The sequence below is a fragment of the Leiobunum rupestre genome, chromosome 10, assembly GCF_980474605.1.
Source record: "Leiobunum rupestre chromosome 10, qqLeiRupe1.1.hap1, whole genome shotgun sequence".
Taxonomy (NCBI): Eukaryota; Metazoa; Arthropoda; class Arachnida; order Opiliones; family Sclerosomatidae; genus Leiobunum; species Leiobunum rupestre.
In genome coordinates this window covers 21,304,321-21,376,409 of record NC_143393.1, presented here as the reverse complement: position 1 = coordinate 21,376,409, position 72,089 = coordinate 21,304,321, and the positions used below count along the sequence as shown (strand labels likewise).

Below are 72,089 nucleotides of genomic sequence, written 5' to 3'. Positions count from 1 at the left end.
ATATTCAATTTCGGTTTTTAAATATTCTGCCTGTTTACTTTGGTCTCGTTTAAGTAATAGTTGCGATTCTTTACGGCTAGTTTTAAATTTATCCAGGTCTTCGGTACAGTGATTCTTCTTATATTTTCTATGATAGTAGTTTTTGCGATTTAGGGCCTTTCGGAGTTCGGGTGAAAACCAGTCGGAAAATTTAGTCTGTTTGAAGTTATTACTTTTGGATCAGAATTTGGGAATATAGTTGTTAATTGCGCTGGATGTTGCCTCTTCAAAACATTTTACTGCTTCGTTGACGTCCGTGAGGTATCGCAAAGGTGTCCAATTGTAGTGTTTAAGATAGTCGCCCTTTTTAAAGTTAAAATCGGTTATCGTAGTGTCGGGTTTATAGTTAATTGATATTGTTTTAGTGTTCGAAGCAGGTATAAAATTTCCAGAGGAGGGTGCGGTTTATTAAAAATTTTGATTATGTAAATAAGTCAACAGGACATAAGTCTTATTTAAAATTTTACGTAAAAAGAAGTTTAACTACTTTGAAAAATAACTATTTTAAAATTTCAACGGGTGTCATATCATTGAAGCGATAAATTTAAAATGGATGAAGGCTCTACAAGGTTTCAAGGATGCTGTGTTATCGTGCTAACGATGCTTTGTGGGGGCCAAAGGTTTTCAAATTTTAGTTGTAACGATCGGAAATCAATTTCTAGTTGAACCTAGTTTCAATTTTAATTTATGAATTTGTTTTAATCAATATCCATCAAATCTTATCAATTTAAAAAATAATTGGGTATATTAGCGTTATAAGGTTTTTCAAAACTACAGTTTAGCCTAATTATTGAGCGCAATAAATGGATATTTGTTTAAAGAAATTTGTACGTTAAAATAAAAAATAATATATCACATCTTTATAAACTAAAGCAATAAAAATAAAATTGAGGAACGCTTAAAACTTGGATTTTTTGATAGTGTTATAAAGGTCTTGAAACGACATTGTGAGAACCTAACATGTTTGTTTAACGAAACTATACATATGAGGCTTTCAAATTTGATTTTCTAATTTTGTGTGATAAAAAAATTTGAAAAGACGTTGTGTGTTTTGAAACAATTTATACAATTGAGTATTATTAGTTTTTATTACTGTCTACTTCTCTAGTGCTAAAAATATTTTAACAGCATTTATGGGCAATATAATATATATTGATAAAAATAAAAAACTGTGAGGTTTTTATTTTTAAAAGTGCTTTTTGTCATAATTTGTGTTAAAAGGTCCCGGTTTGGAAGGTTAAGGTCCCCACAACAGTGGGTACGTAGGTTTACCTTAAGGGGCCCCATTTATAGTGTGTCTTTTACCGAATGTGAGGTTTGATTGTTTAATTTGTGATTAAAATAGTAAAATAATGATAAAATCGTGATAAAAAGCATTGAATCATGATGAAGATGATTAAACCGTGAATAAGTGATTAAATCATGATTAAAATGTTTCAATCAGGATAACTTTGTCAATAAAATGATTTAATCATGAAAACGTGTTCATTAAAATGATTTATCATTATTAAATCGTCAATAAAATTATTTAAACGTGATTAAAATGATTATATCGTAATAAAAATAATAAAAATCTCAAAAAAAGGATTTTAAACGTGAATATAATGTTTAAATATGGATTTAAATAATTTAACTACGATTAAAATAATCTAAATTTTAAACGATTAAAATGATTCAAGAAAATATTTTTAAAAACCAAAATGTATCATATATATATATATATATATTATTTTTTAAATGTCCCTGGATGTTCGATGAAAAAATCATGGAGATCCCACATACAAAAATTAAAATCGTGTTGAAAAATAATTTTACACAAAAATCAATTAAACAAAGCCAAAATAAAACAACAAATTTGAAAACAATACCATTTTAAATTTTAACTATACCCGTAAAGATGTGTGAAAATGTCCCCTTCTTCTATTTTGAAGATTGTGTAAGTCCCCACTTTAAAACCAAATTTTGAATTTTCTAAGAATATCCCAATATTGTCCTTTTCGTATTTCAGCCGTTATTATTTGGCACGCCGCCTATTTCAGTTATGATTTTAGTGTACCGAAAATAACTTCAAACTTTGAAATTATACAAACGACAAAACACTGTCTAAGAAAACACTTTAAACAAAGGCCAGTTGTAACGGGAATTATTCTTATCCCATTAACACTTTATTGTTACTCCGGGTACTCGCATAACTGACACTATTGGGGTTAGCGAGATAATAACTTTTACTTGGCTCAAAAATCATAGGGACGTGTTTCGGCTTAACTACGAAGGTAATAAAACTATTCATTGAGAATTGCCATAGGTAAAATTTAATAGTGACTTCAGAAATTAATTTCATTCAACAACAAAACAAGAAATGGCGCAAAGGCCGTGAAAAGATTATACACTGAGATACATAACAAATTAACCCGTAGGGTTAATGTCAGAGGCATATAAAAAATGGTAACTTGACCAATATACTAAAATGGCATAAAATAGCATAATTGCTACAACTACACTAACAATGTTCTACGCCCGAAGGCCATTGAAAGTTTTTGGGAGCCGTATTATCGGCTTATACCCCGATTACACATCGCTCACCATAGTTTGTGGTTAACGCGGAAGTAGCGACGAATCGCCATTATGAGTTAAAATTATACTCAAGTGAAATTAAAGGCAGAGTCCAACGAGGTAGTCCGTCGAGATGGAGGATCGCTGCCTCCGGCTATCGCGGACCGCACATAGTCAAAGTTGGCGTCGAGGAACCGCTACCGAGAAGCACCGGTGAACACTTCGATGTCTTTATTTTAACTCTATTTTGAAGCGGTTGGTCAGTCTCTCTTGGAGAGAGAGAGACAGAGAAACTCCAACTTCAGTTCTCAATCTCGTTCTGCTTCTGTAAATCACTGTTTTCTGGTTTTAATCAAAAGGGGGCCGTGACCTATTTCATCCGGGTCGGATATAGTGTCACTTGGACCCAATAACCTCTTGGCATCCATATTTGAATTGCCCAATAGGCCGAGGTGGGATGTACCAAGTCTAATGACCAAGGGGGCTCTTAGTCTTGATTACCCCCAGGGTCAGAGGTCGGGACACTTTCGCTGGAAGTCGGTAAGGCCCGCACACCTCGCGCAAGATCCAAGGTCAGAGACCATAAATAAAAATAAATAAGCACTTTAATTTTGACACATTCATTTTTAAAAGCAATATAACCAAAAAATACTTTAACATGAAAGCATCGATACCGATGCACACATTACTGGTTTTATGGCAATTCTCAATTCCTGGAATAAGAGTTCGAAATGAATTATGAAACTAAGGAACTTAATGGGACTAACATTTGGGATCGGGCGGCTTATGACAATGCCTCAAAAGAAAAACAGGGGAAGAAATATCGGACCAAGGACAAAAAAAGGGTCGGGAAATAGAGACTATGCGCACTAGTCTTCTAAACCAATTTAGGGATGACTCTGCATGCCTGGGGGCACCTTCGCGGAGGCCAATTGAGAATATAACAATCGTCAGAAAGAACGGCCAGCATTCAAACTCAGGAAAGATATTTTAAACGAAACTTAAGGGGGGAGAAGCGTGAGAGGGATAATTGTTACTAAGAAAACTTAACGAAAGAGCAATATATTCAAAAACTTAATATTTGGGCATTACACAGTATATGTATGCAAGAAAAACAATCCTAATATGAAATAAACACTGAAAAATAAAAATACAGAGGATAAAAGATCAAAATTGGGCAGGACATCTAACTGTCCAGAAGAGGCAAACGTATTCTCGAAATAGGCGTATCGAAAAGCAAACCAAAACAAAAATTTCCGTCTGAAAATACTGCTCATCAAATGCGAAAGGAGGGAGACCAGCTTGCTTAGGTGGGGGGCCTCGCCGTGGAACATTCTTTAACCGAACTGTAACAACTGTTTATTTAAACTCTTTTAAATTGAAGTTATTAAATTAGTTTGAAGTGGACCTAAAATTTTACATTTGTCACAAAAGAGATAATTGGCGCAAATACATAAGACATAGTACTTGACTAATAAATTAGGTTTATTAGAGTTATTAATAAAAAATTAGAGGTATTCTAATAATTTCTAATAAATAAGGTTCGTTCTAGTAAATTACTTTCGTTCTAGTAATTTATAATAAATGAAGTTTGTTCTTGTTATTTCTGATAAATGAGGGAGTTCTATTTATTTCTAATAAATGAGGTTCCTTCTAGTTATGTCTAATAATTGATGTTCATTCGGGTTATTAGTAATAAATGAGGTTTATTAGAGTAATTAGTAATAAATGAGGTTCGTTCGAGTAATTAATAAGAAGAAATTAATAATCAAAGTAATAATCAATATCATATTATAAAAATTAAAACGTTCCTTTATAGACGGCTCCACATGTTCACTGTTAATACTTCTGATAGCTTCCAGATCAGGTTTTATTTTGGTTTATTTGTTAATCTAAATATGGCCGAGTTTTTTATAAATATCAACAGCCATGCATTACAGTACCGCCTAGAACAAAGTTCACTCGCTTAAAGCGAAGAGGGGGTCTGGCAGCCGCCCTAGCTCATGTTTCCTTCCCATAAGCGCCGCTTTAAGCGAACGCTCGCTTAGTGAACGTGTTCTATGCGGTACTGTAATTATGAATAGTTTTCACTTTCATTTACAGTGGACAGCTCACAAATATATAACCAAGTTGTTTGCCTATATGTTTAGTTGACTTCATTTATGATATAAATTAAAGGAACAATGATTAAGCAATTGAAATTTAGCTTTTTATTGCTTTGGTTAATATTTCACATTTACAATCGTAAAATTTGTGGCAAAATGGCAAACGTAGTTTCGTTTTTCACATTTTGGGGCTGCGTTCACAGAGACTGCCCTAAAACACTTGATATTTCGAAATACAATTGGACGAGCAACGCAATAATGCAAGAATATATAGTTTTATTGAATGAGATTATCTAAAAAATTTAGGTGATTTTTATTACATAAAATTACTATTGACTATATTTATTTATTTTAATTAGAATTCGAAAATTTGTATTTGATTTTGGATATACTTTTTTGAACAGCTAACTAAGTCTGCTCATATTTAAAGGTTATTGATAATTACGTAGAAAGAATTGCTCTGGTACTGTTGAAACTGTTTAAGTACATAAAACATTGTATGTAGAAAGTACATGTTGTTGCTCTAGAAACAGAGTTATTATAGACACAAAATTGAAATTAAACGTTTAAAAAATTTTACTTCGAACAAAAATAGCTTCTACGTACGAAAGATTTTTGTGCTGAAACATTTTTCGTCGAGTATGTTAAAACAAGTGTCGGCTTGACGTTTAGAAATTCTATTAACAATAAATGTTGCTAGCGTCGAAATAAAAAAAAAGCTGTACTGATAGGTACCCCTCGCGTTGATTGGATCGTTTGTAAATTAAACAATAACGTAAATTACAGCAATTATAAATAATATTTTTACATGGGATAAATAATTTACGTTTAGGTTCACTAAATAGAGTATAAGTTGTCTAACTATAATACTGAACAATGGCTCTCTGACGACGTTATCATTGGCAATTATAATTTTAGCACCTTTGCATATATTGCACCACGCTATCCAGTAAAGTCGCGCTTTTCGAAGAATCGAATAGATATGGCCACCTCTAATAAAAAGAGCCTTTTCAGAATGCTGGTGGCAATGTGAGAGACGCCACTTGCTTCAAGAAAAATTATAAATAAGATAAAACCTAGTAAAACCAGCGTATTGTAATTATCTGCCTACGGTAAAAAGCATTTGACTTAATAAACTTATGCTAAAAACGTGTATCGTAATTTTTAAGGCAATGACTAACGAAGAAAGCAAAATACAGAAGCAAAGTGTTAAGCGGTCGGACTTTCGTACATTTAAAAAATCATGAAATTTCTTTGAAATCACAAAATCTGTGCAAAAGTCAGGTCAGAAATCAAAAATAGCACGAAAACCAGAATTTATCATCTCAAAAGCACTTTAGAATTTAAGTAATAACCTTCAGAGTCAAGATCTCGACCACTCGATTCAGGCCCAATATAGACTTTGCGGACTTTAAAAATGTGGATCCTTCCGTCGTTTGCTTATCTGTAGTATTTCTAATTCGGACTTTCATGGTCACTTCCTCCTTGAAGGGAGTATGAACTTCAATTTTTATGGAGGATTAACTAATTTCATATTGGTGCCACCAGGTTAAACAGAAGCTACGGATGATTGGCTCTAGTAACGTTAGGAACAAGTCATATTATGTGATAGCAGATAACTTTGTATCTAGTTCATACTCCCTTTAAGCTTAGTTTCCGCTAGCACACGTCATAATGTTAATTTCAATACGCGCATAAAACCTGAAAACTTTCTTTAGCTGGATGAGTGTACAATTTCCGTGTCGATCTCTCTCAAACAAATATTTTCCGCATAACTCATTTATATCGTCTCGTTTTAAGTGAGTATATTTTTCTTTTCGGTATTCCCATGTTAACGTCTATTTGATTTTTATTCCATTTTGTTCTATTGTTTCATTTTTGAGCAAACAAATATTTATTGTTTCGTTACACCTACTATTGCCTAAAACTCAATGTCGTTGTAATTTGAATTACTATTAATCTTGCGGAAAGATGATATTTTAAAAAGTGGTCAAATGTAGAATTAAATATATATGTTCGTCGGATCAAAATCATTCGGCGACCCTGATAAATGTCATAGTTTTAAATGTTGGAAATTGTCAATTTATTTTTAAGCAATATTTAGACGAGACGCTTGAAATGTGGTATTAAGCGGAGAATTTCTGTAGTACTATAGTAGCATATTTAACTACATCCTTAGTTAGCTTAAAAGAATTTTTTTGGTTATTTTTCCATACTTTTCATGTTGTCAAATTTATCAACAGAGAAGTCTCCAACACGGACATCTAATAGCAATCAAATTTAAAAATACGTTTCACAAAAGAACATGATAAAAGAAGCCAAAGATGACAGAACAATTCCAATAATGAAAACCATGAAAGGAAATCTGAAACTGCTCATTTTCAAAGCGTCGACGCTGTTTACAACCTTAGGAACAATGTAATTCCTTCGTCCCTTCCACATTGTCCAGTAAAATTTACTCGTCGAAAACCAGTTTGCTTCGTAAAAATGGTGAATTCTAAGATAGAGTGAACAAAAAGTTTGTTTTCAAAATACATTATCAACATTTATAACAAGGAATATTAAAAAAATATTTTGCATAACCAAACAATAAATAGGCTTAATTATTTATAAAATAAATTTGATAATTTTAAGATTATGGATGCTTTTAAAATGTGTTCAATATACATGTATAGCTAAAGACTACGCACTCAAAGCGTACGTTGTTGTTCAATGCCATTGAAGTGCGGTTTAAGTGGTTTAATAGCAATGAATTGTGTAAAATTCAGCTCTCTGCCGTTTGTTAAGAAAACAAGTATTTGCTGTCAAATAAAATGTTTATAATTTTTAAAATGATGGCTTTTGTAAAACAACAATGAGCCTAGCTGATTATTTATTTCTTATTAAAAATGATTGGTCTTTCACCGCATGGGCATTTAACATTTTCCACTCTTTGCGGATTTTCTTGGGTCATGAACAGTTAAGCGCTAGTAAATATAACAACAGTGTAAAAATAGATATTCGTGCAGTTTTTAAAACTTTGATTACTGTTAACTAAAATCAAGTAATTGTATTTTATAGATTGACTTTTAAAGGCCAATCAAATTATTTAATCATTACTGGTTTTGCCAGAAATAAATTATTTTAACGAAGCATGAAATTAAAATTAGGAAATTCAAATCGGGATTTTAAAATTGTTAAATTAAAATTAGTACTCGAAATTTACAAGAAGTTTTGAAAGTATTTTGAATTAATTTCCAAAACCTGAAACCAATTATATATTTATTTATTTATTTTTACTTTGGGAAAGATTGCATTATTTTAAAATATTAAGATAAAATTTTTGATTACTGGCAAAAACGTCCAATTAAATAATTTATATTTCATAAGGGTGTCTTTGGTAAACATCAATGCTTTGTTTTACTGCCCAACACCCAATGCTAGCGTAACCCAAGAGCTCAACCTTTCGCAGGATACCTTCTTACCTAAATTTATCTTACTCCGTAAAATCAGTTGAGCTTACCTACCTGAAAAACCACAGCTTACATGTAGTACTTCTGTTTCTAACGAGAGCTTCCATTCTGTGTTCTATACAATATTCACCACGACATTTTTAAGGACTATGTAGATAACATCGTAAATTAGATTGAGGATATCTCATTCGGTAATTACAATCACAATTTTATAAGAGGTCCATTGAACATATTATCATAGTCAAAGACTTGATTTTAGTTTAAAAAACACAATATTACTTTATTTTAAATAGCGGATACTGATGGTTATTTAACATAAGCCCTAACAGTTTAAAAATAACGGTTATTACTTTCAAGCAACTGGTGGCTCTATCAGTGCCTTCTGTAATATGATAAGGCCCTTTTTGATTAGAGAGGAAAATAAAGAATCTATTCGATTCTTCTAATAAACGACTTTACTGGAGAGCGTGGTGCTATCCATTATGTGCAAAGGAAAACAGCGAAATGATAACATCGTCCGTGTTAAAAATTACTAAAATATAAGTTATTGACAATTATACAAAGGAACAAATCAACGCTATATATACTTTTATTCAAAATACAGCGATTTCGATGCTAGTGACATCTCTTGAAGAAAGAGCCAACACTTGCTTTAAGAAACTGGTATCGATGCTGACTGCATTTTTGTTAGTTTATCGGATAGGAAAGGTACCGTATCCATTGTCTGGTCTCAGTGTCGTAGCAAGAAGGGAGGAGGGGGCTGGAGGGGACAGCGTCGAAAAGGTCTAACTACGCCAATGTCTTCGATAAACGTTATTTTGGGGAAAATTATGATTGCACGGATTCTTTTTGAAATTTTTTAAAACGACCACCACATTTTTGTAACATAAATACCAGGAAATCTAGGTATGCGAGCCTTTACAAAAAGTTACAGTAACTAGGTCAAACTTAGAACGACTACAACACAAACTTTCATTACATGCTGTTATGATGAAGATTTGTTTTTACTGACGATGCTGAAGATGGCGCTACACAACAATAAGGGCTTTTAATAACGGCCCGCTACGCACGCTTATTGGCACTTTCCGAGGTTTTTGAAAATATTTTAATAAAGGGGGGCGCGGCACAACATTAGAGGAGCGAATCTGCCTTTGGGTTTGTATAAGCCGCACGAGACATCACGTGCTGATTTTTGTTATTTTTTGCATATGCTCTCTCGTGGCTGCGACTGACATATAAAAGCAAGCACCTGATTAACACGAACCGTTACTAAATGGAAGAGGGTAAGTTTCCTAGTGCATTAGGAAAAAAATCTGATAAAATATGCGAGGGATATTAATTATTTGAACGAATAAATGATGTGTTTTATGTAATTGTTATTTTTTTTCTAAACCATTTTGGCTATTTGAAAGACCTTTTAAGGGTTTAAAAATTCCTTAAGGGTTTAAGTAAGCTCTTTAAGGGTTCAAATAGAATCCGTTTCGTTTTTCAAATGGAGGGTAAGGGTTTGGTTTTCGGAAATAATTCCTTTAAGGGTGTTAATTAAGCTCCTTGGGAGTTCTTTTTAAAACCGTTTTGGGGTATTTTTTAGGATGTTAATGGTTGTTTTGTGCTAAAAAATCGCGTTGTGGTGTTTAATTTTAAGCCATCTACGGTGTTTATAAAGAGCATTAAGGGTAAATTTTATAAAGTAATTATGGTTGTGGGGGTTAAATAAGCTCTTTTAGGGTTGTATTTTAAACCAGTTAGGGTATTTTGAAATAACGTTAAGGTTTTTTTTAAATAATTCCCTTATGGGTGTTGAAAAAGCTTGTTTAGGGTTTGAATTCAGAACCATTTTAAACCCTTTTGGGGCATTTGAATAGACCATTTGACGTGAAATAAAATAAAACATGATACCCTTAATGGTTTATTTCACAACCGTTAACGGACTGGTTTTTTTGACAAAAATTAATTTACCATTAAGGATTTAGGGGAAGTCCCTTCATTTTTACAGTGTGTTGTTTAGCGCCATCTTCAGGATTGCCAGAGTAGATGTTTCCCCTAATTGAATAAATTGTGCGGATTTACTTTGAACGTTTTTCAAATAACAGTGTACTTATTTTTGTGAACATTTTCGATAATTTTACTCATAGGGCCAAGTTATGCAAATAAATCCATCGAAAATATATTCCCTAAAATATGTCCCTGGTATTCATTTGGTCAGTTCGCTTCTAGCCCAAGGTCCAATGATTTAAATCATTGAACCTTTACAATAATGGATTTTGCATCTTTTGGGTTGCCATTCCATTGGATTACCTGGGCTTTAGACATCTTTAATTCTAAATGTTGCGATCGGTTTTTGGTTTGCTAATTTTTTCAGACGGGTTAAATTTCAAAGTCAATTTTATTTGATAACAGTTCCTTGATAGCTTGTAGTGTTGACATAGTTGTTATATATTTCTACTGTAAGATTCGGTGTCAGTATTTTATTGTAACCGGTGCAACCGCGATTTTAGATGGTCCTACATCCCCGGTATATCATCATATTGTCCTGAGCAAGCGTCCATAGCCCGGACGGGTGACAAACAACAAGGGTAGCGATAGATCCCTACTGCCGAAAGCCACACATTTGACGCAATCCAACCAATCCGCCGAAAAGCCCCGAAATGGGACGACCATACCTCACTTCCCGCACAGCCGCAGAAAAATGAATAGATGGCAATGCACCAGCAGACACCCAACTTACATTGAAAGGGAGCCAACGCCCGAAAGTGAAGGTTCTAAAAGGCAGGAAGGATAACGTGCTCACTGGAAGGCGGAATAGTAAGTACCAAGGTGGCTCATATAGAGACCGACCGTCACACAGCTAGAAACAAACGCCGCCAAAGCAAAACAGATGCTGGGACACTCTCTGTTAGCCCGAAGCCGGAGGTGGAGAACCACTTGACCCACGCTTACGTCTCCCAGTGCGCCAACGCCCTTATGTTTCACAAGTAACGGACCCCAAATCTCCGGTAAAGCCACCAGTTATTACACATCATGGCCCGTTCAGGGTCATTTCATTCCGGCAAAAAGAACCTGAGAGAGAGTGCATCTTAAAAAGAAACACCATCTTGATTAGCTCCGAATGAATTCCGAAATTTTGTGCCTGAATCATGGACTACACATTGTAAACTTCAGATCTATGATTAAATTGGTTTACCCCAAAAAATTATTTATGATTATTAACGATTATTATTCCAAAAAAATATTTTGTCCTCAAATTTCAAAAAAAGAATAATTTTTTCTGATGATTGCAATTTATAAGAAAAATTATTTACTTTTTCATTATTTTTCGCTTCTGTTCATCGTTAAATCCTTTCCTTACAGCAATGGCCAACCGATCTTCAAGCATGTTACTTTTCGATAAATGAAGTGGTTTCTCGTGAGTGTGCCAATTCCCTTCAAAGTCGATGTGAATTATAAGATCTTCTTTCGCTACGAGTGCTTCCATTTGGTCAAATTCAATCTCTTCGTTCACTGATAATTCACCTATGCTATATTTTTTTTCAACTTTGGTCCAAATTGATTTTGTATTTTCATTATTCTGAAAAGAAATCTAAATTGATTGAAATTTATCGAATCACTTTGATTTAGTTTTGGCAAGACAGTTGTTCACAAATAACTTAAAGCTCTATCATTTCCACCTCTATTAGGATAAGGCCCTTGTTATTAGAGATGGCAATGAATCGAGGAGCTAACCATTTAAATTAATGTGCACCGATTACAGCCTTTGATAATGCAAAATTTATAATTGATAACGTAACCACTTTAGTACAGTCAAAGCTAGAGGCTCGTACAGCGATTACGAATAGTAATTATTGCCTCGGTTTCGATGAATATCGATAATAGCATTTAACAAAGAAAATTGACCTTAAATCTACGCAATTAATGTTTAGCTTAGTCTTCCTCTCCTATTAAACTTAGATAATTCAATCAGAATCTGATTTTATCACTTTGGATTTTCTCTAATAAAAATCAAATTAAGCGTGGTTTAATGAAATCGAGATAATATAATATTTTGTCTAATTAATGGATTTTTCCCCATAAACTGGTTGTAGGCTTACTTATATAGGTAATATTGTTTAAAATTAAACAAAATCTTAGATAAAAACATTACTTTACTCACTTTCAAATGATCCCAAGCTCCTGAATCTCTAAAGAAATTAAGCTTTCCTCCACTCTTACCGATTTCTAATAAATCCTGAATGGAATCGACGAATTTGGTATTAGTCGGTATTGCAATTGTGGAGAAGAAAATGCTCGCAAATGCCGATGTGAGAACCGCAAAACAGAAATCCCAAAATAATATCAAACAATTTTCCTCTCTTACTGCCATTTCTTTGTGATATCCTATTAACAATCTTAATTTCAATATTTTAATTATTAAATATGCGTAATAAATTGCTTGGTTTAGGTTCTTTATGTATGAATACGGTGTTTAATGAATGTAACTTAAGAATTTTATTAATGATATGTATATTTTAGGAACGTTAAGCAATGTGAATTTGTAAATTTAAACATTTAGAAGTAATTGAACAGTCCGGACTAGACAACAGGTTACTGTGACCAACTCAAATACATGTAGTTTACTTCAGACCCTATTGGCCTTCTTAACCCTACAATATAAGAAGAAATTCTGTAGCATATCATGTTATCACAAAGGAATCATTAGGAATGAAAAATGTATTTTAATTATGAAAGGTTATGTTCGCAATAATCTTACTTCAAACCACCAGCTTCAGAGTACCTTTTAGTGTTTAGTTCTTTAAATTTGTGAAGTACCTACCATGTTTAAAAATAACTGAATAGCAATGAAATATGTTTTCAGAATACTGATGTAAATTGTTTCTCCAGCTAGTATTTGATTTTACACAAGTTAAAATTCCAGGAAAAATGAAAAGAGAAGCGAATATAGCCAACCAAATCTAAAAAAAGTTGAACTGAATCAATACCCGCTTCGCAAATATTGTGAATTTTGTTTGAAGCCTCCTTGAGGTTTATTCGAAATAGTTATAGCTATTTAATTTTGATTTTATTTTAAAGAAATTCTTACCTTAAAATCAAAGATGTGGATAAATGTAAACGAATCAATTTCGAAAGTGACGGAGCAATGGCTGATTATTTTGGATCTTAGTTCGTAAACGTACGTCGAATAATCCACTGACTCAAGGAACCGCCTATCCGGTGAAATGGGAACTATACTAATATCGGATAACTACGAAATAATTAAGAGAATGTCTTGAAATTTTGCTATCAATTAACAGAGCGTAACGACGAACAAGTTTATGAGTACAATTATCAAATAGTAATACATAATTAGAAAATAAAAACATAAGTAATGGGAAAGTGAATTAGGCTTGGAAAGGAAAAAAATTATCACTCGGCTCTTCCTAAAAATTAAATATTGGTTCACACATTCAAAAAGCTAATACTACTAAATTAATAAATATTAAACTATGTCGTCGATTCTATCTTAAGAATATTTAATATTACTCTTATTTATTATTCATTATCTGTGTATGTGTTTCATATTCAATAATAAAACATTCGCTAACAAGCTTTCCGCAATTTACACTTTACCATTTGAATTCAGTTGCTTTTAAAATTTCTTAAGAAACCCGTTTAATCTTACAATTAAAGTTATTATTATCAATTTATTCATGTTAGATTTGGTTATAGATGACATATTGAAACGAGCCAACGGTAGTATATGTCGGACCTACCAATATTACGCTTGTTAATGAAACATTTGTCAAACGTAAAAACAGTCGGCCCAACATTATCTACATATAGGATAACAGATGCATATGTTAGACCTATCATTATAGATCAAAGGTAAGTGCAACGTCGGCCATCGTCTTAGCCAGCAGTCGGCAAAAGATTGGACGTAACAATTAAGGTGCAGTTGGGCCGACTTATGTTGCTGAACATTGGCCGCTGTGATATTCAACTCTATCCACCAGACAGTACGCCGACCTTTGGCCCAACCTTTTTTAAAGGTCCTTGGCCCGACGATTTCGTACTGTCGGGCGTTTAGCACTTCCCTCTCTTGATCTCTTTCAGTGGGGTGTTTGAATCAAATCTAATAATCAATAATCAGCAAGGCTAATGCAAGGCGCCAACTAATTTCCGAGTCAGCTAGTGACTCTTAATGCTTAAAAAATTAGGTTGCAACCAACCCCACTCTTAAATACGCCCATGGTGCGAGGGGCCAAAAATTCAAACTTACATTCATTTGAAGCTTTGAATGCAATTGATCATTCATTGGGGAACCTTTATCCAGCGAGTCATCTAAAAATCTTAATGAGTAGCTAAAAGATATAGTTTGAAAAAATTTAATGCCCATTAATTATATAAAAATATATCGTGATAATTTTTCGTAAGAGCTTTAAGCTATTTATTTATCTAAGTTAGCGATTGAAACTTTCCAAAAACGTCTGGCGTACTCCTGTAATCCCAAGTTTGTGTGAGGACGACCACCAATCCCCCAACAGGTGGGCGGAATACTTCCGCCTTGGGTGTCCCCACCCCTCCCAACGATGGCGTAGCCGTTACACATATCTCGCGATTGTTTAGTCCCACACGTTACAGTCACATAAAAAAACAGTATTGCTTTGAAGTAATTTAAGAATCTTGGTTATCGATAAATCAGAAAAAACAAGATAATTAAAAATATAATCTTACTTATAACTATAATGCTGAGTTAATTTATAAAAAAAATCCAGAAATACGCCAGGTCCACACTCACAAACTTCATACGGGTGACTGTTTTGCCAATCATCGAAGTCGATACTCTCCCAAGCATCAAATAATATTCCCATCTTCATAAAGCAAATAACAAGAATTGAACTAAGAAATAATGTGGTTTTCATATTTCGAAAGAGACTCGGAATCTGGTAGAACGCCATCTCCCGTTCTTTTAAAGCAAATTGAGTATCTCACTAGAGTTAGCCAATTTTTATCTCTTTCGATAACTTTCAAGTAAATGTTAAGTACTCACATATCTAGCAAGCACTCTCATAGATGAATCGGACAAATCATAACCATACTTGGGCTTCCCCATTTTGAATCAAAGTAGCACAACAGACAAAGGTGGTTTTTTCATAGTACAATGGCACACTGTTGCTCACAACTAGGTTGCACAACCAGTATCTCTAGATTTCCTGGTTTAATTCTGAAATTCAGCCCGTGTGCCTTTAGTTATGTAAGTAAGTTGTTATAAACGGGCAGAATAAATAATCTTTTTAATCAACATTATTGATCCCTTAGATAACTATTGTTTACAGTGCGGTTCCCACACAATCGTTCGCTTAAGCCTAGGTTATATTGTCCATATTTATTCCAACAATTTTATCTCTAATGAGAAAGTGCCTGGTATAAAGACATACAAATACACACACACGGACACTTTTAATTATGTCAGAAGCTTTTAATTGTCCTGGAACAATAGATATCGAGCGTTGGGACAGTAATTTAATATTCAAATGTGTAACTTATCTTATGAAATTGGATTTAACCTTACCCGCTACTACTAGCAAAGTTTAATGTAGAACTGTCTCTATGGTAACGAGTTAATTGTACTGTATTGGAATGATAAACCAATAGCAAAAGCCCTACGAGGAAGTAACAATTTCATACTAAGCTACACTGCAAATTTCCTAGGTCACGATTGTTAACGTAATATTTAAATTATCAGTGAACTTTATGTGGCTAGAACGCAATCTCAATGCATACACCATTATACGTTGAATCAATAGCGCCGCACGCAATTTCGCCGAAATTGTTGTAATAGCTTCCACAAGAAAATGGAAATAGGAGAAACTTCACTGAAATTTTAGATCTACTAAAAAGGAAAGGTCCTGATTTGAAAGCCAAGTGCGATGGCCTGTCTAACAATTCCAAATATACTGATCAATGAAAGTGGAAAATTTGTGAGGAGGATGATTGTTTAAAGAATCTGGTAGGTTTTATTCAGTAATTGCAGATGAAACTAGAGACAATTCAGGGGTGGAACAATTAATTGTTTATATAAGTTATACTATTTTAAAATAAATAAAACTGAACCATTATTGCACAGTAAAAACATATTTATTGCTATAATAAACGAAGCTAAATTAATTACCAACGAAAACCACCCAATTAAGCTAAACATTAGAGAGTCAATCGAAATAATAAAACTAAAAAATTCCAACCTCCTTATCAATGACATTGACGGCCCCGCGCATGAAAACGTCGCTCCCTATGTTAAATTGCTCATTTAACTTAAAATACTATGGACCTAAAAACATTGTTTCTCGTCTCCTACGTCACATCTTTCTCTTTTTGTTCATTTTGTATCTACCTGACGACGGCTCCGGTAAGGGAGCCGAAACAGCTGTAAAAAAAAGTAGCAATAAATATGTTTTTACTGTGCAATAGTAGTTAAATTTTATTTATTTTTAATTAGTACATGTACAGGAAGTCCGTCCACAAATAATTAAGTGAAATCCGCGTCGTAGCAAAATGTTTAGGGTTTAAGGATTTGCAAAAGTTTGATTTATAAACCATTAGTTTGGCCATAATTAGTCTTCTAAGGGAGAGCGGTTTGAAAATTAAAAAATAGTGTTGCGCAGACGTATGGTGGGGCTAGCGAAATGAGTGGACATATAAATGGGGTCAGGGTGAAAATAGAAGCGACGGTGGGCAGCGATTGCACATACGTCCACTGCTACGCTCACCGTTAAAATGTAGTTTGGGTTGACTGTTGCTCCAACATATTGCCAGTTCGGGAATTGCTAGGTTTAGTTCAAGCCATCTACAACTTTCTAAGCAATTCAGTTATTAGATGTGAATGTTTTGAGAACTCCTAGAAAGATTTAAATTATGACGTCGTTCTTAAAATGCCACCAAGCTGAAACACAAGGTGGTGGAGCAAAAAAAGGGCCTCCATTATTAGAGAAATAGTTTGAATTCGGTAGTTTTGGCATTAGAGAATTTGGTTGAAAACGGGAAATCTGAGAAGGCAGCTGAAAGTCGTGGGTATATTTTTCAATTACAAAATTTTAGAAACTTGATTTTGATTGTGGCTCTAAATGAAGTATTAGGTGCTACAATTATCTCTCAGAATATTTGCAAAGTCCAAAAGTCATTTTCACGGAAGCGGTTGCTATTTGTGAAGCTACATTAGCTAGGTTAGAAAATGTAAGAAACTCTGAACGATTTGAAAACAGTTGGGAAGAAGCTTCAAAGATGGCCTTGCCTGATCGTAACAGCGAACCTTTAAGTTAACTAAAGCGAAAGATAATTCCCAACGAGAGGCAAACTCGTAGTGTCATTACGTGCCCGACAGGGAGTCGAGAAATGGAAGCAAAACCCTGTTTTGTATGAATGATACAAAGTAGATTACAATAAAACGAGATTTATTTACAAAAGTTTACACACGGATATATATGATAAGACTAATTCTAATTCTATACAAAGAATGTGACGTCATTAAGCTTAAAATCATCACAGTAAAAAATATACATTTATTTACTGATAACATATTAGCCTATAATATATAATTATGGCATTAATATAACATCCCCTTTTTAAGTTTTCTATGTCCCTCGATTCACAAATTTAGGTTCACCATCGGTTTCGAGATTCTACCCGATCTGGTTACCGTCTCAGATTTGTCTGTCCTGGACTACTCCTGGTTGACTCCAAACTCTGTTGTCGATTTGGTCCAGACCCAGTTGGTCGCGAGGCTGTGGATTTGTTTACATCGCTTTGGACATGTTTTGGATCTTCTCTATGGTGACAAGGTATAGTTGGCCAAATCGGTGGTTGAACTACTGGGACTGCGTTGGTGGCCAGACGATAGGTAGCAGTTCAATGATGTCCTCCGGTCCAATGTTAGATTGATTAGCCGGTATCGTCCACTCAGGCAAGGGAATAAGATGTTTTCGATTTCTACGGAGGGTTTGTGTACTCGACCCGACTAGGTATGAACGGGGCTCAGTGGCTTTTTTCACAACTACTCCTCTGCGTAGATCCGTTTTCCCCTTCTCGTAATTCCGTTAGTTCCCTGACACCATGATGGTGGTCGAACAGGCGCTTCTGATCTTGCTTCTGCGAGTACTCTCTTTGACGGACGACGTCTGGTGGTGGAGTAAATGGCATTAAAAAATTTGTGCTTATTGGTAGCATCGCTCTTAAACTTCGATTCATCAAAAGTTGCGACGGACTGTAACCATTCTTCAACGGCGTTGATTGCTAAGCCAACAGTCCAGAAAGCAAGTCGTCCGACTTCTTTAAAAGGGCTTTTATTATCTTAACCGCTGCTTCAGGTAATCCATTGCTCCGAGGATACCTTGGGCTACTCGTGATGGATTGAAGCCCTTGTTTCTTAGTGTTCGTGGCAAATTCGGTCGTCTTCCTCGCTGACAGATTTCTTTAATTGTCACTGCGAACCACTTCGGGGATGTCGTTTCGCCAGAAAACCTCATTAATTATTCCCATGACCGTCATTGTCGTCTGGTTCTTCATTTAAGCGACCTCTATATATCTTGAGTCAAAGTCAATTATTACCAAATACCTTTTGCTTCGTGATACAGCATATCCACTGCGACAATTTCCCATGGTCTTCCCAGAAGTTCAGATGGTAGCAACGGCTCTCGACGATTAAGTGCTCTCTCAGGCATTTCTCACACCGTTTGATCTTTTCTTTGATCTCTTTCGACAGTTTCGGCATTTAACGATTCCTACGTGACTATCATGGATTTTATCCAAGACTTCACTTCGCATGGTTAAGTTAGAAGAAACCACCTATGGACTGTGCGAAGGATGATAAAATACGTGAAAAAGTATCGAAAAAACAAATTTGAAAAAATTAAAAAAACTTCCTAATAACTCGTACCAATAGGTCTCCGAGCAAACAAAAAACGCAAATCTCGGATCAAATAGATCGTCGAGTAATAAACTACATAAAAAGTAAATAAAATAGCTAGAAATTCCAATTGAAGACGTTTTTCTTTCTATTTGGAACTCATCAGTTCTTCTGCTGACGACGGATTTCTTCAGATTGCCGGGTCGTAGAAATTGCTTTCTCCAGCGTGAGCGTGCCGTCAAGCTGCATCTTTTCGGATAATGCCTCATCTTGCAGTGGGCCGTAGCTACATTTTTCAATCTGCTCCCTGCATGCCGTGATAAATTCTTCAACTAGTTCCCCTCAAAGATTACATTCTTTCGGACGACGAAATGACCTTCGAATTTTGCAAAGACTGCATCGTAGTCTTTTTGAGCAGCCACAGGGGCGAACCTGAATGATGCGAAAATATTGTCAGCCTGGTCCCGCATCAAGTAGATAAGGCGTTTACCTGCTCGTCAGGTGGCTTGGAACTCAACTCAGAGGCAAAAGGGAACCGCTTGAATCGACGCTTCCAGCGCGGCTGTCGTTCGGGCTAGAGAAACTGAAAGGTTCTGGCGGTGATACTTGAAAAGAGGCGAACGTCTGCACTGCATCGGCCATCGTGACGGGATCCCTACTGCTATGACGAAAACAGGAGCACGTAATGAGCACGGACGCAAGATCAGTTCGTGTGGTCGGAAAGCAGGATTCATACCCTTCTGACACCATGTTTTGTATGAATTATACAATTACCAATCTACAAACAACTTTATTCAAAAATAGTTCTCGAAGAGAGAAAGAGAGAGTGCGGTGGACCAACAGTGCCACCATATTTTCTGTTAACTCTCATTATTTAGCTTAAAAAACTAACATTTTTGTTAATATTTTTGTATTAAATTACGTTTTATTTTGAATTCCCCCTCTTTTCCCCCCAATTCCCAACCCTGCTTGTCTACAATTTTACCATGGTTAATTACCTATAAAAAAGGGGATTTTTAAAATTATTCTACGATAATCCATTCCAGAGATATATGGATAATTATGTATGAAGGGGTGAAAAATTATATTTCTATCCCGATAAAAACACCACTGGCTTAAGAAAATGCAAACCTCTGAAAAATATAATAGCAACACGTATAGAGTAAACTCCCAATGATCTTTCGCTTTTTACATGAAACCAATTTTTTGCATTCCAGACCGGACTATTTGGTCAATTTAAGAATTAATGTCGACTAGCTCTACAAGTTCGTCGATAATGTCACTCTCGTTTTCATCTTCGGCTTGAATTGCTAGATTGATTAAATGTTTTTGGCATATCTTTTGATGGTTTGAAAGTTGCACAAATTTATCCCCTTAATTTTAATCCATATCTCAACATCAAAATGGCACCAACAGTCTGTACGGAAATTCTGTTTCTTAGTTTGCTTTTGATGGTATTGGTAATAGAAAATGCTCTTTCTACTACGGCATTGTAAAATGGCAAACTTAACAAAGCAATACCCAGCTCAGCGATATTTTTTAATCTTTTTTGACCCCCGGCATCAATATAACTGTATACTTCGGCCCTAAAAGATATCGTCAGTGGTTTTATTCCAAGAAATTCATGGTAACGAATTCCACTGAAGCTCAGTTTCCGTTATTTCACAGCATACTTCTTTAAATTTTATAGCAAGGTCAGTAATCTTGGGTTTTACTTGTGAAGTTGCTGTCGTAGGATTTAAAATGGTCAGCGATTCCATTAATGTTAGATTTTCTGGTAGCCGATCCCTTAGCTGTTGAGATAAGTTCACAAGGAACATTTGACAACGAATTTTTATATCGTTAACTATAGAATTGCTAATAGTGCTTGCTATGTTATTGAACTCGTATCCATCGTCCATTGCTGAAGGAGGTAGAACGTGTGGCAAAAAATCAAATTCAATGTGTCACCGAATCTAACATTAATCGATAAAGATTTGATAAATCCTCGAGCAATATTAAGGGTCGCTTTGGAGTAGAATATCTTTAACAAAACATTTTTAAAAGGTTTAAATAAAGCAAGTTGCATTTGTAGTTCATTTAATTATAAATTTACTGAGATGTATAGCAACGTTCTTTGGTTTGAGCTAATTGGAAGTGCAATTTCAAGGCATCTCATTGGTTAAATAACCCGCACATTGCGTTATATCGCGACCACCAACGAGTTGACGCTAGCTTGATCAACTGTTTAGGGATTTCTTTCTCTGGAGTCTTTTAGAGATCGCGATACTCGATTTGTCTTTTAATGCTGTGACTAAACCAATAGGCGTTTAAATAAACCCTTTTCTGACTGACTTGCCCCCTGTTGAAAAATTCTGCCAGATCCATGCATAGAAAATTCTCAGCTTTGGCAGTATAAAGAGAAACCATAGACAAACCGGTTATATGTCCAGTCGCAGCAGCACAAACTCTATAATCGGTTATGGATGATCTTTTATTTAAACGCCTAATAAAAAACTGTCGAACAATAAATTCAAGGTGTCTAGGTAAAGTAGGGCAAGCTGTTTCGGCTGCTATAGGTGTAGGGAACGGCAAATACAGCGTACCGTAATTAAATAAGGTACATCATTTTTAAAATGTACGCTTACGGAATTATTTTTGCCAACCATTTCGCTAGCACCGTCTACACCTATTCCGATTAGCTTTGTTACTTTTAATCCGTCCGCATCCAAAGATTTTTTATACATTCATAAGTACTTTTGGAACTAAATTCATTAAGTGCCAAAATTTTTTAAAATGGTGTTGCCAGGCGTTTCTGTTTTCTGCTGAAATAGCGTATCATAATGCCTTATTAGTTAACACATCTTTGCTCTCTTCAATAATTTGATAATATTTAGAAACTGTTGCCAACGTCGGTTATAAGCTCGTTCTAAAGCGCTGGTGCAATTACATTTTTTTATGATCGCTGACCATTTGGTTTTGTAAAGTTTAATGCGTCTTAATGTTTATGAGCTTTTGTCTATTCTGTGCAAAAGTTCACCCAAATGATCGACGGTTCAAATTGACGTGGCATCGTCAGAAAACAGGATTGTAGACATGTAGTTGGGTTCTTCTTGAATACGTTCACGAAGAAACACGCAATTCGTCTGAAATTATCACCGTCGTGCAGTCCCTGGTGCAGATGTAGTTTGAACGGGTGGTACTGATGACAATGCCAAATCTTTAGAACTGTGTGATGGCTACAATCAAGTTCAGACGCAACAGCTCGACTACTGGTCATTGGGTTCTGATGAAGAAGAGCAAGTGCCACCTCCGGTTCCTGCCTTCCGTCTGTGTTTCCCACTTTTCTATCAGCACGCGGCGGACGTATTCATTTTCTCAATGAACAACCAGTCTTAAGGTTGTCCAAGAGCTAGGGGAAAATATTCCGGCTTGGTTGTTGCCTATCGGGATACTTCCACGCGTACAGGATTTCAGCTTCCCTGCTGTTACCATTGCACTTTCTTAAGCCATATAGTTTCATCCCTATTGAGCCATGATTGAACCAAATTAAAGGCCTAAAGACATCTCTAGGTTTTATAGAAAGACATCCAGGGGACGACCGCCGTAATCGCCGTTGGATGTCCGAAAACTCGTCCCCGGGACGTACTACGGCTATAGACAAACCGGACATTTGGACGTCCTTTAACGTCCAACCGACGTCAACCCCGGATTTTGGGATGTCCTACGGACGAAGGCAAGATCCGAGTGTGACGTCTATCGGAAGTCCATAGGACGTGTTTGTGTTTGCTGGGCAAGAATCATTTGAGTCTTCTCAGCGTTCGTGTACCGTGGCATGTTGTAACGACATTTAATTACTTGACCATATGAATTCCTCGCTTCATTTGAACCGGCTATTTCAAGGCACAGTCACACCTATTGCCAGAAAACAATTCATCTACTCGACTTTACAAAAATATTGACCTTTATGAAAGATAACAATTACTGGTTTGAAAACAGCGAAACGCTTATATATCTGTTAATAAATAAAGATAAAATTTTCCAAACTCGTTATTTCTCGGGTACTGCCAGCCCGATTACCAAACTTTGAGACAAAAACTAAATATGCGAAGAATTGGCTCATTATTTAGTATTGGAACACTGAATTGGAAATTTAGGAAACTTAAAAAAGGGTTTAGATACCTTAGGAGTTCTAACGGCTATTGTTTTATATCCGGAACAATTCCGGGATGTGAAAAAAGATAAATTTACTCGTCAAGAAATTGTAAAAATATTCAATGACATAAGATTTTCTGAGAAAGGCTCCAATCGATATCAGATTGAAACTGTGGTTGTGAGTGATTGGTTCAACTATTTAGTTGATATAGAACGAGATCAATCTATAATTCAGTTCGAGGAGTTATTAATTTTCACTACAGTGGCTGACCAAGAGCCTCCAATCGGCTTCATTCCACCCCCCCTCCCCCCAAGTAAAGGTTTTGCATGACAACATTGGAGATAGTATTTACAAAAGTAAATACCCAATTTCAAACACTTGCTCGCCCGCATTAAGCTTGCCAGTAAGTAGTACACGAAAATGACAACGAGTTTCGTACATTTATGGATGAAGGAATTCGAAATAGCCCAGGGTTTGGACTACATGTAGGCTAGTAATATTTGAGTTTTTATGTTATAAAACTCGTTTTTTTATATAAAAATGTTACACACTTTTAACAAAATAAAACCTTTTCTTGTTGGATCATTTTTAATATTTTAATTTTAAAATCGGTGGTATACCAATCAGGCCCGGACTGGGTACTAAAAGGCGCACCAGGTGGGAAAATCTAAAAGGAGTCCAAGAGGGGCAGCGATCGCGAGAAAATTAGTTGGGCCCAGTGGCCAACGTGGCGAGAGAGTTGACAAATGGATGGAAAATACGATTGCCGATTTTATTTTTTGGATAAACTAAACTGTACACTCTTAGAATAAAGGTTTTGAAGGGGTTTTCTATTTAAACCACGTGTTTCAATGTCAAACGCCATTGTGGCCCGTGAGAACCTTTATGCTCATTGTGAAGTAGTTTAGCCTTGTTGTGTTCATGAGAAAATACCTTAACCAAATGAGACTCATTACGTTATCCAATTACAATACGTTTATTTAAGAATTAAAGTTCATAAACAATATAACATTGCGCGGCATTGTTTACCGAGAGTAAAGTGAGTGACCAGTTAAAGTGTTGGTTGCACGAAATTTTAGCTATGGCTAATTAATGATTCATTAGAAAGAGCAAACATTTTATAGCAAGTACAAAAAATTTCATCAAAATCGGTTAAGTGGTCTTTGAATTATTATAAAAAGAAGTCGAAATGGTGGAAATCGAGTTTTTCGGCGAATTTCCAGACTTCTAAAATTCTTCTCGGCACCCATGACGTCAGAAAATGCGAAGCGTGTCATTGGCTAATTGTCTGTAAAACATTTCTTTTCATCTGGGATTAAAAGCAGGTTGATTTAACACCCAGGAAAAAGTCCTACGCAGTAGTAATTGAAATACGCAAACACAAGCCTACGTAGTAGAAAAACGATATGAAACCGAAGGCTACTTGTAAATTCTTCTTATTTCGATAATAAGCCTAATATTATGATTAAAAACCTCTGGTTTGAAAACTTCTACAAGTAAACAGAATCCCTCCACTTCAGTTCCTTCTATTTTAGGAATGAAACTACAGCTTTAATTTGCCCCAAATTGCTCGTGCTACGGAGGAGAGAAATTCGCCGAAAATTTCAGGATTTTGGGGAGCGAAAAAGGTCAGTTTCGGACTCAAAGTTAATACACTTAGGCTTCGAAATTTGTTTCGACTATGACATTTTTGGAAAGAGAACGTCCTGGGCTTCAGAACAAGCCCACATTCATTCGATTTTATTACTATCGATTTTTCGTGCAACCAACATTTAAGTAAAACCTGTCATTATATACAGTCTAATAAAATCATAGCACCCTCTGGCCAAACAACGAGAACTATAATAAAAACTATGCTTATTATTATCAACTCTAAAGTCCATTTTTCAGGTATTAGTAAGTATTTCATACAAATTAACTTCTAAAATATGGATTTAGTTCGTAAATAAAATCCTTTTAAAGTACTTTGAAGGACTCTTTATACGTTTTGAACTTGAATAAAATTAAAAACAATAATCTAAGATACCCTTTAAAGTTAAATTCCTTTAGAGTTTATCAGTAAAACCACTTACTTTAAGTATTTTTTAATCCGTTCGGTCTAATAGTAGATTACGCACCTATAATCCATGATGTTTTCATTTACATTCAAATTATAACGAATTGAAAGTTTGAAGAAAATATTAATTTAGTTTGTAAATGAAATCCTTTTATAGTACTCTGAAGGGCTCTTAATACGTTTTGAACTTCCAAAATAATTTAAAGGCACCGACTTAAAGCGATCTTCCATTTCTTTGGAAAATATACGAAAAAATTCGACCGAATAATCCGAATTCCACATTTACTTTGGGTTATCTTCGAGAATAGCAACCAACGTCTTGAAAGCTCTCGCTTCGTTGTCTATAGTCGTATCAGACGGCTTGCCTAATATCGATTTAAGACGTTTACAAGTGAAATTTATATAATTGCTTATCTCAATAGTTCGGCATTGGCTAGTAGCTCTCCATCTACTTGTAGTGTTTCGATCCATAAGTTCAACATCTCACCGCAATTTAAACAATTGTCTTTTAAATTGAATGACAGCTTTGGGGTTGTTTTACATTAGCAGTCGCCCTTCCGCTTTTTGATTTCTTTAAGTGTCTTCCTTTTCTAAATATAAGTGTTTATGTATGAAATAAAACACGCATTTATAGGCATTAAACGTTACTTTTATATTAATTCGTATCTGGGAGTAGAATTTGGGTACACATATTTAAAATATACTCATTTGCTAATTATGAACGACAAAATATCTAGTAAATCTCGTGGAAAGATACTAGCACGAACTTTCGGTAAATCGGCGGCGCGAATTTCGAATTTCAACTATTTTCTGTTGAATTCCTAAAGGTTCCAACGCGTGTAATATTAATCCATTTTAGAAATGTCTATTTCCTAAATTTCAAAGTGATCAATAAATATTGCATGTACATTATTATTACCTCTCCGAGGGGACGCATTTTCCGTGCAAAGGTTAATCAATGTACGCAATGTCTCGAAATAAAATTATATTAATATTATATTTATAAATTATATTAATATTATATTTATAAATTATATTAATATTATATTTATAAATTATATTAATATTATATTTATAAATTATATTAATATTATATTTATAAATTATATTAATATTATATTTATAAATTATATTAATATTATATTTATAAATTATATTAATATTATATTTATAAATTATATTAATATTATATTTATAAATTATATTAATATTATATTTATAAATTATATTAATATTATATTTATAAATTATATTAATATTATATTTATAAATTATATTAATATTATATTTATAAATTATATTAATATTATATTTATAAATTATATTAATATTATATTTATAAATTATATTAATATTATATTTATAAATTATATTAATATTATATTTATAAATTATATTAATATTATATTTATAAATTATATTAATATTATATTTATAAATTATATTAATATTATATTTATAAATTATATTAATATTATATTTATAAATTATATTAATATTATATTTATAAATTATATTAATATTATATTTATAAATTATATTAATATTATATTTATAAATTATATTAATATTTATAAATTATATTAATATTATATTTATAAATTATATTAATATTATATTTATAAATTATATTAATATCATATTTATAAATTATATTAATATTATATTTATAAATTATATTAATATTATATTTATAAATTATATTAATATTATATTTATAAATTATATTAATATTATATTTATAAATTATATTTATATTATATTTATAAATTATATTAATATTATATTTATAAATTATATTAATATTATATTTATAAATTATATTAATATTATATTTATAAATTATATTAATATTATATTTATAAATTATATTAATATTATATTTATAAATTATATTAATATTATATTTATAAATTATATTAATATTATATTTATAAATTATATTAATATTATATTTATAAATTATATTAATATTATATTTATAAATTATATTAATATTATATTTATAAATTATATAAATATTATATTTATAAATTATATAAATATTATATTTATAAATTATATAAATATTATATTTATAAATTATATTAATATTATATTTATAAATTATATTAATATTATATATATAAATTATATTAATATTATATTTATAAATTATATTAATATTATATTTATAAATTATATTAATATTATATTTATAAATTATATTAATATTATATTTAATTAAATATCTGAGTATTTTACTTTATTTGATCGTGTTCAGGAATTGAACTCGGGTCGCATCGTTACAATGCAGATAGTTTACCGCCGAGCCATTCACTTCCATTACGAGAGTTAAAAGTAAAGAAACCATTATGATAAGGCGGGTTTTTTACCTTTTAATAACGCTTAGAAAAAGGATAATTATTCAAAACTCCCGCGGAAACTATATAAAAGTACTAATATAGCGCCACCGTGTGGAGAACTATCAATCAAACCGGGTAAAAAATATAATCTCTTCAATTTTTCGAACTTTAGTCAAATCTTGACGGGTCTAAAAAACATAAAATAATCGTATGTAAAGCCGTTGCCGTGAATATGGAAGATTAGTCTTTCTTAGTTCTTGGTGGCCAGACGAACTACTGCAGGACGGGGTCCTGGTGTCGGTCAAAAGTTATGAGGTAACTTTGCGGTTTTAATTAGTATGTTCTGTCTTCGGTCATTGAAAGAGTTAAATTGTGTTTCGCGTTTGGAACGTGAGCGAATGGACTTAAGTGTATGAACAGTGCGTGTTTAAGACTGAAAGTGTTAAAGTAATTGTGAACTAACTCAAGTCAGCTGTAAGATAAAATTGATGGTTTTTTTTAATTGGAATAACCTAATTATACCCTTGAAATTATCAACTCAACCTGTGAGGCTAATTAAGTAGATTGGAAGATATTAGTAGCGAACAGCTCTCAGCTGTTAATTAAGACAGTTTATAGTTAGGTAGTTTGAAATTAGTTAAAATTACTCAGTATAATTTATGATATTTGTGTAAGTGTGTTTTGGTTTATTTTTCAGTCACGATGAACTAAGACAAATCTAGTCTTGGACACTTGAGTACCAGTTCTGCACAATTACGTAGGAGGGATATATATTGTTGGGTTATTGATGAAAGTTAAATCTAGAACGTTACATAGACTGTTCTGAATAAAAATAAACATTTATAATTTTGCATAATTCTGGTTGCCATTTTATTTTCTAATCACTCGCTCACAACATTACAGTTCTGGCAATCTCGAATCAACTAAATTTGCGATATAACGGCGACGGGAAATTATACTCGTAAATTTATCGCGCGGCCTTAGGGAATATTATTTTAACAAAATTTCGATAAACTATCGTTTAATTAAAATCGGCCCGATTCCGTTAAAATTATAAACCAAAAAGCGAACGGTCGTTATAATACCCTCTGTAGCTATTTCTTTCATTAAAATTTGCTTTGTATTATATTCAACTGACAAACTTGTACTGGAAAAAGGGTTTAATTCAATTGTGCATTGTTATAGTACGTCTAACTCACTGTTGTAACTACTTAACTTATGATATTCTGAATAAATTAAAATTGGTCGTTTCGTCTCAATTATTTTAATTATAATTAAATTTTATACCGGGCGGGATAGAACTGGGATAACATTTTTAACAAATAACTCTAAATTGCGGAGATATATCTTTAATGGTTATCTCAAGAAATTAATAGCACTAGGGACAATATTTCCGAGGAGAGGTATATTTTGGCTTGCCAACTTGGTTTTAATCTTTATTTTAGCGTATTTTTAGTATTATGCTACTAAAAAATCATCAAATATACTTTTTTTATTTAAAAATTGAGCTAACACCCAAGGCACCATCTTCGACCACATAAGCAATGTTGCTTGTGCGTGATCAATTAATAGGTAGCCGGGTTACAATGTGTAGGAGGGTGGTGGCAAGCCCTTCATGCCACGCGAGTTAACAGCTCCCTGCACTAACTATTACCGTTAACCTCAGCAAGTTTTTATGGGAAGGGGAAACCGAAAATTTCGGTGGAAAACCCCTTTAACCAGTGGTGAGAGAACTTTAGGGTTCGGCAAACCGTTAAAATTAACGTAAAAATGACCGGTTAACTATGATTAGCCCAAAAAAAAATAGTTAATTTTCTTCGGTTATTTTTTCTTTTGATATAGAAAAGATAACATTTTGGAGATTATTCTTTGAAATATATTTTTAAAAAACAATTATAAATGGTACCACGCCGATTTTTTTAACTTTATCAATATGTGTTAGTACGTTTACGTTTGTTAACAAGGAATTTACTTAAGCATTTATAACAAAACATTTCTTATTGATTTGTTTTTCAATATTGGTACAATTATTTTACCCTGCCGTTAAAAAATATTATGTTGTTGTTGTTAAATGAGTTTTTGATTAATTGTAAGAAATAGGCGATCGGTTAACGGTTTGATAAGAATAGACCGTCGTATAATTTGCACAAAATTGTTATTTTATAACTAAACGTGAACCGTTAACCGATAGAACGGTAATTAATATTTAGGTCGCACGATAATAAATAATTTCAATTCAATTCAATTTTATTTTAGTTTTTAATATATTAAGCGTCATCATAGCCGAGATTGTTTCTGCATGTAGGTTGGTGTAATTAAATTTTTCTGATGGAACCGATGTTGCAGGTATAGCGAGGTAATCTCGAGCCATTTTGGCAACTCTTTTCATTTTCCCATAGTCAAGATTTCAATTATACAATGTAACATCGCTTGTTTGGAATTGGATACCATTATCTAATCTTAGGAAGTTAAGACACTAGGAAACTAAGAAACGGAAAATCGCACGGCTTCGACGGAAAATCGCCACCAATTTACCCCATTATACAGAGGGGGAGGTATAGGACTATAGGGAGCTAGGAGTGTGACGTGACCCGACGTCACCCATGCTATTTCAGATATATATAAAACATTTCCACCCACAATGGCGCAAGCAACGAAGTAATTTTTTATTATATTTGTCCGCCGTTGGCATGTTACTTAGTTTTCGATGTCTTGCTCAATACAGATTAGATTTTGTTTGTCATTTTTATACTAATCTACCACCATTGTAGGAGTACGTTAGTTTTGGACGGTTGTAGGTCATCTTTTAAATATTTCAAAATCTTCGATCCACGGACTATCCGAGCCCGCCGCTTAGGGTAAAAGGCATATATTCCCTCAGTGCCGTGACTGTCGTCAACGACTAAAGGCTGGGCATTGGAATTTTTTAGAGGTCGAAGCTTGAGCGGTCGAAGCTTGAGCGGTCGAAGCTTGAGCGGTCGAAGCTTGAGCGGTCGAAGCTTGAGCGGTCGAAGCTTGAGCGGTCGAAGTTTGAGCGGTCGAAGCTTGAGCGGTCGAAGCTTGAGCGGTCGAAGCTTGAGCGGTCGAAGCTTGAGCGGTCGAAGCTTGAGCGGTCGAAGCTTGAGCGGTCGAAGCTTGAGCGGTCGAAGCTTGAGCGGTCGAAGCTTGAGCGGTCGAAGCTTGAGCGGTCGAAGCTTGAGCGGTCGAAGCTTGAGCGGTCGAAGCTTGAGCGGTCGAAGCTTGAGCGGTCGAAGCTTGAGCGGTCGAAGCTTGAGCGGTCGAAGCTTGAGCGGTCGAAGCTTGAGCGGTCGAAGCTTGAGCGGTCGAAGCTTGAGCGGTCGAAGCTTGAGCGGTCGAAGCTTGAGCGGTCGAAGCTTGAGCGGTCGAAGCTTGAGCGGTCGAAGCTTGAGCGGTCGAAGCTTGAGCGGTCGAAGCTTGAGCGGTCGAAGCTTGAGCGGTCGAAGCTTGAGCGGTCGAAGCTTGAGCGGTCGAAGCTTGAGCGGTCGAAGCTTGAGCGGTCGAAGCTTGAGCGGTCGAAGCTTGAGCGGTCGAAGCTTGATTGGACCTTCCTTCATAGCATGTATTGAACACGTTCAAAATCATTGCCTTGAAAGATTTGACAGTAGTTTTTTCATAATTATTTTGTAGAAAGTCAATCTTCAAGGTAGGGTCCAAGGCTGTAATTGTTCAATAAATATGTTATTGTCCCTTCTTAAAAACGGCCCGTGTTCAAAAATAGTTCCCAAAAAAATGAAATACGACCTATAATTGCTACAAATCGGTATATATCCGAAAAAGACGGCCTCGCTAAATACAGTATTATCGTCTTAAAGGGAATATAACACGCAAAGTTTTCTTCGTCGAAGACTTCTTTTTCGATAACTTTTTCAAATATCCCTGCGCCAACTTTACCGTCACCGCCAGCCATGACTTTAAACTCGTATTCTCCAGTTTTCGTTCCACGACTATCTATTTGTTATCTCTCAATTCTACGCTCTCCGTCAACTGCTGTAAATATTGTAAATACTGCGACCTCCACGAGTATCGCCCACCACAACGATCCTCCCACTTATCGCTCACTTGACCCTCTGACCAAGCCTTTTGGCCCCACCCGACTTGGCGCCTTCCCTAATCACTTAACCTCCCAACCGATTACAATCTCTATACCCAATATGGATGATCTAACCGTTCTACTCACCACCGCCGACACGCTCACCCTCTACAAACGCTTCGAAATGGCTCTCATTATAGCCACTACTAACTCTAGCATTGTGGCTATTACGGAAACTGGACTCAAACCCAAGATCCTAGACAGTGAAATAAACTTTCCTCATTTTAACATTTTCCGTCGTAATCATCATAGTACAGCGAGGAGCGGTGGCGTAGTCCTCTTCCTATCCTCCACAATCACCGCGCAACCTGTTGACGTTATCTCACTGGCCTCGATGTCCTTACTGTGCGTTGTGCCTTCCCCGCTCTGAATGCGCTTTTCGCGTTATATATCGCTCTCCCTCTTACAACAACCATAGCGCCATTCTTACAGTTATTGCCTCAATTGTTGGCCACTGCGCCTCCTTGAACCTTGAACCCGTCCTCCTGGGTGATTTTAATTGCCGGAATATATCTTGGGCATCTGATCTCCTGCTCCCATCTGCAGATGAACCCACCCGGAACTTCCTGGACGCTGTCCTTAACCACCACCTTGTTCAATCAGTACACGACTTCACTAGGGTTGGTCGTGTCTTCCAAAGCCATAGCGTCCTTGATTTGGTCTTCACCGTTGATGCCCACATGGCCAACATACGCCTCTCGGTAAAAGCGATCACAATGTTATAACATTCCGCATGGCATGCCCTTCCTCTTCACACCCCACCCGCCTCTGTCGAGACTTTTTTAAGAGCGATTACGACAGCTTCACTTGTTACCTTTCGTGCATAATTTGGGCTGATGAATTGGATCTCAGTAGAATCCTGATGGGCCGCTTTCACTGGCGTTCTGCACTTTGGCATCGATCACTTCATTCCCATTCGACGGCATCGAGTCTCTCGCCATTCTCACATCAACGTCCGATTTACCAAATACCGACAGTTTAAGACCTCAGCGTGACGGAGCTTCACGAAGGCCATCCGCCCAAGTCGAAGATGCGCACGAAAAGTATAAGCAGGCCCATAACGCCGCATCAACGCCTCTAGAAAACGCAAACGAAAATTGGAGCACCACCTCCCAAACCAAATAGCGTCCAGCCCTAAAGTATTCTTTAGCCACAATAACAGTCTCCGTAGGACCAAATTTACTATCAAGGAAATGAAACTTCCCAATGGCAGTGTCTCATCTGATCCCGACAAAATGGCTGATGCCCTCAATGCTCATTTCAGTGCCGTCTCATTGCATTGCACCCAATCTGCTTATCCCCCTTCGTTAATCTTTGCTGGCAGAAACAGCCTTACTGGTTTCAGCTGTACAACTCAGGATGTTTTAGGTAGCTTTGAGCCCTCAACTTCAATCAAGCAGTGGGACCCAATGGTCTCCACCCTTACCTCCTTAAATGTCTGTAACCTGAGTTACAGCACCGAATCTGTACCCAAGGCTTCTCATTGGCCAAATCAGATCGGATCAAAGCTTTTTAGACTTAAAATAAGACGTGGAACACATTTATTATTGGAACCATTCTTCTAATCCTAATGGTTCTCGAGATACATTTTGAATGACCTTGGAAACCTGGTTTAAGGTCATTGAAATTTTCATTGACATTTGTCCCCCTGCATGCTCTACGTAACCTGAAAATTTCAAATTCTGAACTAAAACATATTTTAAGTAATTGGCTCTGTATCGTTTTTGAGTTAACACCCTGTATATTACTGGTTTTTGTGTATCACTTCCGAAAACGGTTGAGTCTAAACGATTTGCAAATAATTAACACTTTCAGGCTTTAAGTTTATTTAATATGAACACCAATTAAACCCCAAATCACCTTCAATACATGGTGTTACGGATAAGAGTACCGAAACTGTCTATATGCATTCTATGGGTATCTATGAGTAAAAGATGTCCAATAAACAGGGGTCCTAAAGTGCTTCGTTTCAGAGATATGGGCTCCCAAAAAACTACCCCAAAAAACCGGACACAGCCTTTAATCTGGCAAACAATATTCTTCCTTGAACCAAATTGTTTTCATTAAATTATCAATTGTTTTTTATCCGTGAGGCGAGAAACTTCAATAACAAGTGGCAAAAGTTCATTAATGTCCTTTGAGAAGTAAAATGAGTTTGAAGACAAATACAAGCCATTTTAAATTATTGATACGATTTTAATTATTTAATCTAAAGATACAAATGTCATAAAAATTCTAAAGGAATGGTTTTAAAATTGTCTAATATTATAGCTAATATGGCACATTGGTCCAGGAACGCTTATTGCACGGACCTGCTCAAGAAAAATGGGTTAGAAGCTCAAAGATTCAACCAGCAGTAGATTCCCAAAAGACTGGTGTCAGATCGAATAAAAGAAATACAAGAAATTTGTATCTTTATATTTAATAATTAAAATCGTATCAATAAATTAAAATGGCTTCTATTTGTCTTCAAACTCATTTTACTTCTAAAAGGGCATTAATGAACATTTGACACTTGTTATTTAAGTTTCTCGCCTCACGGATAAAAAAAATTGATAGTTTAATAAAACAATTTGGTTCAAGGAAGAATATTGTTTGCCAGATTTAAGGCTGTTTCCGGTTTTTTGGGGTAGTTTTTTGGGAGCCCATATCTCTGAAACGAAGCACTTTAGGACCCCTGTTTATTGGACATTTTTACTCATAGAGACCCATAGAATGCATTTAGAAAGTTTCGGTACTCTTATCCGTAACACCCTGTATATAAGAGAGGTAAAACTTGGGAAAATATACAAATCCGTGCCCCTCAGGCCGCATGGGCCCCGGGAATTTGAATGGGGTTCCCCTTTGCCTCGTCAGACTCAGACCTCGAGTTTTGAGGCGGTAAAGGGCCGATAGTAGAAAGATAGGCTCGCCGTAACAACGAATTTGAAGAAAAAGTGTATATGGAATATCGGTCTTATATCTTTGCTTCAATTATTTAATTAAATAATGGAATTCACAATAATTGCAAATAGCCATTCTTTCTTCAATTTTAAAATGCCCCACACAAAACTACGGATTTTTCTGTTAACTCGTCCTGGACCTGGACGTTCTGCCATGATATTAGTTTTTAGATCAAGAAATGTTAACGCTAGCGCGTAGCGGAACAATTGACCAATCTCTACTAACTGACTTATGGAATCGATAAAGTCGGTTAACGTTCATTAGTTAAAAATTTTTGTAATTATTCGATGTACAAACCATTAACGTTGTAAAAAACAATTTCTTAAAGTCTAAATTTGTATATTACAAACCAACTAAAAAAAACCGATAACCAATTATTTGCTTACTTATACATCTCTGCATTTTAACGATTGTAAAAATACTCGGTTGGTTTTTTACTTTAAAAGTTAAGTGGTAGTTTATATCTGATAACATTTTGCTTAGTATAAAATATTAAATTATTATGAAAAAACAATTTATCATTTTTATTTAATCTTCAAGGATAAAGTTCAAATTATTAACATTAATGCATGGTTAATGAAAATGTATTTGAACACAGTTTATCTACCCTGTTGTCAAAAGTAGCCGTTAACTGATAACTTAGCCAAAAAAGTTAATAGTTCATAAATTAACGATACTACATTCTGGTGTTGAGTAAATTAATTTGGAAAAATTAAATACACTTTATACGGTAAATAACTTTTACCCGTTTGCCGAACCCTAGAGAACTTACAAACTCTACGCAGAAGGAGTGGTTCCGGATTTCCACCCAGTGCCACTAGCTGGGATCGAACCAGGCTCCTCTTGCTGCGAGGCTAAAGTGCTAACCACTCAGCCACCCCACCTTCAACGTGGTAATCTCGGTATTACCTGTTCTATACTTACCTGGACTCGCCAAACGGATATTTTTAGGTATGCCTCAATTATAGTACTAAAAATAAAATATTACAACTGTTTTTAAATCTTATCTATGTTAATTATTTAATTATCACTTTGAAATATAACGCAATAGATGCTATTCAACCTTAAACATTCCAAATTCGATATTCCCAAAGCCGATTTACCGGATATTTGTGCTAGTATCTTTCCGCCAAATTTACTATAGATATTTTTCCTTTCTTAATCTGCAACTGAGCCGGGAGTAGTGGCTCACTCCTGTAATCCCAGGCGTCCGGGAGGCAGAGTTTGTGGATGGCCGTGTGAGGACGACCACCACTCCGCCAACGGGTTGTCGGAATACTTCGGCCACGGGTCTCCCCACCCCTGTCCCCACGTATCCCCCCGTTGGCGTGGCCGTTACACATATCTCGCCCTGATTAATCAGATGGTGTCTTCGCCGGGCTCGCGGTCTTCTCCGACTCAATCAGCCCTTTCTTCTTTGAATAAAAAAAAAACCTGCAACTGACAAAATAATTTAATGGTAAACATAGAATTCATAGCTTTCGGAAGGGGCAAATTTTGGACTGAGCTTCCCGCTAGGGACGTCACTGACATTGTGAGTTAAACGCAGGGGGCGTGGTTACTTTTCGAGTTCTCAAAATATAATCGTTTCCTGAAATGTACGTTTTCTTCCAGGACGAGACAAACTTCTCTGCAGCTATTTAACATAAATGGACGGGTTGAAAACTGTGGCACAAAGCCTTATTGAGATCTATTTTTCTACTTTTTTGCTAAAATATGCCCCTACGGTTTTGGTTAGAACTGTTTCATGCAGCTTTGCTTCTTTCAAATATTTGGACTGTATAAACTTAAAGACATCAATTAATTTCTGAACGACGGTATTTTAATACCTATAAACGGGAGTTTGTTTTGCGATTGAGGCTTGTGGTTAAACACGTTACTCGGCCTAATTTTTAATATTAATTACAAACTACGGATATAGTAAGAAACTAAGATTCGCTAATTCTTAATTTATTTGTTTAAAAAGTATATTTTCTTAACTTTTGGGTCATTATTGATTTTAAAATGTTTAAAATTTTTTTTCGAATGATTCAGAGTCAAGTCATTTAGACATGCAAATAGAGCTGAATCGTAATATGATGCGCAAATTTTTCTAGCATAATTATAGGATAGGTCACGTAGGGTACCGACTTGATAAGAGCGCTAGCCACTTGATACCCATACAAAATTATCATTCAACACAGCAAATAAAACCAATATTAAAGAATGGACTAGATTTCTTTCATAATACTTAATTTTGGAGCAAAGACTCTTTAAAAGCCCAGATGCGACAAAATCGGGAGTTCACATTAAGCTTATAACCATTAGAACACCCTTAGTCTAAATTGGTAACGGGTAATGGACACCTTCCGGAACGATTTCTTTGGCAATAAAAGGGCATCACCAGGTGGCTGAGGGGGTAGTTCCTCGGTTGGGACCAACGGGGGCGTATCTCTACTCGTTTTTGGCGAGAAAGTCGAAACGCAGAGAGAGAGGCAGCTAACCAGTGACGTCACTGGATAGATTTTCAAAAGAGCGATTTATAGGGTGGCTACGTTTGTCTCTATCTTAAGTCGCGTGTCATTCTGGTATGCGAAGTATTATTAATTTTGTAGATATTTAGAAAATCGATATAATTTGTGGAGTTCGAAAAATTTCCTTTAAAGTTGGAAAGATCTTTACAGAGAGAAAATAGTTTCTTTTGGATATTTTCGATTTTTTTTAAGTTAGATTCACACGAGCTACTCTAAATAATGGAACAGTACAGTCAAAAACGTTAGACCTAAGAGGCTTTAAAACTAAAACCTTCCTTTTCTACGTTACTATTATGTAATTAAAACATGCGAAAATTTATAATATTAAAAGATGCAAGATTTAAAATTTTCCTTTGTACTTACTACTATCTACTTCGCTAGTTTAAGAATACGGCCTAATATACAGCATTGATATGAAAATATATAAGTTTTGAAAAAAAAAGTTAAAGATTTCCGTAGTGTAAATTTAAACATTGCTTAAAAAATACACAATTTTAACATGAAACGAGGCCACGTGTTTGGTAGAGAATCATAACGGAAACGAAAAGATCTATCTATAACCTTAAACCAGGCCCAATGCTTTTTATGATAAATACCGCCATAGAAAATGAAATAAATTAAAATATAAATTTCACTCTACTACCTTAAAAAATCTGTTTAAAAATACAGAATGATATAGGCATTTTTAGAAAATACGAACAACGAACAAAATAGTGCTGTTAAATACAACGTGTTATAACGTAAATAAAAATTCAATGTTTGGTTGTATATAGCCAATTTGGGCTACTATAACCTCTGCTATAACGATAAGTAGAAAGACCTGTAGCTGGAATTTTCCCATTTTTTCTTTGGCGCCTGCGCAGTTTTGCTATAAACAATATCATTTACCGCGGAGTCTTGTTTCGTTTTATTCTAACCAACGACGTCCCCAGACTAGGGGAAACGCACCCTCCCGCGCGGTTGCCGAAAACTACTTTCCCACCACTTTCATATGCGCCAACCTTATAGTGCCGCTTGTAAGAACCTTGGGTTGGGACAGCAATCACTGAAACGTGTGGAATCAATTAGCTGGTTTTCTGATCAATTTGCCGCTTCCATTTCCCTGTTATACTACACTAGTGTTATTATTAATGTACCACACGAAGCAATCAAATCACATGTTGTTAAAGTATGAATATGAATATGAATTTTAATAAAAATATTAAACATTAAAACATTACGGATTTAAACAAAAATTAAAAGTAAAATCCAAAATAAAGAATGCTCTTTAGGTTTGAAGAAAAAACCGCTGCCTGTAGAGAAAAAGACAAAATATTGAATATTGATTTTGTAAAATTATAACATAACAGTCAACACGACAGTCAAAACACATAATAAAATAGTTTCAGGTTCTTGTATTCACTAAAATGAGCGAGCTTTAGCTAAACCGCCATATCTATTCCCTGAACATCGTAGACAACTTGTAACTTGTGACCAGATTGGATCTTACCATGACGAAAATTAATTAAGGAAAAAGTTTAGTGGGGCTTAGTTTTGGCAAATTGTTAGGGCACTATCAATGCAAAGCATAGCACAACATTGAATTTTAGTTTAAAAGCTATGTATTTATCGCAAAGCTTTGCTTTCAATACCTTAAAAATTTACAAGCACCAAATCGAAGATTTTAGTAGAGTCATCCTGTACTAACGGTAGAAGTTAACTACAGACGTAATAAAGGCATATTTTCGGGAATGGCGTGTTAATAAAAAGACTATGGTTTCGTATTTCGTTTAATTAGATTGAACGCGTTAATTTCTAGTTAAAGAATGTTGTCCACTAAATTTTTCAGCTTATATTCGTCGCAGACTATTTCCAAAAGATAAGAAAAAAAAACTAAACTTGATACTTACAAAACTAAAACTAATGATTTGGAAACAGAGGTGCTACATCGGCAGCTTCAATATTTTGACCCGGATTCAGAGCTCTAGCTTGTAAACGCGGGATAATGGGAGCTCTAACCGGACGACGGGCCGGATTCTGAAGTCTAACCGGGAAAAGGGGTGGATTTAAAGCTCTAATGGCGAGACGAGGTGGATTCCGAGCTCTTGGTTGAGGGCTACGCGGTATCCGTGCTCTAACGGGAGAAGGAGCCAGAACTGGAGGTGGAATCCTTGGACGTTGTCGTCTAGGAGCAGGATTAGCATCACCTAAATTATCCACTTGTTCTTGGGGCTGTGCCAAATTCATCCCTGGATATTGCTGACGCTGATACTTTTTATGGTGATCGATCTTTTGATCTTTCGGAACTCCAATTGTCTTCTTTTCATTGTAACCTGAAAATGAATTGAAAACATAAAAAGGATCGATAGAAAATTCCGGTACAGGTCACAACAGGTAAATTTACCTTTTTCGGCTGTCGCTTTCCGAGCTTCGTTCTTGATCTCATTTATGGCCAACTCGTCGTCTTCGTCAGCGTGAGACCACAAAAAGCATTTGTTGCATTTACTGCACGGTAAGCCTGGATCTCTCACATCCTGGCAAAAATGCTTGTAATCGATCTGCAATGAAAGTCAGATTTACGGAAATCACATTGTGAGGAAATATGAAAACATCTAAAAACACTCACATCTGGTGTTCGACAGATGTAACACATGGTACGTTGACATCTGCAAGTGATCTTGTTGCATGTGTTGGGTTCTTTGGTGTATTTGAATTTGCATGCGTGGCAAGTTCGTATCTTTGCCTCCGACATCTTTTCCTCGCTGTTAAATTATAAACTGGCATTTTAAGAAAATAGGTGTAAAAACCGTAAGGTAACAAGTTTATATAGATTTAATCGAAGGAGAAAATGCAATATTTATCGACATTATACATTCCACCTCTTGACCGAGTGTAGGAAGCTCACCCAGCGCAAACCCTCCTCTTTTTAAGATTAAAATTTTAATTACAAACTCAGTATGTTTACCACTTTGTGTTCTTGTTCTTAAAGTGAAGAAATTCAAGGGTAACTCACAAGTTTTTCCTAATATCGGTTTCCTCTTCCTTCTCTATATCCTTGCAAGCCAGTCCAAGATGATCCTTATAATCAACCTCACACAACCTACAAAACACCTGCACGTAGATAGAATTACAAATATTAAAATCTAAAAACTTAATATTTTCAGCCAAAGAATGTTATCAAAGCGGCAAAAACTGTAACAGTATTGCAGACATTATGAAGGAATCTGCGAGGTAAGCTCAGCTATATCAAAACGTACTTTTTGGCACTGGGTATTTGGACAACGGAAGTACTTCACTTCGGGATCCAATGTCGCTCCGGTATTGCATTCTTTGCACCTAAGCAGAACAATATCCATATTCAAATTAAACATTTTAATGAAAAACCAAATTGCGGTTTTTTTTTACATAAATAGGGAAAGTATTTTAATCACTTGTAAAAATCCGGCAGTCCAGCCATATTAATAGCCTCTTCTTGAACTATTTCGTCGAATTTCGCAATAAGATAGTCTGGCAAGGCACGCTCAATCTGACCTGAAAAGAAGCAAAGAATGAACTTTTAGAAGACCGCGAGCTCTAAAGTAAACCAACAACTCTTCACAAATCTAATTAAACCAAACCAGGTCGACAGATGTTGCAATACAAGTAACCAAGTAACAAAATACAAATAAGGATGACACCGAAAGTTTTGCTTAAATAACAGTTTGTCAAAGAGCGATTGCGTAATCGTTAGTTTAGTTTGAGTAAACTTTTTCCTTTAAAATTACTTTTAGGTTAGTTCAATGCCAAAGATACTAACTTAAACTTAGGTTCTCCAATTCAAAATTATCTACCTACAATAACAAAATATTTAATTTTATGGTGCAACCCAAAATTTCATCATATCTTAATTCTATTTTCCCTAAACCTTGGTTGATCAGCTGAAAAGTATAGCTGTGCCAACATTTTGACCTTCGTTCAACAGACTAAATAACGTATAGAGGAGAACTGTCATTTCTTTGCCACATTATGATTTTAGTGAAACAGGCTATCACGAAAAGAATAGCGTTGTGATAACAGAATGTATCACAATTAATCTTACTTTAATGAAGGCGTTGGGTGTTATTGACTAACTGAAACATACATAAGGTACGACGGGATAGTTAACATTTAGATGTGTCGCCGTGATGACAGCGGGGTACAGGTAGATGAATAACGAACGAATTAACAAGAAAAAAGTGTTTAGACGCTACACGAAGACAGAATGGAGAAATAACTAGGGTAAGAATAAAATTACTTCTTAAAAATGAAGCACCGCAATTGGAAGTCATGCAAAAGAGATTCACCTGATAGAAAGAAAAAATAAAATAAACTGCTCGAAAATTTTTTATTTGTTTTTCGAACGGCTTAAGGAGTACGAACACCGTTTGCCAAGACTTCATCGTTTTTAAGACCCCAGCTCTGGCCGCCTTATTATCATAGGAAAGTCTCCTACTAACAATATCTTGCGCTTAATCCGCTACTATCTTCAAAATTAATTAATAGTTTATTTCGTATGGTTAGGAAAATATTGCGGTATATGGGGGAAGGTTTAATTACCAATCAAAAATCGAAAATGACGTAACCTTCGGTGGTTCATTTAGCGCGGTTAAATTACTGATTAGTACTATACATTAAAAGTAGTCAAAAATGGGCTTTAATTAAGATATCGGGCACCTAGCAAGCGGCAAACAGAACAAAATATTTCTTCGTTAATTATCAACGATACCTTTCCTTGTCCATAGACCCGACTCCTTGGCGTATCTCTCCAGGCAATAGCAGCAAAACAGATGCCCGCTCAGACACTGAACCATGTACTCGAAGTCATAAGGGCAGAAGCAGCACTCGCATTCCAACGCGTAATCCAGCGTCGTTTCACCCTTAAGAGGACATCGATTTCATTAAATAGACAATGTTCAACGTTTTGAAGATTTCGGGGAAAGCCAAAAACCAATTCAACCTACAGCGTTAAAAGTAGAAGTCGAGGAAAGTTCCTTCAAGGTTGAAGCCACATCTGGGTTATCTAACTGGGAACGATCACCAGCATTTCTCTTCTTCGGAGTTTTTGAAGCGTAGTAGCCTCCCTTTTCTGAATTGGCCGCTGCATGAGCAAAGGCTGAATGCACAGCTTGGTTCTTGTTACGGGCTCGTAATTTTGGCTTCGAATGAACGCCTTTAATCTCGTCCGAGGCGATATTAGAAGCTTCGTTACTAGCTTTTACAACATCGGGAATTCGGCCAATTCTTAGTTTACTACAGAACCGTCCTTTTTTGTCAACCAGGTCAGCATTGGTCGCCTCTTCTTTCTCCCGCGGTTTGGCAGCTTTTCTCTGTAAATATTTAAAAAATTAAATAATTGGACAACGCCAACTATAGCTAAAAGAGACTATCTATGCACACTACAGATCGAACGCGTCTGTTCCAAACATATGGTTTCAATAAAACCTCGATCTGCCCATCGATTATTTCCGTAGCCCCGAAACCGAGCCCGAAACTTAAAATTCAGTCTCTGAAGCGAGATATTTGAAGTGTTCAAATAAACCATGTACCCGAATACGCCAAAACCCCAATTAACATCAGCCGGCAGCACTCTTAGGTGGGGAATCGCTAAACTTTTCCATTTAGTATAAGCACGCGCTTAAATGTGTAGGATGTCGAGCTCAACATTCGAGGCCACTGCGTTAGCCTGTATCGCGCACGTGGTATCTTATTATTATTTTTTCCAATACCGAAAAGAAACAAGCATACAATTTAATTTCAGATGTATTAGTTTATTTGTACAATATGTTGTTATATCTGGTGATATTCGCGTAAGACGCGCACGTTACTCACTGGCACGAGCTAACATATTAATCACTAATAATCCATACGAGGGGTACTACATTTGCAATTTAACGTACGGGATTTTGAATCTCAAAATGATATCAGAAAGCGATTTTGAGATTTCAGAGCACGCTTTACGTTTTAATTTGTTTATTAGCCTGATTGAGATTTTGGAACAGATTTTCGCTTTGAGTTCAGGATTTTGAAATTTAATTTTAAGATTCCTTAAATTCTACGGGATTTGTTCGAATGTCGCACTCCTCAAATTTATATTTAAGGCTCGCCAATTTTCAAATGAGAGTTTTTGGTTTTTTAGCCTGAGGATCTTTAATGACGTTAATTATACGCCACTCTACCCCAAGTATAATCTAAATTTTAAAAAATCACAACTTTATTTACGCAATAAAGACGATAATTAAATGCATATTTAACTGACATATGTAAAATATGCTTTTAATTATCGTTTTTATTGCGTAAATGAAGTTGTAATTTTTTAAAATTTAGATTATTTTATACGTAAGTAGCCAACATATTAAAGGGAATATAACCTGCAAAGCAATCTTTATGGAAGACCCCTTCAATTTTTCAAATATCCCTGTACAGTGGCGCCAAACATTTCTAAAGCCGAAGGCAAGAGCGGCCAGAGCTGCAAACGTTGGTGTTCCACACCAAATACCTGAGGTTATATTCCCTTTAAATTTAATACCCCAAGTATAGTTTCTTTAAATTCACTGACACACTTATGATGTATATAATTCAAGGCTTATGCTAAAATTGATACTATTTCAATGTAAGAAATTTATGACCAATAGAAAGTTCGTTAAAAAACATCCAATATTTTGGATCATTTTCTATAATTCAAATTGAAAAAATCTTATTTGTACGTGATCATAAGTACTTGGTAATAACTTGGTACTTACCAAAGCGTCATCCTTGGGAATTAGTTCCTCTGTAATCCTGGACGGAGAATTGCTGATGTCTTTTAATGACCTTGATTGCCGCATTTGCTTAAATGCCGGAATCACTGGATTGTTTTCCTTCGATTTAACTAAATTCTTCAGGGATGTTTTAGGATGGACGTCATTATCGTAGCTAGAACTGGAGTTCTCAAATTTCAAACCACGCGTGCAATTGCTTTTCAACTGCAAAAATTAAAGTTTTAATTTGTGAATTAAGTAAAAAGATAACTTGTTAATAAATATGAGTAGTTTATCAATAGGCACACCAATTACAGTAATGCGAAACCTAGTACAGCCTTTGGCAATCACTGTAGTACAGTCGAAGTGACTGGCTTGAAGGGTCATTCCATGACAAATGGACCCCCCTTGTCAACCCTATCTCGGCCGATTTCAATGGAATTTGGTGTAGGGGGTTTTCAAAATCCTACAAACAGATTTCTCGATTTATTTGTAAATCGGACCAGCGGTTTCAGAGATACTGACCATCGCCATTTTCAGAAATGACCTTGACCCCTAAACTTGACCAGAGCATAACTTGCTCAATTATTGTTCATTTATAATGTCCCTATAGTATACTACATATGGATGGAGAGTAGCCTGGGAATTTTCCCAATGAAAACCTTGAACCTCGTCTTGAGCTACAAAGGAATAGTTTTCCGAAAAATCTCCAATCGCGATGGCATTTCCGGGTTCTAGAGATTCTTTAATGGTTTTCAAATAACCTGACTGACCTTTAGACGTTAAATGATGACGAGTTAGTTCTATAATTTTACGCTTTCCAATCTAAATTAAATTATTTGAAAAATTTAATTCCTAATTTTCAAAATGTCATCTATTTTTCTGATGGTTGAGCCGGGCAGTACGAAAATAAATTTAATTTTTCTAAATAATACTTTGTGTTTTCATAATTTTCGGGTAAATCACATACGGGGAATTCGAAAAAAAAGTAAAATCTAATTTAAAACCGCGGTTAAAAGCCAAGGTCAAAGGTCAATTTATATGATCGTTATAATTTCACTTTTAAAAATAAATATTTTAATGTTTGGCCCTGGTTTCAGATTCTATACGCATTTCTCTTTAAAATGGTTCTAAAATTATGAAAATCGAACCATAATTTAGGGGTTAAGGTCATTTCTGAAAATGGCGATGGTCAGTATCTCTGAAACCGCTGGTCCGATTTACAAATAAATCGAGAAATCTGTTTGTAGGATATTGAAAATCCCCTACACCAAATTCCATTGAAATCGGCCGAGATAGGGTTGACAAGGGGGTCGATTTGTCATGGAATGACCCTGAACCCTGATTGCTTGTATACACACATCTCTTTTTTTATCTGGGGTTATACCTTAAACAGGGAACTAAGCTGCCTATTTAAATTTCAAAAGCGAAGCGTCCGAATTATTCAGAAAAAAAATTACTGCGAACACTCGTCGCCACTATTAAAATCATTAATATAATGAAAGCTTGCCAAATGATTTACTACTGTTATTTTTAAATCTTTATCAATAAAAATGTACCACCCTTTAAAGTACAGGGCCTTATCACGATATTATACGCGTAAAAACTATATTCTAGAAGTACCTTTTGCTACTAGGGAGCGGTTGGCATTGTAACCCAGCCACCTGTTTTTAGCCATTAGAAGTCGCTAGATGACATGGGCCAAAGAAGGTGCCTTGGGTATTAGCCTAGCTGATTATTACTATTATTATTATTATTATTAATACTGAATTAAACCTAAATTCAACTTTCTGAAAATCGACCGATTTGTTTTATGAACTGAATATCTCTACATCCAAAGGCCGTGCTTTATAAAACAAGCCAGAATGTACTCGATTAACTCTTTGCCTTTTGTACCCTTTTTAAGCGTATAAATGTTACTTCTTAGTTAGTTTTTTTATTATTTTATTTTTTTACAATGAGTTTTTTTTTCTACTTTAAACACAAATCTTGTGATTTGTAATAATGATTCTAAACGCCAGCGGCCTGGCCTCAAAGTTGCTTCGCTACTTGGCCCTCTATCAATGTAGCCGTTAGTAAGCTACCAGTAGAGCTCGGCGAAACAGATAAATTAACCGCTAAAGTTTTGATTAACCATAAAAATTACGATTAACTGTTTATCCATGGATATTATCCACGGCTATATAGCAATTTAACATGTAAAATAATCGTTTTTTCCAGGATAATTTTCGTTTGTGGATAAAAATAAATAAAGTGATTATTTCTTATCCAAACGCCGAGCTCTAGCTACCAGTAAAACACCTGTACTATGTCTCTCGATGTTATGACTCATATGGTCATTTTCTGAACAAAAACTTGAAAAATTAGCATCGGGAGATAAGCAAGATGTTACACAAATGTGTGTTACTTATGCTTTTGACTTAAAAACCGAGACATTAACTTCGGGTTAAAAATTAAAGAAAAATTCAAAAATTTGGGGTCCTAGCTCAATTAGTAGTAAACTTCAGAATTAAGACTGAAATATCATTTAACGAACCTTTCTCATGCGAAGCTTTGGTCGTGGTAATGCTATAATATCATCCTCGGAAGAAGAAATTACTTTAACACTTCTTGCCGTGGCCATTTTGATCAACGAAAACTCTGGAAAATTACGACCAAATTTGCAAAACGGGATACTTTTTTTTTGCGAGCAGACACTAATGGCGAAAACGGGATACGTAAACGAGAACAATTTATTAAGCGCCTGTACGATACCCACCACGGTGTAACTCGCTTAAGATTAAGGAATATTATTTATCTGACATGGTACGATGGAGTTTGAATCAGAGCCTGTGGAAACGGGGTAGCGACGCGATTAGCTATTTCAGGTGCCGTACAGCCACCTAGCGGATGACGCAAAAAGCTGAATTGTCCGTTAAAATTTCCTTTGGTAAGCAATGCGCTTACTCTTGGCGGGTGGAAGTCCAGAAACTAAGGTAACCTTTTTCATTGACTGCCAGGTGGCACAGTGATAACAAAAAAAGGAAATTGATCTACTGATATGATCATTGATTTTTCCATATTACAGTTCTCGCAAATCATGGTTGGTTGGTTTCCGATGTGTTCAAATTTTTAATAATTCTCACGTTAAACTCGGAGTAAATGTAGATAGAATGGCAATGGGCTTTGTTCCCGCATTAACACCTACCTGTGGGCTTAAGAAACTCATGAACGGACAATGGCGAAGCAGACGCTAATAAGCGCTTAAATAGAAAATCTTCAGGAAATCGCCCAGAAGTAATATATGAGAGAGCCAGGACCAGCAAGTTACTGTTTATATAGTGCTTTAACATTCTACCTCGAAGGTTCGCCCGGACACGGATTCACCGGGTACGGTGGCGACTCTTTCCGGCTCTCCAATTTCTCAGCGCGATGATTAACGTTTTGCAATGGTATGTTAACTGGATACGTGCGCGACTTCCGGGCAATATTGATATTCTCGGGGATTTTTACCCATCAATTCTCACGTTCATGTAACCTTTATCTCCATTAATTAATTTTACGTGGTCTTTCAACAAATCTCATCTGCATTCCAACTCCAGCTACGAGACCGCGGGGTGAAGTGGAATCTCTTGTCAATATGTCCATACCAACCATTCGTCTTCCTTCACCGCTATATGTGCTGACGTTGAAACCCTGGTCTTGCAGCTGCACATATCCACCAGCTAGGTCAACATTTATGATCCTCGCGTGGCAACCCCTTCTGAATTTTTCGATCGCCTATTTCGGAGTGTGGGAATTTCAATGACCACAACACCATCTAGGGTAGGTGTCACACTGACTCTCAGGGCGGGCTCATTCAGGCCTGGTTTTAAGACAGGGGTCATCTGGTACTTCTCAACACCGGATAATTGACTCGACCTAATTGAGTGATCATTTAGATATCAACATTTTAAAAATTAAGTCTATTAAATAAAGGAATCATAGAAAGTTAGAAGCCTCAGTGATAAATTTTTAAACGATCTTAGATTATTCTTTAACATCTCACCTGATTGCGTAAACTTTTATTCCAAATAAAATTAATAGGCCTTCAAACACTGTCAAATAATTCAAAACATATTAACTATTTAACTACCTGGGCAAAGCAGTGGCGCGAAACCAACTGAAGAAATCGTAGGTTGCAAGATAAAGGTCGTGCAAAACACGCAATTTTGGTATTTCCCAAAGTGCAGAGGAGAGACCATAGACAGTATAAATCCCTAAGGGATATATACTGTCTATGGAGAGACATGACTCGAGAGCGCCTGTTTTATTTAACACTATTACGAGAACAGTGCGATGTTGCGGTGGCGCTGGTGTACCGACGCCAAACCCTATTCACGACTCCAATTGATGCTATTGCATGTGATAGAGACCTCCAGTGGCGGAATTTGGAATCACCGAGTGAGAGGTACAGTCGTAGTAAAAAAATCTTTTCCCATAGCGTTACGCGATTTTCGAGGCGTCTTAGAATGGTTCTTAACCTAATTAAATATAGTTAATACGTCTGGGAGGCAGAGTTTGTGGATGGCCGTGTGAGGACGACCACCAACCCCCCAACGGGTGGTCGGAATACATCCGCCACGGGTGTCCCCACCCCTGTCCCCACGTTTCCCCCGTTGGCGTGGCCGTTACACATATCTCGCCCTGATTAATCCGGTGGACGGGCGGACCGCATTTGTCCCCCCCCCGTCCCACTCACGCCTCACAAATCTTCGCCGGGCTCGCGGTCTTCTCAGCAGGGAGTACTCCGTGTTCTCAGACCCACTCAGCCCTTGTATCTTCCTTCCTTGAATAAAAAAAACTCGCTGTTTGTGCGGATGAAGTTAAATTATGAGTAATTTAGAAAAATAAAAGGTTGGGGAAAATGACCAATAAGTGATCGCTTTCCGAAAATGGAACAAAGTTGTCGAAGTGGAATATTCCACCAGCGTTATTAAAACCCATATCAAGCCTAGAAGAGTTAGGCCTAGGCTCAAAAGAATCTGCAAAGACTCCAACCTTGTAGATGCGCCAGAAAAGCTCAACCTGAATTTCAACTATTTCTTCCAATAAACTTGCTTCTTTTATTTGACAATGCAAATTTATTTTAGAACGTGAGTCTCCGAGAATTTCATTAATTTTCAAATTAATTACATTAACAGTACTTGACACTATATTGTAGTTCATTTTAGCTCCTACGCCTTGGTTGTTCAAACCGGTTATTTTCTAAAATAATGGCCGTCGGTTTATCAGACGTAGAGCTAATTATACGACGGCGTTATCGGCATTTGAGATTCGATGACGTCAAATATGACATCAAATATGACGACAAATATTACGTAGGGTACGGATGACGCAATATCTGTGAAACAAGCCGTTTGTGAAGAAATAGAGCTAGTGGCATACTTACATATATTAATTTAGTAGCATTCTAATATTAATTTAGTAGCATTCTATATGAGTAATTATGTTACATATGCTAACAGCGAGTCACTGTCAGTAAAAATATTATTTTCAGTAGGACTATGTTATACTATTGAAACTAAAAGCTTTGGTTTGATTATTGTGTAGTTGAATTTAGACAACGGATATACAAAGGGTGACCGTTGGGGATCGCAAAGGTCTTAAGAAATAATTTAGCCCATGGCCCCAAAAGGTCTTAAAACGGCCCTGCTCATCAGGTCAAATTAGGTGGTCATACTTCCTTTGGAATCCCACCGATGGGCGTAGTCTTTATACATCTCTCGACCCCGCTTAGTCTCTTGTGAACTTTACTGTCCCACTGAACCCACTAGCCCCGTGAGTTCAATTGTTAGAGTGAATGGTGTGTTAATGTCATAACCGACTAAAAGTAATTGTAACGGTTCCGACGATTTGAGAAGAGGAACAACTTGTAATCCGACTTTGTTTGACATATTATAAGCGCGTTCCATTAACTTTGTTACTGACCGATAGGTCTTCGAGCAAAAAAATGTGCTAAACTCGGACCACTTAGGCCTTCGAGTAAAATTTTTTTTTGGCTATTTAAAGTTTTTTTATATATTTTTGACTTCAAGGTCTATGTCGTCCGAGTTTCGCGCATTTATTTTTAGCACGAAGACCTATTGGTCCGAGCATGGAATAACGAGTCCGAGTATCGTTACATAATGTTTTCACACTTGTTAGGGTTTAGCCTAAGACCATTTACACCTGGACTACAATGCCAACGTTATAACTCCGATTTCAGAGTGTCCGCTACCAAACACCACCAAGTGGAGAAAATCCGCGATAGTAATCCACAAATATGCAGCAACCCCCCCTTTTTTGATCCCCCTTCTTTGATCCCCCTTCTTTAGGAGGCGAACGGTTCGCACTCTCTTCCGCTGTGTACTCTTGCCGCCGTAAATAACGGGCGAAAATTGGTCACGACTCGCGGGGCGACCTAGAAAATGTCGGGAGAGGAGCGCGAAGTGAACGCGTTTTTTCAGCCCGAATTCTCTTGTGGACGAGAGTTGCCTCTAAATAACGATGTTGGCGTTTTGGTAGTGGCGACACTAGCCTAACAACAAAGCCTACCTCCATTGCAGTCCAGATGTAAATGGTCTTAGCTTGAATCCTCCTAGCCGTGGCTCTCTCGGCGTACGTTAGTCCCGTGGCCTTTATGCATCAGCCATTGAATACAGGAGGTTTAAAGGGGTACAGGGGGGTTTGGTTCGACTGCGAGTTTGAGTTATTTCTGCGGGGAAAATGGTACCACGGAAATTCTCGCAATGGAAAGGGGGAGGGGCCATTGTATACAGGGGGTTTAAAGGGGTACAGGGGAGTTTGGTACGACTGCGAGTTTGAATTATTCTTGCGGGGAAAAGGGTACCTCGGAAATTCTCGCATTGGAAAGGGGGAGGGGAGTACTACGGAAATTCTCGCATGGAGAAAAGGGGGAGAGGGTATCACGGTAATTATCACATGGGAAAAAGGGGGAGGGGTACCCTGGTAATTATCACATGGGGAAAAGGGGGCGGAAGGGTCTTACTGGGGTGGTTCTACTATGGGGAAAAGGGTACCACGGTAATTATCACATGGGAAAAAGGGGGAGGTGAATATCACGGTAATTATAACATGGGAAAAAAGGGGAGGAACGGTAATTATCACATGGGGAAAATGGGGAGGGGGTACCCCGGTAATTACCATATGGGAAAAAGGGAGGAAAGGCCTTACTGGGTTGGTTCTACTTTTGGGGGAAAGGGTAACACGGAAATTCTCGCATGGGTAAAAGGGGGAGGGTGCATTACTGCGGTGGTTCGACTATGGGGAAAAGGGTGAAACGGAAATTATCCCATGGGAAAAAGAGGTTGTGGGCGTACTGGGGTGGAGTGCCTTGAAACACACAACTAGCTGAGGGACCGCCTGTAAGGCGGGCTTCTCGTCTAGTATAATATATAAATATGGGTGTTTGCATGTTTGTCCGCTATAGGAATCGACAGTTTTCAACTTAGGTCAACCTCATTTTGTATACTATCTCATGGTACCCTGACTGTGGTTTTCGACAGTTATGGTCGGCAAAACAACTTTAATTAATTGAATTAATTTAATAATTAGGTATACCCGCTATAGACGCTAGTATAAACTCTGTCTTATTCAACTTGTTAAAAAGTTTCAAGCGCGTCTTGATATTTTAGCGTAAATGGGCTCGAGTGATTTCGCACGTGCTCCCTGAAATAAAAAAAAAATGCGGGAGCCTTTTACGCTAAAATATTAAAGAGCGCGTGGCACATTTCAATGAGTTGAACAAGACATGAATTAAAATTCAACGAGTCGCCCTTTTAATAAAGATCTAACCTTCAAACCTGAACTGAACTCCTACGTATCTCGTGACGAAAGCGATACATTAAAACAAGTTCGGCAAGCGTAATGACTTGCTTATTTTCTATAATATATAAAGACGAGTTGTTTGTCCGCTATAGGAATCTATAGTTTTAAACTTAGGTCGACCACATTTGGTATACTATCTCCTTTTACCCAGACTGTGGTTTTCGGCTGAGGTTGTCGGCAAAACAACTTAAATTAATTGAATTAATTTAATAATTATGTATATCCGCTATATAGAAGATACTACACTTCGATCTTAGCCAAAGGTACGGTGCTATGCGTGTTAAATGTATCGGAGTTTCGTCACTGGCACTTTTTCCTTGGTTATACAAATTGGCATATTTCCCCGGTAAATACCAGGAACACCCGCTAGAATATAATAAATGCGGTTTATTTTATCCGTACACTACTTGCGCGAAGAGGTACGAGTCGTTTCATTTTTACCTCACCGAGGGGACAAAGTCCCCTAGGAGGGGTTATACAATCACCGTGTCGGTGTATGGGTCTGTCTGTCAGGCCTGCGAACGCGTTCGCATTTTCGGGGCAAAGGGAAATCACTGCGTACGCAGTTTCTCGAAGGGTTGGCAAAACCAACGTGTGACGGTGAACGTTAACGAATTGATTTGAGGTTGGGTTTGGTTGGTCTCTATTTCGTTTTGGGACGGACCGAGTGCTGAGTGTAATGCTACCGCTCAACGTCCAATGGCAGGGTTCCCACCAGTGGTACACGGTATTCGTCTTAGTATCAATTTGCGAATTTCTGGCGCCGGCCGGGAATCGAACCCGGGTCTGCCTCGTGCAAGAGATGTACTCTAACCACTCAGCCACCAACGCTTGTTAAGTTACGGTGTTTTTTAAAAAAAACAGCTTGGGCGAATGTCCTTTGCAAAGTTATAACGTTAGGTACTATAATTTATTCTACATCATTTTATATTTATAAATTAAATTAATCTTATATTTAATTAAATATTTATAAATTATATTAATCTTAAATTTAATTAAATATTTATAAATTATATTAATCTTATATTTAATTAAATATTTATAAATTATATTAATCTTAAATTTAATTAAATATTTATAAATTATATTAATCTTATATTTAATTAAATATTTATAAATTATATTAATCTTATATTTAATTAAATATTTATAAATTATATTAATCTTATATTTAATTAAATATTTATAAATTATATTAATCTTATATTTAATTAAAAATTAGTAAATTATATTAATCTTATACTTAATTAAATATTTATAAATTATATTAATCTTATACTTAATTAAATATTTATAAATTATATTAATCTTATACTTAATTAAATATTTATAAATTATATTAATCTTATACTTAATTAAATATTTATAAATTATATTAATCTTATACTTAATTAAATATTTATAAATTATATCATTATTATATTTAATTAAATATCTGAGTATTTTAATTTATTTGATCGTGTTCAGGAATTGAACTCGGGTCGCATCGTTACAATGCAGATAGTTTACCGCCGAGCCATTCACTTCCTTTAAGAGAGTAAAAAGTAAAGAAACCATTATGATAAGGCGGGTTTTTTACCTTTTAATAACGCTTAGAAAAAGGATAATTATTCAAAACTCCCGCGGAAACTATATAAAAGTAATAATATAGCGCCACCGTGTGGAGAACTATCAATCAAACCGGGTAAAAAATATAATCTCTTCAATTTTTCGAACTTTAGTCAAATCTCGAGGGGTCAAAATAACCACAAAATAAGGGTATATAAGGCCGTTGCCATCAATTTAGTCTTTCTTAGTTCTTGGCTGTCAGACGAAATACTACAGGACAGGGTCCTGGTGTCGGTCAAAAGTTATGAGGTAACTTTGCGGTTTTAATTAGTATGTTCGGTCTTCGGTCAAGAAAAGAGTTAAATTGTGTTTCGCGTTTGGAACGTGAGCGAATGGACTTACGTGTATGAACAGTGCGTGCTTAAGACTGAAAGTGTTAAAGTAATTGTGAACCAACTCAAGTCAGCTGTAAGATAAAATTGATTGTTATTTTTTTGAATTGGAATAACCTAATTATACCCTTGAAATTGTCAACTCAACCTGTGAGGCTAATTAAGTAGATTGGAAGTAATTAGTAGCGAACAGCTCTCAGCTGTTAATTAAGACGGAGTTTATAGTTAGGTAGTTTGAATTGAGTTAAAATTACTCAGTATAATTTATAATATTTAAGCCCAGTTCACATTATACAATTAATTGGGCCACTAAAATGAAACCAACTAATTGTAAGCAAGAAAATTGTGCAGTGTGAACAGAAAAATTGTAACCATTGTTCCAACTTTTTCTGTTCACACTGTACAATTTTCTTGCATACAATTATTTGGTTTAAATTCAGTGGCCCAATTTATTGTATAGTGTGAACTGGGCTTTACTTAAGTGTAAGTGTGTTGGGTTTATGTTTCAATCACGATGAACTAAGACAAATCTAGTCTTAGACACTTAAGTACCAGTTCTGTACAATTACGTAGAAGGGATATATATTGTTGGGCTATTGATGAAAGTTAAATCAAGAACGTTCCATAGACTGTTCTGAATAAAAATAAACATTTATAATTTTGTATAATTCTGGTTGCCATTTTATTTTCTAATCACTCGCCCACAACATTACAGTTCTGGCAATCCCGAATCAAATAAATTTTCGATATAACGGCGACGGGAAATTATTCTCGTAAATTTATCGCGCGGCCTTAGGGAATATTCTTTTAACAAAAGTCGCTCTAACAACGGAGAAATTGATTTATAGCTGATGAATAAACGAGCTGGAAGATGAGAAACGCTTTATCTCTACGGGTTATACAAAATATATTTCACCAGTTCTGATTTAAAAAAATTAAAAGTGAAACTAAGTCACGCGTATGTTCACTATTTATTTGTTGTTTTAACATTTTTAAATAAAAAGGATCGCGTAATATACTTTAATTTAAATTTTTGTTGAAATTCCTTTTTAAAGGAACCAGATCGGAAGTAGCGTAAGAAGTCATTTTTACCTCTCCGAGGAGGGGTTATACAATCATCTTGTCTGTTTGTGTGTGTGTGTGTGTGTCTGTGGGCTGCGAACGCGTTACCGGAGCAAAGTCGAAAAACTGTTTTCACAGTTTAAAGGTTGGCAAAACCACCATCTGACGGTGAGCGTTAACGGAGAAATTGGCGGTTGGTTCGGTTTGGTTTGGTTGTTTTTTTCGTTAACGCTCACGGTCGTGACGGTTTCAATTCAATTTCATTGGAAATTTTGTTATTGTAATTTTTATGTGTAGTGTGGGAATGTTGAGTACGTGTTATGGCGGTTGTCGGTGTTAAGTGTGTTGTGTTTGCATTTTGTATGTATGCACGTTTTCTCTAACTTCTTCATATTGACTTTTGGGACGGACCGAGTGCTGAGAGTTACGATAAACGTCTCAACGTCCAAATGGCAGGGTTTCCACCAATTGTTTACGGTATTCGTCTTAGCATAAGCCTATCAACCCTAAGTTTGAATCGAAAGGCAGTGTTGGTACAAGCAAACGACTGGCGAAAGTACAGCGCTAAATCCTCCCGGTGGCGGAAAAGAGAAACTTAACGCGTCCCGCAATGCATGATGCCAGCTTCTTTGGTAAGAGAGAGGTGCATAGAGAGAGAAAGGGGGAAGGAAAAAGCTTCAATTTAACTCTACCAGGTGCCGATACTATCGCCTGATTTCTTCTTTTTCGCCCGTCCAGTGGTGGTACAAAGGGCGCTATGCGCGTTTCAAACTTAGGGTTGATAGGCTTATGGTCTTAGTATCAATTTGCGGTCACATCGGACAGGCGGACGTTCTACCAAAGAACCACCGACACCAGGAATTCATACCTCGAACTTGGAATGGTTATCCGGCCGTATTCCCTATGGTAAGATCTCGGGGACCGTTTTCGGTGACGTGTATGAGAAAAAAAATCGCCCCTTCGCCCGCGTCTCCCCTCTTTAGGAGTTTTTACCCCGCGCAACTTCCGGTTTTTACAACTGTAGTTTTTTGTTGTTCGACTCCCCGTCCATTTCGAAATTTAGGGTTAGGTTTGTCCAGATTATCTAGCAGACGACTATACTAGGTAACTAGGGGTCCAGGATATTTTTGGTAGGAGATTTTTAAGCCAATGAAAATCGTAAGAGAAAACACGTATGCTCTGACGTCAAAATGATGAAAAAAAACGGTCCCCTAGATAGAGACGGAAATCGGCCGAGATAACCCTTCCAAGTTCGAGGTATGAATTCCTGCCGACACTTATTACGCTTTATCGAAAATTAGACCTTCAGCTTTATCGGAAGCGTTTATTACAAATGAACAGAGTAATAGATTAGTTTGTTTTTAAATAGAACGAAATTTCGTGTTCCATTTAAATTATTGCATCGAAGATATTTTAATGTAGCGTCTTCTCTGTTGATTAAAAGCTAATGCGCCGCATAGGTTTCGAACCCGAACCCTCCTGCGTGACAGGCGATTGTTCTACCACAGAACCACCGACACATGTTACACTTCTATGAAAATTATAAACTCAGCTTATCGAAAGAGTATATTAATGGTTTTTAAAGTTTACATGTTTTACGTATGAAATGTTTAAGGTCAAATCTTGTTTTAGCGCAGTCAGCAGAGATAAGAGGGTTAAAGGGTAGAACCTGTGGGTGGTCCACTTTGTTAGTTTTTTGTTATTTATTTACGGGTTTTCTTATCGTCTTAAATATACATGTTTATTTAACGTTTATTGATATACGAGCAGTCGTCTAGTCAAGTGGCTCTCTGTGCTTTGTTGATGGTAAGGTTTTTGCTTCTTGTTAATACATTTGGTGTGGATATTTGGATATCTACGATTCCTAATGCAGTCATTATATGATATTGGAAATATAACGGTATTGGTCTTTCTCATGCGGTTTGTGTCACAACGTCAACTGGAAGTCTACGAGTCGTCCACTACAAGATGTCGAACATAGCTATTCTACGGTATCTTTTTCAAGGGCGAGTGTTGAAATAAAATGAGCGTTAAAGATGCGGCCAGTATTTCGTAAGCGAGAAAAATACAAATACCCTCTGTAGATATTTCTTTCATTAAAATTTGCTTCGTATTATATTCAACTGATACACTTTGTGCTGTAAAAAAGGGTTAAATTCGATTGTGCATTATTTTAGTACGTCTAAGTCACTGTTTTAACTACTTAAATTATAATATTTTGAATAAATTAAAATCGGTTGTTTCGTCTCATTTATTTTAATTATAATTAAAATTTTATACCGGGCGGGATTACGGTTTTAGTAAATAACTCTGTATTGCGGAGATATCTTTAAGGGTCATCTCGAGAAATTAATACCACTAGGGACAATTCTTCCGAGGAGAGGTATATTTTGGCAAGCTTGCCAACTTGTTAATCCAAACTTCAGGGGTACTTTTTGGTATGTATTCGTTATGAAATCCCCGGGCTAATGACGGTTAAGTTTCACTAAAATTTATGAGTATTGAACTATCGAAGTGTCAAAATTGATCTAAAAATTTTATTTTGATATTAATCAGGTCTCAACTGAAAATTTATTCGAGTCCAATTTTAATGAAATCTGTCCTAATTGCGGCTTCATTTGAGAGGAAAAACCACTTAGTTCTTGAATTGAGTAGTTCGATATTTTTAGATACAGTGAGTATTGCGTATACATTTTCAGCCTTATTTAAATTTCCTAAAATCTTTTCCCAATAATAATTTTAACTCCGTGACTTTTCAGTCTCGAATTTGATTAATGGAGTCACGAATAAGGCGCCATCGGTAATCACCGCAAGCGGCAGTCACTAAAAGAAATCTGCCTAAAATCCTTATTTTACTCCATTCTCTACTCTAAGGTAATGATAAATGTTTAGCGGGTGCTAAAAAATGCCTTCCTGTTTCTAGTAGCTGCTGCAGTTTAAACTAACATTAATTGATCCATCAAACGTTTTACCAAAGTTGAAATCTTATTTCAGCTCGGAATCTTCATTAGCTTGTAGCACCATTATCACCCTTTAAAAAAAATCCCTACTTCCGGTTATTCATATAAAAAGTTGTATCTTAACAAGAATTTGAAAAACAGCATGAATTCGAGAGATCAGCTTTTTATGGTATAATTTAACATTGAACGTACATGAATACGTCCTTTTAATGTTTTGTCACAAATTTAGAAAAATATTTAATATCATACTTATGATATTACGTTACTTATGTTATTACGTTACTTATGATAACATGGTAAAATCTAACTAGATAAGTTGTTTATTGAAGACTTCCTTCCTTTGAAACAATCTTCTCAAAAAAGTAATTCAATAAATACGTTCTGTAAGTTTATTAATGTCTCTTACGAGCAGGGCCGGAGAGATCCTGGGCCCATAGGCAGATAAGGAGTCTGGGCCCCCTTTTCACGCGCTGCATTTACTCTTATCCCTGGAACTAGGCTGTGCCTGAATTTCCCTGATTCAGCGTAGAAGTCTGAGCTCTACGGTTATATAATAATTATGCAACATTGTGATTTAAGGCTGCGTCCGTTAACTGCCAGGCAGAAATTTTTGTAATTTTAAAGCAAAATCTTCTACCTAGGAATTTCTCCAATATAAAATACGATTGATATTATAGATTTATGACTTCGAATACAGTAATTACGGTCACTGGAGGGCCCCTTCCAAGGGGGGGGAGAGCTGGGGAGGGAACAATTTCACCACTGTGGCACCATCTCTGGACAGTAGAGGGAGCAGTATCAGAGAAAACGACGTATAGGCGGGTTGGGGATATTACCGGAATACATTGTTAAATGTCGCCAAGTGGGCATTGCAGGCGCCAAAGGTTTAAGAGGTACATGTAATAATAATAATATAAAAAGGCGACTTTTAAAGCCATTAATTCATGTGGCCGGGTTACAATGCGTAAGAGGGTGGAGGCAAGCCCTTCATGCCACGCAAGCCAACAGCTCCCTACACTCACTATTACCGTTAACCTCTAGTGATGAGACCCTTAAATGTCCTCCCTCCTTAAACGCATGTGATAAGTCGAGATTGCCTTCTACGCGGCGCTCGCTACCTGATAGCAAGAATCAATCATGTCGAGAAACGTTACTTTTGAAAGAATTTCGAAATAAGAATCCTCAAATGAGTTTACATTAGAATAACTCAATACGTCACTTTTAAAATCAATTTAAACCATCTTTTTGTACACATCCATTATTAGATTATCTTTGTTATTATTTTATATTTAAAACTTAAAACTCGTTTCTCTCAAATAAAGGTATTTAGATTACTAAAATTGTAGATGACGGAGCATCGACGTCAAAGTATTTCGTCTAATATAGGATATTTCGACAATTGCGCTATTGCTAGTACAGCCAAGCCTGACGAGTATATTTGGTCCGAGTAAATGACGTATAACAATATTATGAATTTATGTGTAATGACTGTAATCGATATATATCGTGGTCAGTTACCGCCTAAACAATGGAGGTTTCTGCACTGTTGTTGTAATACCGTCTTGCGACTATTAAATTTGTACGTTACAAGCTCGCGCCCAATATATGTCGATATTTCATAATCCGACCCGAAATAAGTGCACGCGCCGTACCCAATAGGCGAAACTATAAAGTAAATTTGGTCTTAACCAACTTGTTAAAATGGGAAAACAAAATCACGTGACTACCTTTTCGCAGCCAACTTCGATTCGGTTCATAGTTGGCCGTGCGACGTTAAAGAAAAAAATTATTCCTTCCAGATACAAAGTGTTTTCAATAATAATAATAAATAGATCCTTGATCAAAATTTAAACCGCCATTAGCAAAATAAAATGAATAAAGTTCGTATTTCTTAGGATAGATGGCGCTGCACAAAGTCACGTGACTACCATCTTTTCAGCCCCCCCCCCCCCTGGACTTTGTAGTTTCGCCTATTACCTGCCCGTGGTGGTTTGTGAAATACCCCGCAGCCGTAACAACGTATCCCGTACAGAAATGTTTTGTAGAAATATATCTAGATTAACTAAACGAAATTTTGTTTAGATATATTATAGAAAATTCATGAAATTTGTGTGTAAATTTGGGTCAATTTTTTACACAATTACCACGGAATTTTATTAAAATATCCTAGAAATTTCAAGTTTTTTTTTATTAACATTTCCTATAGAAATTTAATAAAAAATACAAGAAGTTTGTGAGTAAATTCGAATCACTTTTTTTCACAATTACCACAGAATTATTTTTTAAATATAATAGAAATTCTGAGTAATATTTCCTAAAGAATTATAATAGAAAATACCGTCACGCTTTCGTTCCCTTGCTCACGACCAACTTTGATATAGTTTGTCGTGCCATATTATAGCTAAAGCTCGAACAGCGCGTGATCATAGTTGGCCGTGTGAAGAGAGCTCTGACCTACAGGGTTAATACGGAATTTAAGTAATAAACGCTTCAATAAATCATCCTCCCAGTAAATCGCCCGAGACCCCCCCCCCCCCATGGTTACGGCCCTGGGGTAGGTGCAAAGGTCTAAATTGTAAATTGGTAATTATTTTCTGATATTTTTTATTAAATTGGAATTTTGTCATTATTTTTTTGACGTACAACATATAAACTTGTTGGGTGGGGTTCCACTTAGAATATCATTAAATGTATATTCAATTTATTTAAAAGTTTTAAATTGTGGACTTTTCAATGAGGGGTACCTTCTTATATTTTTGTTTTAAGATTAAATAAATGAAAATGGCAAATTTAAGGTATTTTACAAAACCAAGTTGGTAGAGTTTTGAACGATGTACTATAAGTAGAATAAGATCGACACCTCGTTTGTTGATTTGGTTTTTGTAGTGTTTAATTTAAAAATGGCTGTCATTTTCCAAGGAGGCCGAATTCCTTGAGGTTGAAAATTGAGGTTCTGCGGCATAAATCATTTCTAAAAGTGTAATATAATTTCGTTCATAGTGACTTTTTTGAGTATACAAATTCAGTATTTTTCGATAACGGTTGCTACGATTTTGCCTTGTTGCGTGCATTAACTACAAGCTAATTAATCTAAAAAAAAAACAAATAACTTTTTCTCGAATCCTAAGGGAAACTCCACTCGAGATAACTCGAGTTTAAAGTTGTTCTTTTATATTGCACACTTGCTCAATCTGGCACACCGTGGCTCTTCAAAAACTAGATCAGTAGCTATTCCTACCAGATAGTATACGTTTATATAGATAATTAGCGGCGCTTTCGACTGGGGGCTACCATTTTTATTCTTATTCCCGTTACGACCCCCCCAAATTCACCTTCACTATGTGTACCCCCCCCCCCCCAATTCGCCTTCACTATGTGTACCCCCCCCCCCAATTCGCCTTCACTATGTGTACCCCCCCCCCCCCATATAACCTTTAGTAGGATCTTTCAGTAGGATGAAAAAATATTTGTTACCAGGGGAATCCAAGCCGATTACATTGTAGCAGAGACATAGAGACGACGTGAGCGATTGTAGATTCTAAGCTTTGCCATTTTAGCCCGTGTATTTTTCCTAATTTTGATCCTTTAAAGCTTTTAACTCATAAAACAATAAAATTAATTAAGCTTACCTTTAATATTTGTGTTCTCTTAAATACGAAGGAAATGAATGGTAAAGCAGAAAGCCCTAAAAGTGTTATCCCACGCTACAACTATTTTTTTTAAACTAATAGAATTATCAGATAGTAGATACTGTATGGAAAACAGATTTTCATCAACAGGGCTACAAGAACATTTTTACGAGCTTCAATTTAAGACGCCGCAAAAAGTCTATAACATGATTTTGAGAGGGCGCCAGGTGATATGATTGGGGCGTGCCTTGGGTATTAGCCTAGCTGGTTATTATTATTATTATCATTATAAATATTAGTTACAAGTTAAGAATAACGGTTTAAAAAAAACGCGCGATGCGGTAAATTTAAAACTCGCCACAACAAAAACGCTGATGCGCTTTATCAGTTTCTAGCTGGTGGTACTGTGTTTCAATATCCGGATGAATGGGTGGCTTGAATCAATGGTCGGACTGGCAGCGAAGAGTTGTTGACGCTAGCGCAGAGCATTATGGTAAAGTTACCTGTGATATGATGAATGATATCACAGATGGACCTTTATTTAAATGCAGGTGATCAGCGCTATCCTAATATCGTGTATTACCATATGGTTTTAATGAAAAAAAGGAAATAACTGTCATTTGTTTTTCAGATGAATATGCGTTGGTGAAATGTCTTAAAGTTCTGGTAGTCTACATCCTTCCTGGACATGCATTTTTTTTTAAATTTTCCTTCCTATTTTATCTTTATTCAGTTTCGAAACGATTGCAAATTATTTAAATGTAGTTTGTTTCAATATTTATGTTCAACGTGACTCGTCCCGTCATAATAACAAAGTTTGTGATCTATTTTTGTGAAATATAACAAATAAAATAAATCTAATTTGGCTCGGATTTGTTTTCATAATTCTTGACATTTAACGTATTATAATTTAAATATCTCTAACTCAACAAAATTTCTTACAAAACTGTTAATACATTTTTCTGAGAACCGAGTATCAGCGCCAGTTGGTAGGCAAGGTATTCTATGCCCCATTTTGAAAATTTAAAAGGGGTCCCAAATCCTACCAAGTGGCCAAAACACTTTTAGGGGGTTATCAGGAGTGGTGATATCTTTTGCCTCGCAAAAAGAGGAGCCGCGTTCGATACGGCTTAAGGCGAAAACTCCACATAACTCTTTCCTCGTTGAGTTTGCAAGTTCTCTTCCCACTGGTTACAGCGGTTTTCAACGAGGTCTTCGGTTTTCGCTTTCCATAAAAACATTTTGAGGTTAATGATTATAGTTAGTGTAAGTAGCTTCTGGTTCAGGTGGCACCAAGGAAAGGACACCACCCTCCTACGTGTTGTCAACCAGCCACGTGATTTAAAGGCATTTAAATCGCTCAACGATTTGTGCCTAAGGTGGTGCTTAACTGATTATTATGATTGAATTTTTTCATATTCTATTGAAAATAATTGCAGGGAGCCAAAAAATTGATATTTGGAGGATAAACCACCATATTTTGTTTGCTTTAGGAAAAAACAAAGGGCCTAAAATCCCTTTACAAAGTAAAAAAAAACATTGACACCACCTCTGACTTCAATTGAATGTCTGCATTACTATTTTATGTGAACTAAGTTTAAATATTTTAGTTAAATTACCTAACATTAAATAAAATAAGGGGTTACGTGATTGTGACATTCCATCAATATGTATTTAATTCATGGAAAAAAAGAACAATTAGAATCTCATGAAATAGTATACATTGAGAATATCAAAAGTACTCTGACGCTAGATTAAGCTGGTTTAAAAGTATTTTCCTAGAAATTAATGTTAGGTTAACTAATATTTGCATAAATGTTTTCTCACAAAAGAGATTCAGTTCGCGATCTTTCGGCTCGTAAATGTTTATTGAGATTCATATCCATATTGACAACACGATTTTAGTGAATTTCAAACTAAGTTTCAGACCATGACATTTTGAATATAACTATTAATGAATACAGTCTACCTGAAAATAATTTAAAGAAATCGCTATTGATAACGTATAGCCATGGGCCAATAAGAACAGGACTAAACTGTAGTAGCTGTTTCTTCTCACTGATAGCACCACCGAACAAATTTCAACCCTAGTCTTTCACAGTTCTCCGATTTTTTAAGAGGAAGGGAAGCTTTGTAATCGAGAGTCCCGTCCCGCTTTTGGTTTTCCGTGATATTACCTATATTTAAAGAAAATGAATCGATTTAACCTGTGTTTGTTTGTAGTATTGAAACGTTTGAAAGTACCCCACTTTCCTTCCAAATTTTCTTTACCTTTTTTAAATTCATATTTTGCTACTGGGAGCGCTGCGGAATGTTTTATAAAGCACAAAGTTTGTAATAGCTTTTATTTCTGTCCCCTTTTGAAAAATGTCCTCAGAGCTTAAAAAAAAGATTAATTCAAAGATGATTCTACTTAAATGGATAATGAACTTTTATATTTATGGTGGATCCATAAATGACTCATTTTGAAAATTAACAAGTGTAAACTTGGTAAAAACTCCTACCTATGTACCAAACATAATTGTTTAGAAGTGTCTTACTACATAAATGTATTATTTAAAGTTGTCATAACTTTGTTGTAAGCTTGCTTCGAAGAATTTAACTACTATTCCGTGTGAACATTATATTACAGCACCTGGCGCAATTCACAAGTAAATTTCTTATTTTGTGTTTAATCAGTTTCAAATCGCCTATTTTTAAGGACATACAGATATCTATCATACATAAGTAGAAGGAAAGTGAGGTCGACACTCCGATCCCGGGGTCGGGGTCAGGTTCGGGATCGGGGTCCGGGATTTAAGGGGTGAAATGAGGGTAAAATCGTCGAAAAGTCAATGTATTTAGGGTATTTCTCGCGACGATTTGTTTTCTCATATATCAACATATTGTGTCCAGGCCAGCTTGTTCATTTATCTCTGCTTATCGCGAAAGACACTTGAACGTATATCTTATCGCGTTTTATCGTACGGAATAAGTTGAAATGATGTAAAAATTGATAACCTAGGCGGCGCGTGCGCAGATTCCCCGGGAGGCGCGGTTAATTTGAATTTAAGAGTGTTTTGATGTCATTGAATATTCGTTGTTAAAGTAGAATGGAAATATTTTTTAAACTTCTTTTAATATCATTGTAGTACGCTTGGCACTTGAACCTATCTCACGAGTATTTCACTGGGTGAGAGATAACGCGCGCGTGCGTGGATTACTCGGGGCGTGGTTTTCGCGGCGCGGTTAATTTGAATTTAAAACACGGATTTGAGTGTTTTGACGTCATGGAATATTCGTTGTTAAAATGACGTAGAATGGAAATATTTTTAAACTTCATTTTAATATTATTAGCACGTAAGTTTTAAATTTGATTATCATATTTTTATACCTATATTTACATATTGAAATTGTTACGCATACATGGTCCCCATTTCATATTGGGATATTTATAGTAATAAATACATAGAAAAATACCATAAAAGTTCAAAACGTATAAAGAGTCCTTCAAAGTACTTTAAAAGGATTTTATTTACGAACTAAATCCATATTTTTTTTTCAAACTTAGAAGTTAGTTTGTATGAAATACTTTCTAATAACTGAAAAATGGACTTTAGAGTGGATAATTAAGTATTTTTTCAATCCTTATACCTATATTTACATATTGCAATTGTTACAAAAGGTTCTTTTAAACGTAACTTAGTACATTAATTTATTTTGGAAGTTCAAAACGTTCAAAACGTATAAAGAGTCCTTCAAAGTTCTTTAAAAGGATTTTATTTACGAACTAAATCCATATTTTTTTTTCAAACTTAGAAGTTAGTTTGTATGAAATACTTACTAAAACAAGAAAAATGGACTTTAGAGTGGATAATTAAGTATTTTTTCAATCCTTATACCTATATTAACATATTGGAATTGTTACAAAAGGTTCTTTTAAACGTAACTTAGTACATTAATTTATTTTGGAAAATCAAAACGTATTAAGAGCCCTTCAGAGTACTATAAAAGGATTTCGTTTACAAACTAAATTAATATTTTCTTCAAACTTTCAATTCGTTATAATTTGAATTTAAATGAAAACATCATGGATTATAGGTGCGTAATCTACTATTAGACCGAACGGATTAAAAAAATACTTGAAGTAAGTGGTTTTACTGATAAACTCTAAAGGAATTTTGGAATTTTCTAGAATAGCAAAGTAAAACTAAAACGTAAACCAAGTTTAAAACGAAACTAATAACTGGGAGAAAGGTTGAAGTAAGTAACTTTTTTGATTTTTCGTTTTTTGATTTTTGAGTTCCCTATATTATTATAAACTAAATTAAACATAATTTTTGAAAATTTGTGATAAAAGATCTGCTCCTTCGTGTTTTACATATATTTAAAAACTCGAGATTTTAATGAATTGTTTTCAAAGCATGAAAAATATAGCAGATCCTTTGATTTTAATTGTAGTTAGTAGTTACTTAAAAAAAGAATAGTCGCTAGCTGACTTGGAGCTGGTGTAGTTAAATTTTAAAAATGTGTATTTTAAATTTTGTTTGTAAAAGCTTTTTTTGAAAAAGTTTAGTATTATAGTTTAAATTTATTAAATAAAATAAAATATAAATTATACATTTGGTTTAGTATTTTACTATTGCAAGTAAAATTAACAATAATTTCAATTACTTTTTTAGTTTTTTTTTGACAAATATGCAAACTATTTAGTTATTTCAAAAACAAATACGTCGAATTATTTGGTATTCGAAATACTATTGGTTAGTTTTTATATCTTTAATTTTATTTTTCAGAACAATTTCTCTTTGTCTAGCTTCTTCTAACTTTAATTTAGATGGCCTTAAAGCCAAGTATTTAACAAATTTTGTAACCAAGTAGATGGACCTTTAAACAATTATTCAGTCATGTAGTCAAGGAAATGTTCAAATATACGTGTATTTGGTCATGTTGATGGTCAAATAGCCCAGTATGGAACTGCCAGATGATAGTCAGACGTTGAGACGCGGGTGGCGCCCGTGCCCCAGCGTCCGCGCCAGCCCCGTCGGTGTCCCATTTCACATTTCAGACGTCGACATACTTCACACTCTACTACTGATGGATAAAATATTCTCTCACAAATCAATTGCGCTATTTTATCACCTCTTAAAATTTTATAATCAACTTTCCCATGATTGATTAAAACAATACCAATTGGTCCAGTATAGTCTATGTCAATAACTCCGGCTAAAACATCAATTCCGTAATGAAGGGCCAAACCACTGCGAGGAGCTTTTTAAACATGGTAAATTAAGAACTGATTTCTTAAATTTTTACAACATTATGAAAAATTTTACCAATACGACCATAGGTGTTTTCGGGAAGTAAAATTTTTAAATCTGTTTCTATTAACAATCTGGCTCCAGAAACCAAGATATAATCATATGCAGATTTTAAATCTAAGCCTGCTGAAAATTTGGTTGCGCGAACTGGATCGAAAGCATTCTTTGATATTTTTACAAATTTTATTTCCATTTAAATCTAGTTCACTTTTATGTAAGAAAAATGTTCAAACACTTGTCTTATTTGAACTACGTCCCCGGAACGAAACAAATTTGTCAGTCAGTGTGTTTCCTACCATGGAAAATTTCACCTTTTTATACAGAATGTGACTGTATGTATAATACTATTAACCGTAATTTTTTTAATCTGACAACGCCCTATTTTTATACTAAAGAATACGCATATCTAAAAAAGATAATACACATTTTACTATACTTAATGTATAATATATCCAAGGTTAGGTTTATAATTTAAAAAATAAGTATAGTTCATTTTTGTTTTAAATTTGAAATCACCCTTTTAATATGTTTAAAGGATATGTATTTACGAGAATGATGTATTATAATTTACGTTTGATATTAAGTTAGAAGGTTACACCTATTATATATAATTATAAGAAATTAATTATTTTTGAGACATAGTTATTTGATTAATCATTTCTAGAAATGTTTTTTTAAATATGTGAGAGTATTAAAAAACTGCACCTTGACACAAATTTGATCAATATTTTTAACTCTCAGCATTCTAATTTAAAATCTTTACTAATTTATATATTTATATTTATCTCACAAAATAAATAAAAACTTGAGAATTTATCTTCAATTAGTTAATAGCAAGATATTTTTGGTTAAAACAGTTATAAGTAAATAGATATGGATATGTAGTATATAAAAAATACAACTTGTGTAGAAGTCGAATTAAGCTCGGTATGTAATCATCCTTGATCTCAAAACACTGTGCATAAATTTTAATAAAAGGATCTATAAATATTTAATGTATAGGAACTAGAGAGAGAGTATAAAATTAAATAATTTTTTAGGTTTATATTTTACAATATATTCTTATAATTATAGTAATTAACTATTACAAATTTTAGCCTAAAACATAATACCTCATTTTTTAGTTAAGAAGAAAAACTTCTACGAAATAATGTAATTATAAATATTTTTAATTATATCGTTATAATATTTCTAGTTTTTTACAACCATTATTTTTTTCATATTCATAATAACATCTTTATTGGATGGTTTATTTTGTACAGATTTTTGGAATTGATTTATTTTTTTAAATCTTTATGAATTGCATAATTTATTTTGTAATTCTTCGCAAAAAATGATTTTATTCGAGTAAAATTTTATTTATTTTAATCTTATTGAGTGGTTTGTACTAGGATGGTATTCGTTACCTATAGACTTTCTGTGGTCGCCTACAAATTTTGTCTTTGGTAAAATAAATATTATTAAATATTATAAAAAATTGTATCTTCAAAAGTAAATTGTTATTGAATTTTGTTTGAAAGAAATCTTACGTAGGAAAATAATAACAGTGGATTTTATAGAAAAAAGATTTATTTACATGTTTTCAATCATTTTACAAGTTTTTTCAATATTTTGCAATACTTCAATAGAAGTTTCCGCATTGTTGGGGATTAAAATTTGATTATTTTTACAATATTCTTCAAAATAAATAAGTGCTTCCAGCTGATTATCGCTCGGCATTTTCAAATCGTTTGTAAGCACAGGGTTAGACTCCATTAAAGAATTCAACGTTTCTTCAGCCATGTTAAGAATATTCGAATCTATACTTTCTTCTTTACTAGTTGGTTCAACATTTGAGTTCGAAGGTTGAATCTTACCGTCGATTACTAAATCATCATACCATTCTTGATTTTTTACGGTAAACTCGTTCAAATAATCAATAATTTGATCGTCTAATAGTTCATCTTCGAGTGTGTATTTCTGGTGGTTTGAATTTAAACAATCACACACTCTTTTATTAGTGAGTGTTTTATTCGAAAAACTACATGTTAAATGGTTCATTAAATGTTGCTTAAAAATTCTCCTGTCTAGAAATAGATCTTTGCAAATCCAACATTTTTCCTTAAAGGTAAATCCCTCCATACTTTTAAACGCGTGTTTTCGACATGTCATGTCAAAATAACACGAATTATCAACGAGTGAATCGCATTTAAATTCTGGTTTCCCCATAAATAACTTCATTTTTTTAACTTTTAAAGAGGGCGATTTTTGAGACATCTTGCGTTTTCCCATTTCAACTGTGGTATAATAAAAAAAATTTACTCGCAATTAGGTTTTACAGTGATATTATACAACTCAACAAATAACTTAAATTTTGAAAAATATTAAATTCCTCAAGGTTAGCAGGTTTGTGTATTGATGGGGGAAAGCACATTCCAACAATACGAACACCCCTTTTAATATATAAAAATACATGTATTTACGATAAATTTGTATTATAATTAACGTTTGATAAGGTCGAAAATAATTACAAAATATAAATTATTTTTGAAACATAATTATTTGATTAATTATTTTTAAAGGTTATTTTAAATATACTATATTATGAAAAAAGATTTTACCTTGACGTATTTTTATATAACTTAAAATTTTCGGGGTTTTTTAATTTATGATAATACTAATATCTACACATACAGCATTTGTATAAAAACTTGAATTTTACCTTTAATCATTAGATATATATTCGCCGTGTAAACGAGCGAGTTGAATATTAAGAAATACAGTTTTTCTTCAATTTTGGAGATAAAAGTATATTATTTAGTAATTTTAATATTCTTTAATTATATATTTTTAATTATATCTTCTTTTTATATAGTGGACGAGACTTCTTGCAAAAATTTGTTAGAAAGAGGTTCTGTTAAAGTACAAAAAGATGGTTTTATTTGTTGTCCTTATTGTTTTGGATATACTGAGTCGTTAGAAACCTATGGTGGACTCCTATATTATTGTTGGAATAAACAATGTCGATTTTACTACCAACCTGTTGTTTTTAGACAAGGCAATTGTTTATCAATGAGAATTCCATCGGATGCATTATTAATCTTTCCTCAACATTTAATTTGTATAATATGTGGTGTAAGAGGAAATAGAAGACGTTCGAGAGATACAGATTGTATAGAATCCGAATATAGCTCAATATGTATTTATCCTCAATCTAAAAAAAACACTGTGTATAAAATGAAATAAATCTTTTTTTATAAATATTTCTTGTATTATATAGAGAAAAGTTACATAAACAACAGAGCAATACAAAATAAAATTGAATTTTTTGAAAAAACCGTTTTTTAATCCACATTAAATATATACAACGTTTGTTAGAGCAACCAGTTTTTTTTCTCTTTATAACGGGGCTCTGTGGAATGTCTCCTGGCAAAACGTGATCTACGTTTATAATTTTATTGTTTAATTCAATCTGGCGCGGAGATGCGAAAGTTGGGAAAAAATAGAGTAGGATCAATGAAGCCAGATGTTAATAAACATTTTTGCGTTTAATTGATATAATTAGTCAATTGTTGAAAAATCCAAACTAGTTTTACAAGGCTGTAACTGTAGTTGATAACGTTTACACGTGACGATAATTAAGGGTGGGTATCAAATCAGTTTTACAAGGCTAATGCAACTGAACCAGTTCTATCCTAGAGGTAATTTTTTAATTTATGAATTTAAAGATATATAGATATTTTTTATAGTTCACAATGCGGCAGAGTTTCATAGAGCTTGCTTCTGGTATTTCTGATCAACAGAAAGTTAAAAAATTATAAATCAAAGTAAGTAATATTTAATTTAAAAATAATTAAAATTATTAAACTTAATTTTGTTTTAATTTAGCCACAAATAAATACCCGTTGGTTTACTGTGTATAATCATCAACCAATCAAGCCCATTGTAAGGTTTTAACATATTAATTAATTGTGTATTGATTGTTTTTGATTGTTTATTATGTAATTAGTTTATTATTTAAAAAAATAGTTTTATTTGATTATATTATTTTAGAATGTATTAGTGTACTATTGAAAACCAATTTCCCTGTATTGCAAATGTTAAAAACAATGTATCTCCAAAAGTAAATACATTTTATTTTATTTATTATAAACAAAATTGGCTATATCTCGGGCGAATATTGACCAATCAGCGCCATTGTAATTTGTTGTGTTTTTAAAATATGTATTGATTGTTTATTATGTCGTTATTGTATTATTTACTTATCTCCAAAAGTAAATAAAGTTTCATTTCAACAGGGGTAAAACATAAGTTATTGGGCGGATATTGACCAATCAGGCCTATTGCAATTTGTTGTGTTTTAAAATATGTATTTTATTGCGACAGGGGTAAGTTAGATAGCACGTGATTGGGTGTGGCCAAAAGTTGCCAAGGCTATAAAGTGAACGTTTCCCTATCTCGCAATTAACTAATTAGCATTTTAAATGGCGAAAAAACGAAAAAACGAAAAAAATGACACCAAAAGTTAATTAACAAAAGTAATCGGGGGGTCACATATTACCGCCGATATCTCGGTCCGACCTTGTCCGATCGTGTCCCAACTTGTTGGGGTGATAGACCGAGGCTTAGGGGTGATGGACAGTGCTCGAACATCGAGGTTAAAGATCATCTTCAAGGTGAAATTTGAGATTGAAAACAAAAATATGTTTTTCGATTTTTCCAAGGACAAAAATTTGGTTTTTGGAAAATATTTTGGGGGTGTTTTTGGGGGGGGGGGGTTATGGCGGCCATCTTGGCGGCCATTTTGGATTTACATGTTCATATTTAGTCCTTCTCTACTGCGGGAAGCGTCGATTCAAGCGGTTCCGTTTTGCCTCTGAGTTGAGTTCCAAGCCACCTGACGAGCAGGTAAACGCTTTATCTACTTGATGCGGGACCAGGCTGACAATATTTTCGCATCATTCAGGTTCGCCCCTGTGGCTGCTCAAAAAGACTACGATGCAGTCTTTGCAAAATTCGAAGGTCATTTCGTCGTCCGAAAGAATGTAATCTTTGAGGGGGAACTAGTTGAAGAATTTATCACGGCATGCAGGGAGCAGATTGAAAAATGTAGCTACGGCCCACTGCAAGATGAGGCATTATCCGAAAAGATGCAGCTTGACGGCACGCTCACGCTGGAGAAAGCAATTTCTACGACCCGGCAATCTGAAGAAATCCGTCGTCAGCAGAAGAACTGATGAGTTCCAAATAGAAAGAAAACCGTGTTCAATTGGAATTTCTAGCTATTTTATTTAGTTTTTATGTAGTTTATTACTCGACGATCTATTTAATCCGAGATTTGCGTTTTTTGTTTGCTCGGAGACCTATTGGTACGAGTTATTAGGAAGTTTTTTTAATTTTTTCAAATTTCTTTTTTCAATACTTTTTCACGTATTTTATCATCCTTCGCACAGTCCATAGGTGGTTTCTTCTAACTTAACCATGCGAAGTGAAGTCTTGGATAAAATCCATG

At 35.0% G+C, this 72,089-nt stretch overlaps 1 protein-coding gene across 1 annotated transcript; it reads right to left on the bottom strand.

Annotated features, from left to right (window-relative positions):
* Positions 1-38,328: 38,328 nt before the first annotated feature.
* On the bottom strand, positions 38,329-46,507 carry LOC149925019 (uncharacterized). The gene is made up of 11 exons (XM_090161688.1): positions 46,396-46,507; positions 43,863-44,084; positions 42,084-42,449; positions 41,849-41,999; positions 40,536-40,635; positions 40,362-40,440; positions 40,118-40,215; positions 39,731-39,866; positions 39,509-39,662; positions 39,011-39,437; positions 38,329-38,417 (listed from the first exon to the last, which is right to left on the bottom strand). Exons 1-10 carry the CDS (start codon positions 46,480-46,482, stop codon positions 39,025-39,027), a joined length of 1,806 nt encoding a protein of 601 aa, XP_090017814.1. The 5' UTR covers positions 46,483-46,507; the 3' UTR covers positions 38,329-38,417; positions 39,011-39,024.
* Positions 46,508-72,089: the final 25,582 nt, after the last annotated feature.

Coding starts and splice junctions, on each gene's coding strand:
- LOC149925019 (XM_090161688.1), bottom strand. CDS start 46,482: ATGGCCACGGCAAGAAGTGTTAAAGTAATTTCTTCTTCCGAGGATGAT. Junction 40,441..40,535: donor GGACTGCCGGATTTTTACAA/GTGATTAAAATA, acceptor TGTTCTGCTTAG/GTGCAAAGAATGCAATACCG. Junction 39,663..39,730: donor ACATCTGTCGAACACCAGAT/GTGAGTGTTTTT, acceptor CTTTCATTGCAG/ATCGATTACAAGCATTTTTG.